The sequence below is a fragment of the Rhineura floridana genome, chromosome 1, assembly GCF_030035675.1.
Source record: "Rhineura floridana isolate rRhiFlo1 chromosome 1, rRhiFlo1.hap2, whole genome shotgun sequence".
Classification (NCBI taxonomy): domain Eukaryota; kingdom Metazoa; phylum Chordata; class Lepidosauria; order Squamata; family Rhineuridae; genus Rhineura; species Rhineura floridana.
This window is the reverse complement of record NC_084480.1, coordinates 300,128,213-300,181,009: the sequence shown is the minus strand read 5'-3', so window position 1 is coordinate 300,181,009 and position 52,797 is coordinate 300,128,213. Positions and strand designations below refer to the sequence as shown.

The following is a 52,797-nucleotide window of genomic DNA, read 5'->3' as shown; positions in this document are numbered from 1 at the left end:
AGCCTCCAGTGACAGGGATGGTTCTAAAAGAACTCCCAGACTACGAACCTGCTCCTTAAGGGGGAGTGCAACCCCATCCAGAACAGGTTGAACATCCACCATCCGGTCAGGGGATACCTCTGTACACTCACACATACTCATCCAGGCTCTGTTGATGAACCTGGATGCATCTTTTCACACAGATGTAGGTGTGCATCTCTACCCATGGCCACCAGTTGTTGCATGCAACTCATTAGGCCTTTGCATACAAGCACGAATAGGGAATCTGTGGTACTCCAGATGTTGCATCCTTGACCATTGGCCAGGGCACTGTTCTTCAACCTTGGGTCCCCAGATGATGTCGGATTACAACTCCCATCAACCCCAGCCATCCTAGCCAATGGCCAAGAGTGATGGGAGTTATAGTCCAATAACATCTGGAGACCCAAGGCTGAACAACAGTGAGCCAGGGAATCCATTGGAGTCCCAACAAATTCAGGAGAGCCACGTTTCCCACCTCTGCATTTGAATTTTTAAAATTTCTATAATCTTAAAATGCAGCATTGTTTTGTCTGTATTGTTTTCATTATTGTTTGTAACAAAAATCTTTTTTCTTTCTGCCACTTACCCTGTGTCCTCTCCTCCTCCAAAGGAAGTGGAATGGTCATCACCTACACCCTATTGCTCTGCAAATGCAATACTACCCAATTGCTTTGTGCACAAATGATTTTAAACGGCTTTGAGCAAAGTGGAAAAGCATTATAATATTTTAAATTATATTTAATATTTAGCTTCAGCTATGGGGCGGTATACAAATGCAATAAATAAATAATATTTATCGCTGTTTTAATATTGTGAGATTTAATGGCTGGACAGAAAGGGATAATGAAGCTGGAGACTGCTTTAATAGTCCTAGCACAGTTGCCAAATATCTTTGTTCTGTTAGGGAGATCAGTTGATGGTTTTCAATGGCTAGGAAATACCTGAAACCTGGGTACCTCTCTGCCTCTTCCCCCATCCTTTGCTACAGATGATGTGATCTAGGGGCACTTCCAGACTGTTGCTATTTTGGGATGGGATTCAATCACATACCAGCAAATTCAGGTTGTGCAATTATAGTTGATTGGGAGGTCCTGAGCAACAAATCTGCTTCTTCCAAAGACTGGACTAGTTGCAACAAGGAAAGCTACATGAAAATGCACTGGAAAGTGTGGGATAACACTTACTTTGACATACCTGTCATCTAATCTCCCCGCAAACAAATCAGAATGAATGCTTATTCAGTAGCCAATGTCATCTAATCTTCCTGCAAACAAATCAGAATGAATGCTCAATAAACAGATCAGCCTGTGAAGAGAGATTGCAATTTGAGAGAGGATGAGAGAGGCACAGAGAACTGAGTTTGAGCTCTGCGGGCATCTTACAGTGCTGATTGTATTCCTGGAGATCTGATGTGGGAGCAGCGAACTTTGGAGAGTTTAAGCTGTGCATCCACCTATGCTCAACCTGTATATTTGTAAATAAAAACACCAATACGCTCCCAGTGACTTCCTTCCAAAGGAAATCACACCTTGGTAAGCACTGTGACCCTGGAACTTCTCGATGCTCAGAGAACTGGAATGTGCTAATATAAATATTATATGTATCTTTTGCTGAATTAATAAATTCATTCTGTCTAGCCACATTCAACAAAATAAAGGGAAGGGAGACTCATTTGAAAATCTTGGGCTATTTTTCTTTTTCAATGGAATGAAATGCATTACTGACAAATCACATGCCTGTTCTCCAATCCTGTTTGGAGCAATCTCCTAGGTTTCAGGGACCTCCCACAGGATTTCTAATTTTTGTACTCAGCACACATACACCCTAGTAGGTGTGGCTATAATAAGCGTCTGTGACTGTGTCTCAGGTTTCAAGATCCTTTACAAAAAAATAAAATTATTCATTGTACTCGTGTCATGCCAAACCACCTCAGTACATTCTGGTTGGACTGCATAGCTGCGAGTATCTGTAGAGTAATGTAAGCAAGTCTAATGTTGCAATATTCAAGGACGACAGAAGTGCTTGATAATAATGTGAATGATACAGCATCGCTCTGATCCTGAACTGGGATGGGAATTTCGCTGAAATGGAATTTCTGGTTTCTAGTGTAGGGCGGAGGCTTGAGCTATTAGCAATGAAATAATGTCAACATTTGAAAAAAAATTGTTTTAAAGAGCTTGCTCTGGAACTGAGGCCATTTGAGGAAATAGTATCTTGAGCTATATGGGACTTTGGTCTGATCCAGTTAGGCTCTTCTTAAGTTTTTAAGCAGAGGCGCTGAAAGACACTTCTGCGTAGTAGCCCTAGGAAGCACATTTGGAGCATCATTAAAGGCAGTAGAATAGGATGGGGCATGCTCCGTTGGGATGTTCTCCCACAGAAGCCACACTGAAACAGCCACTGTAGTGTTCACCATCCATTTCTCTGTGTTGGTTCCATCAATCAGTCCCAGTTTACTGAAAATAACAACAGCAAAAAAGGTTTCACCCAATGGAGTTGAAATTCATCTTTGCGCTCTATCAGCAATAAGACTTACTGGATCAGGTCCAAAGCCTTCCAAGAAGAAAGGCAAGCGGGGAATGTCATTCGACAGGTTTCCCTTGTAGGTGGCAGCTGTTCTGGGTTATTCTGGTAGCACTCAGCAGCCGTAAATCTGTTTTAACTGGGCACTTAATCCAGGAACACACCTGCTGTGGGCATTAAAACCGTAGTCCATTGCAGGTGGTATGTTGCGGAGAATCCGGCTCTCAGTGCTTATGTGTTTGATTCACAGATGCTTAATTTCAGTTTTATGCACCTGAAATTCAGCTGAGTTAGGGCTTTGTAATAGTGAAGTAGCACAGGCATAAATATATTCTTGGCAGCTTTTTTTTGTTTTGGTCAGAGGCATCCATCGCATTAAACACCAGCATTTAATGGTAATCCAATGCCACTGCTGATATTGCATGCACCTAAAATGAATAATATTCACTGTGATTGTACCTTCTTCTCCTTATGCAATGAAGGATATTGTATCATTTAGCCCAGGGGTTCCCAAACTGTTGTCCATGTACCACCAGTGGGTTGTGAGCTTCATTCAAGTGGTCTGCAGCATGTCTGTGGATTTGTGACTGAAGACCAGAGAAGGCACATCCATCACATTAAATATTCACATTGATTTTAATTGTATTTTAATTGCTTTTATTTCTTATATACTGAATGTTATTGTATTACAGTTTGAATTCTATGTCCTGAAGACACTCAAGAAGCTGTGTCTAAACTCATTTCTAATAATCTTGGACTATGAGCACACTAGCTGCCTACAGCAAAGTGTTTCCATTGGCCACACCTGGAGGGGCAATGGGTTGATCTGCCAATCAGCTGCAAAATCTGTCTGAAGCAAATTTAAAAAACCCACTCAAACTAATCCCACCAGGTTTTACAGTAAAAAGGGGTGGGGTTTTAGCATTAGTGTCCTCATTTTCAGAAAGAGAGATGGAAACGCACTAGAACCGGCAGAACTGTGAGTGTATCTCTACTCTTGAATGGTGTTCCCATGTAGAATACATCAGGATCTGGTAATTTTTATAAAAATTAAGGCTGCAGTATTTAATCAATAGGTTAGCTTAATTTATTGAAAACATTCTGATATATTTAAAAGGTCATCACTTAATTGGGTATCAGGTTATCTACAAAATAACATTCTTAATACATAGTAGGTGCCATCTGATAAGAGGCCTTTACCTTTTCCTCCTCTTCTAGATGAGAGGGAATGTCTCTTCTAACATAATTTCTGCTGTGACAATTATGTGTATCATCTAAAAAAAGTCTGCTTTTTTCTTCAGAATTATTATGATTGTTATTTTATGGAATTTATATAAGCTGCTCAATGTGGCCTACAAGTTTATAGGCAAAGAGGTCTTTGTGTGTGTGTGTGCTGGTCACTGTTAACATTTTATTTTGTTAAAAAGAAACATCTATAAGCTGGACCCTGTATTTTATCATTCTGATCTTATATTTTATTGGAAATTACAATGTCGTGGTTTGATTAGCAGTTCTGTATTATTAGTTTTTATTGTGTGTTTTGTTTTATGTGCCACACATATATGCGGATTGGAAATTCTTTTAAAATAAATATCAAACCTTTTTCTGTTTTGGGGTAGAGCTGGATGAGATTTGCAGGTAAGATTGACCCTTTTGTAGACATGAAGCCAGGCAAGTTTCAGAAGGATAACTGCAATGGTATTCTTGCAAGGGTAGCTTTTTCAATTTTACGATGTTTAAAAAAGAATCTCTTAATCTTCCCTAGTGTATTGTGAGCAATTGGTCTGAAAATTGCAGACACAAGAGAGGTTCCCCTGGGTAATAAACCTGCCAAATTGCAGGCAAATAGGTTCAGGGGCTTTTGAGCTAGGCACATTTAATGTTGATTTAAATGCCCAATTGCCAAGAGACAAAGTTCTAGGCTTAATAGACAAAATAAAAACTGACAAATCTCCAGGTCTGGATGGCATCCACCTGAGAGTTCTCAAAGAACTCAAATGTGAAACTGCTGTTCTTCTAAAATATACAGAATACAATAAAAAAAATAACATACATTCAGACAGCTAGCTGGATGTAAGCTGCTTGTTTCTTCCATTTAGGAAAAATAAATACTGCCAAAATATTCTCAAATCACAATATGCACATAGGTTTGTATACATGTGGGTGCATCTATATCTATGTATGGTTTAGATATTTACAGAATAAATCCTATGCATGTTTCCTGAGAAGTAAGTCCCAGCATGTGCAATGGGCATAGGCCCTAGTTAAGCTTGCAGTCTGTAAAACAACCTAAAGACTGTTTATAAAATTGTTTCTGTGCCAGATCCACACAGTGAGCTTCTCCAATAATGTTATAGGAAAAATAGGCCCAACCCTAGCAGGCTTATGTAATATGTGATCTCGCTAGGACTGGTAAGCCAAAGCATTTGATCAGTGATACTTTAATTTGAAAGGGAGCAAACAGGTTTGATTTTTGTTGATTCTTTGGCAAGAGGCAAGCCAGTTTATCTGCATTCTTTTTGTTTGCTTCTCTGTTCTTCCAAGGAATAAAAGCTATGCATTACATGCAACGAACTGTAAGTTACAAAGTTATAATAAATGCCATCTTTTTTCTAAAAAAGTTGAGAGCCAAATAAATACACAGAAGCTTGTTGTGATTCTGGATCAATAATTTAGTGCAAAAGTTGGGAAGCATCCCCTGGGAACAGAAAATGTTGTATGCTTGCCACTGAATTCTGTTAATACTAGTGGAATTTTGTTCCAAATAGTGGTTCCATCAAGTTAGAACACTGTTCTGAAAATGCAGGACATCTTGCTGAAATCATCAAATCCACTGTACGTTCCTCAAAGAAATGTGCATTTTATCATCATAGTGATTAACATTTTCTTTTCTTTTTTGGAAGAAAAGCAAAAAACAAAGGCGTTCTTAATATTTTTGTTGTCATTGGGTTGTATCCAATGCTACTCCTATTCAGAGTAGACCCATTGAAATGAATGAACATAACTAACAGGCTCATTTACTTCAGTGGATCTACTCTGAGTAAAACTTAGGTGGAAACAGTAAGACGATATTCTCAAAAAAACAAGGAAGTATATCCTTAGCTCGTAGTAACAATTGATTTAAAATTTATCTCCACTGAATAAAATTGATCACTCATATATAATCAAATAAAGCTTGAGCTGATTAATCTACTAATTAAAGTATGTGCCCCTCATAGTTATGCATTTTGCATATTGTATCTGCCAGTGGTCATTGGTGGACACACGATGCTGGGATGCTAATTTGCCCAGGATGTTTTCTTCTTGTGTAGTTGAGAAATATATGCAACTACAATGCTTTCAGCATACATATAACTCAGTCCTTGAGCATATAATTTCTGGGTCTTAGAATGTTTTCACATATGAGACTTAGAGTGGCTCTTGCTTCTATTACTTTATAAAGTGAATGCAAATCCTACATTGACTGGAATGCTTAGGTGCATTACAAATGCATTTCCTATGCTTTCTGGTCCACATGATTGATGATCCGATCCGTATGTAAGTAGAGTGAGGTTCAAAGCCTATTTAAGCTTTTTGTGTGACAAGGCCATTAGATGCTTCCAAACGCATTGCTTGGAAGAGCAGTTTTCGGGGCAGCATGGATCTGCACTGGTTAGCTGGCTTCCCAGTGGTGGGTTTACTGTCAGGTACTGAGAGGAAGAAGGGCAAGGCAGCAGAGCAGTTGCCGTGGTGTGGGTGCAGCATTGAGAGTGTCAGTGGCTTCATCTCTGTGCCTGCAACCAGTAGTGTAGTGGCAAATTCAGAAGTGCAATGTCCCTTCATGACAGTCGCAGCCACACCCCCTCTCTCCCTTTATTGCTGCTGGGTTGAGGATGAGGTCCTTGTTAATGCCTTCTCCCACAACCACTGAAGTACCCACGAGCCAATCAGTATGAAAGATGAGAGTATTAGCTACTGAAAAGAGTCTTCTCACTGGCTGACTCACCTCCTTTCACTCCGATTGGCTCCAATCAGCAGAAAAGGACAAGGAAGCATGTTAGAAGACTCTTCTCAGTGTCTAAGACATCTTGCATGCTGATTGGTTCATAGGATGCTGGAGACATAGGGACCCTGATGGGACCCTGTTCCCAAAAAACTAAGGGGTCTAAGACATCTCCCCAAGACCCCAGACAACTACATCCCTGTCTGCACCTCACCAACCTCCTGGCTGCCTTGCCTCCCCCTCTGGTGGTAACTGGTGGCGACCCTAGCACTGGAAACCCGGGTAAACAGAGCAGACCTGCCCTGCTGACCACTAATGACTTGGAAACATGCAGCAGTGCAGAATCACATGGCAGAATTGGTTGCACCACTTTTGACTGCAGGTGATGGAGTAACCCTTCGGATTCTTTCCCAATATAAAACGCTCACTGCAAGTAGAAAACTAACCAAACGGGGTGGGGTGGGCCTGAACATGCTTTCTCCCTGAATGTTTTTTTTTTTTTTTAAACACTCATGGGACATATACTGTATATATGTTTTGCCCCATGGACCACTTGAAAATTTCTGAGGGTCTTGGCGGACAACTTAATCATTTTTCTGACCTGTTGTAGCAATTATAATGCACAATGCAAAATGCCCTATGGTTTTTCATTGTAGCTTTATTGCTTATTGTATTTCTTAGACTATATTACAGTAGGAATTCCATAGAATATGATAGAATTGATCAAAATACAATTAGAGATCACCATGAATATTTAATACAGGTGCACCACGGATGCTGAATGAAGCTCACAGACCACTGATGTCCAGAGACCAGTTTGGGAACCCCTGATATAGAGGAACATTAAAAAATGGTACTCCCAACCTGCAATCTGAAGTGGTATGGTGTTTGCTACCACCCCAAGACTCTACTACCTCATTCTGTTGTATATGTAGGCCAGCCCTGCGTCATATTAACTTTAGCTGGAATGACTTCTACATAATGGATATGATCCACCTAAATTAAGAACTTTAAAAAGTTATATTGATTCCAATTGGAAGAGTTTAAATTCTGCCTGAGTTTAACTTTCCCATCAAAATCATTGGGGCCGTACAAAACTGGTTTGGCTCAATGTGTTTAGCCCTGGGATACACACTTAACATTAAGTACTGGCTTAAGTGCTGAATCACAGCTTAAGAATGGACATGCTTTTGTACAGACTTTCCCACCTTCCATTTATAATATTTGTTGAGCTTTTTTCTGTAATTCACTTTAATATTCCTTCCTGGTGTATTATTCTCTGCAAAACAAGATTGTACAAGTTATAGTGAACTCCACCCTTTTAATGAACATTCGAGAGTAAAGCATTGGTTCTGGAATTGCATAATGTAACATCAACATGGGGAAATATTTGGGGGATGGCAAAGGGTGGGGCAGGAAGAGCAGAGAACCAGAGAGGCAGCATGCAACAAAGACTTGTAAAAAAAAACCAACCCTTTGCTCTACCCTGGAGTTTTTACATGCTACACTAATCTCATATCAATACAGATCAAGATCATCCTTCCTATATTAAAAGTCTTCTTGACTATATTTAATACCAAGGAATGAGCCCAAAGAATATTGTACACATATTGCAGAGGTAATCACTGTGGTGCTGCTGGGGCTGCCCTCTAGTTGTTTTGGACTACAGCTCTCATCAGCCTCAGCCAACATGGTTAATGGTGAGGGATGATAGTTGTGGTCCACAACATCTGGAGGGCATCATGTTGGCTACCCCAGTGTATTGAATATACTACCCAGATTGATTCCCTTTTAGATCTGGGGTATTGTGGAGGATGCTATTTCACTGCTACTTGCAGTAGCAGCCCCCTGCCCCCCAAAATCTTGGAAAAACAAAGAAACTGTGACTTCCATTGCTAATAGTGATGTTACTCCTGAAAAACCGTTAAAGAATTTCTCTGTTCTCTGGAAAAATCTGGTGAAACGGTATCTCCAATTTGTCTGCCCACAAACAGGATAGGGAATTTTGAGAGCTGGTTTGGTCATGGATCAGTTGTATCTACAGTTTGTGAACCACTTCATGTCATCACTATGGTCGCAGAAACAAGACGTGTGATTTCCTGGAACCAAAAGATCTGTGCAAAACTGAAGAGACTTCACTCTTGTTACTCTGTTACAAACCTTTACTCTGTTACAAAACTGACTTCTGACAATGGAAGGAAGCTCAAACATTTTAAGAACAAGACACACAGCCAGCTCTGAAGCCATTCATTTTGGTGAACACTTCTGAAAGAGCTGCAAGTCCACATGTGGATAATAAAGGGCACAGCTGTATATTAGGTTCGCTCCATGGTCTTCCACGGACATACCTTTGGCTTAACTAGTGTTGGTTATATGGCCTGTGAAAGTAGCCTAAGGTTGAAATCGTATGTACAATTTGCCGAAGTGATCCCTATAGAACTCAGACTTACTGCTGAGTAAACATGCATTAGATCCAGTTGAAAGTGACATGGATATCTAATCCAGTATCCAACATAAGATACCTTCATTTCCCTCTCTTTTGTCTTTTCTTGGTGTGCCATAGCAGAGTCCTTCTGACAAAAGGACAACTAGACTTGGACAATACTTAGTCCGTATGTTATTGTTGGTGACAATTGCTGCAAACCAAGGGGCCACTCCTATCCTCTCTTTCAACATCACTACCAGTGGTGCTAATTTGGCAGAATGATGCCAGGTACTGAACACCCATCCCACAAAGCTTGTGACTCAAGTGGTGTCTCCCAAACTAACCTGTGATTCAAGTTCCTCCACTCATGTGATGAATTAAATAACTCTTTGGGGAAAGTCCCTCAGAAGAAGAACATGAAAATAATAACCCATACCCCCTTCCAAGATTGGAACTAAGGATGGGCAAATCTGTCAATTTTGGTTCCTTGTTTTTCCAATCTTAAATTTAGTTCTCCGCATTTCCACATCATTTTGTGCCTTTTTTTTAAAGTCCTCATGAAAATTCATCAGGATTTTAATGCAAACTTCTCCTAATATGCACATTTTTGTAGGAAAGTTTGCCTAATAAGCACATTTTTTGCAAAGTAATTTCCCCTAATAGAATGCATTTTGTATGTTATTTTTAGTAATATATGCATTTATATGCATACTTACCCTAGTATATGCATTTTTGTATACATTACTTGGCTGGAGAACTGCATTGTAAAATTCGGAAAAGTGTGAATTTTGAAGGATGGTTACGTTTCAGTTAGCCTATCGATAGCCTATAATTAGTTACGTTTGCCTTTCAATGTGAACTGAATTTAATTTCTCCCTTATTCCAGACTGGAACCGGGAGAGGAGTGGAATCTGGATTCCTGCGTTTAGCTTGTTGTTTTTGTTTAAAGACCCAAGGCTACCGAATAGAATTACTACAGATTATTACTTACAATGCAACACTTCATACTGCAGCATGCTATAGTCTTTATTGGGTTTTACTCTTGCAACAATTCGGTGATGCAGTACATGGTGTGAGAGTTGAAGTCCTAGGAATGATCTCACTGACATCCCACTGAAGTATATCAGAAGCAGCAAGCTTCTGCTTCAGAGTAAGAGCACAGCCCTAAACATAATTATCAGAAAGTAAGACTGGGTGAAATATGCAGGGGAATGAGATCAGGATGAGGTGGTAGAACGGGCTGTGCCACTTCAGCCTGCCAGTGAAGAATACCAATTTTGATTGTTCTCCATTAAAAAAAAAATCATTTAAAAGTGTAGAAAGCGCGGCCAGATTTTTGCTTGTTATACTGGCTTTCTATTCGCTGATGGGATTTATTTAAAAAATTCAGATGAGGGAGCATATGTTGGTGAGTGAGTCGGAGTTCTGAGGCAATTAATGAGAAGTAAAGTACATGTCAGAACATATATGAAACCATAAGCTTGTCAACAAAGTAATTAAGTAATCTTGTTATTTCTAATTCTTAATAAATATTTCTTGGTTAAATAAAAGCCTGATTCCTTCAGCTGGGATACACATACCAGGGGGAATAGCAAAGTAACCAAGGCTGAACAGTTTGTATCGAATGGTGGCAGCGGCGGATCGGAGGAAAGTGTATCCAGTCCCACAGAGAAACCCAGGGCTGTATGCTTCAGAGTCAAGGGGCTGCAGGGAGGTTTACAAATTACCTATACCCATTGACACAAGGTATCGGAATAGCCAGGCAAAGACTAGGCACAGTCTATTGGCTAAAAGGGTTACAGAGTGTCGGGTGGTGCTGCCTAGCAGTGGGATCTTTTGAGATCGGTGCTAGTGCTGTAAAGGGTAAGAATAAACCTGACAATCCTGTCTGCTGGTAGCCACAAGTGAGAGCGTCACAGGTGGTGCCAGGGAAGGACGTCACCTGTCCTGTGAAGTAATACAGTCTGTTCTACCACCTCATTCTTCTGCATGTGTAGACCTAGCCTAAGCCCCACTGAACTTAGTGGGACATTGACATACCTCCAAGTAAAGCTGCTTAGGAGTGGACCATTCAGTATTCTGAGGATGGTTGCCAAATATTGCATGCCCACATTGAAGGGGCCCGTTCGTCATTCTAGTATGACTTTGGCTCTCATTACATTTGCCAGTGGTTATCTGTAAATCAGGCCTGTGTGTACTCTAGATTTTATTTATTTAATTATTATTTGATGTATATCCTGCCTTCCCTCCCAGCAGGAGCCCAGGGCGGCAAACATGTGCAGAGTGTAGGAAGCAAGAGGTGTAAGGAGAGAGGACGAGAGATAACTTCTAGGATGCCATGCTTGAAGATAACGCACGCCTGATACAGAGATCTAGGAGAAGGCACGGATCTCAGACACCGCTACTAAAGTATTTATTCAGAGGTAAACTTATGGTGGTAATATCAAATTATGGTGTTATAGTGATGCCTGTGTATTGCAGGGATGAGGAACCTGTGGCCCTCCAGAGTTGGTTGGACTCGCAGCGGCCATGGCCAGTGGTCAAGGATGATGGGAGCTGTAGTCTGGTATTGTTTGAAGAGCCACAGATTCCACACACCTGGTGCACTGAAGCCAGCTTCTTCTCCTAGATTGCTAACACAATAGATAGCCAGCATAGAGTGATCCGCACAGTGTACCCCAGATGCCCTCTGACGCCTACTTTCTCTGCTTTGGGAATTCGCAGACAAAGTACATAGTGAGGTGGCACTCAGTATCATTCCACTGCCCGGAGCTGAGCATTTCCACACAGTCTTCCTGCCCAGAGGTGTCCTGAGGCTCTCCTTCCTTCCAGTTGCTGTAGTTCTGCAGTGGGGTACGGTCAGCAAACATGAACTGCCCTTCCTTCTCCGTGTCGCTCAACCCAATAAAGACTCGGAAGAGGCCGCTCTTGGAGACATAGTCAGAGATGACTGCGTTGGCAGCCTCGTCCTTCGGCATTGCAAGGATCCCGTCTCGAATCCTGCAGTGAGCGAGTGCTTCCTTATAGCTCTTTTCTTCCTGCACAATGTAATAGTATTTCTCCTCGGTTTCCCTGATTCCTGCTAACACTTGGGAAAGAGAAACAAAAGCCTGTTTTTAAAAAATAGCCTTTTGGGGATATCCATGATGCTCTCCTTAAATGCCCTAAATGGTTTAGGAGCTGGTTACCTGAAGGATTGCCTCCTCCTACATGTACCTACCTGGATCCTGAGATCATCCTCAGGGGCCCTTTTCTAGGTGTCCCTGCCAAGGTCTGGCAGATGGCCACTGTGGACAGGGCCTCTTCAGTGATGGCTCCTCGAAGGTGGAACATTCTCCTGAGAGACGCTTGCCTGGGGCCTGCTATGAGGTTGTTTTGGCACTCAGGCCTTTTTTAAACTCTTAATTTTGAAATCTAAAATCTGCTTGATTTTGGGGGGAGTGGGAATGTTGCAAAGAGTATTTGTTGCACTGATTTTATTTTCTGCTTTATACTTGGTTGTTCATACTTGTCTTTTAGTGTTTTACTGTTATTGTAAGCCACTCGGACAACTTTGATATCGGGGTGGCATATAAATATAGTTAATAAAGCAAATAATAATTATTTCAAGAAATCAGCTTGTGATGAACATGCAATATAATTGGAGATCAGAATGCCTTTTAAGCTGGTGATCTTGATTCCTGAATTCTGCCACGCTGTGTCTAGAATCCCCCACCAAACTCACAGCTAAAGGTATTTTTTCCTATTTACTCCAAAGGAGAATATATTTCAACCTCCCAAGCGTTTTTTCCACACTGAAGAACTGCTCTTACAGGTTTTCCTGGAGGTCAATCCACATTGGCTTTCTGTAGGCAAGCTTACACCCAACCTTCCTAAGAGTTTGGCAGTTATCATCCCTCTTCTTTCTGCCATCCTTTTGTAGCCAAGTCTGTTTTTGCATTTTGCAAACATTAGATTACAAAACGAATGCATTGTATCCATTGTGAACCATGCACGTGTGTATCTAAATCTCCATTTTCTCCTTTAAAATGCACAAGGTCAGCAAAGAAAAGAAGGCTGGGGGCCTATTCACATGTGCTTTGTACCCATGTATCTGCGCGCAACATCAGTGTGCAACATGCATTGGAAGTTGCCCTCGGATATTTTCAACACTGATAGGATATATTTGGTTTACAACTCCCATCAGCCGAATTGTACACTTAAAAAATACTGGAGGGCACCAGGTTGAGGAAGGCAGGATATCAGTTCTCTGTTAATTTCCTTCTCTCTTACCTAACTATATTTTATTTATTTATTAGATTTCCATTCCGCTCTTCTTCCCAGTAGGAGCCCAGGGCGGCAACTATATCCATCTCCTTGAGCTCTTCCTTGTACAGTTACTTTTCCCATTCCTTAGCTCATAGTTGTCTTAGGAGTATTTTCCCCCAACTGGTCAGCATACTTTTTCACACTATGGCATGTTTGAAAACTGTACTCCAGATGAGATCCTACCAATGCCCTGAGAGGACCATTACTTCCCAGATTTCAGGAATAATATATGATGTTATTATATTAATCATATTATATATCATATCAGGAAAGAAGTCAAAGCATGCTAAACCAGTCATTCCCAATCTTCCCCCCCCTCCCATGGAACACTTTAAAATTGTTCAAGGTCTTGGTGGACCACTTAATGATTTTTCTGCCTGGTGTAGCAATTGTAACATATTGTGCAAGGTGCTGTATGGTTTCTATTGAATCAAGGTTAATTCTAGCCTCCCATTATAACTTTGCTGCTAATCCCCTCCGCTCTTTTCAAGTGCCTCCTTCCCCCATCACTTCTGCTCTGTCTTGCTCACTTTCTGGGTGGACTGCCAAGTTTTAAAAACAGTGGAGCAGCTACTGTGCCCACTGCTCTTCCCAGCCCTGCTGCACACCACCTCAATGAAGCTCGTGGATCACTGGTGGTCCACCAGCCACAGGTTGGGAACCACTGGGCTAGAAGAAACAAATGGCAATTTTAGAACATAGGATATGAAACATACCGTTTTTTACAAATTTAATGGAGCTCTTGAGTCGAGCAACATTGATATCCAGTTGTCCAACGACTTTGCGATATTTTCCACAATCACAGACAGCACCTGATACAGGTATATAATCACATAGGCTAACAAAGCATCAAGGTGGATAAGCATGACATATCTATTTAAAGTAAATTCATATACTGTAAAGTCAAGAAAGACCCATATGTAGTCAGATGCCAAACATAGCTCATGGGATAATTGATAGCTTTTGCAGCACACAAAGCTTGGAAACCAGTTTGTCAAATTAACGAGTGTTAAAAGGGACCAAACTGACTCAGTGGCCTAGTTTGTATGTCACGCCAAACCGTGGCTTAGCATGTATGTCCAAGCGTGCTGGCTCTGGGAGAGGAAATTGCACCCACTTCACTCCTCCTCAGTCATTTTGCTACTGTGCCATACTGAATTAAGCCATAGTTTGTTGTAGTGTGTCATCCAAACCAAAGCTTGTAGTTTAGCTCTTGTGGCCAAAGCATGAGCTCCAAACCATAGGACAAATGTTGGGTACAGCTCTTGAACATGCTTAGAAGATATTTAGAAGCAGCCTTGACACTTGGAACCCTTGTAACAAAAGGTTCCCAACTGCAGAACCGCCTCTTTCCCTACAGATTGTCTTCTGTGTTAAGACAGGCAGAGGGGGCCTTAAGAACACAAGAACATAAGAAGAGCCTGCTGGATCAGGTCAGTGGCCCATCTAGTCCAGCATCCTGTTCTCACAGTGGCCAACCAGGTGCCTGGGGGAAGCCCGCAAGCAGGACCCGAGTGCAAGAACACTCTCCCCTCCTGAGGCTTCCGGCAACTGGTTTTCAGAAGCATGCTGCCTCTGACTAGGGTGGCACAGCACAGCCATCATGGCTAGTAGCCATCGATAGCCCTGTCCTCCATGAATTTGTCTAATCTTCTTTTAAAGCCATCCAAGCTGGTGGCCATTACTGCATCTTATGGGAGCAAATTCCATAGTTTAACTATGCGCTGAGTAAAGAAGTACTTCCTTTTGTCTGTCCTGAATCTTCCAACATTCAGCTTCTTTGAATGTCCACGAGTTCTAGTATTATGAGAGAGGGAGAAGAACTTTTCTCTATCCACTTTCTCAATGCCATGCATAATTTTATACACTTCTATCATGTCTCCTCTGACCCGCCTTTTCTCTAAACTAAAAAGCCCCAAATGCTGCAACCTTTCCTCGTAAGGGAGTCGCTCCATCCCCTTGATCATTCTGGTTGCCCTCTTCTGAACCTTTTCCAACTCTAGAATATCCTTTTTGAGATGAGGCGACCAGAACTGTACACAGTATTCCAAATGCGGCCGCACCATAGATTTATACAACGGCATTATGATATCGGCTGTTTTATTTTCAATACCTTTCCTAATTATCGCTAGCATGGAATTTGCCTTTTTCACAGCTGCCGCACACTGGGTCGACATTTTCATCGTGCTGTCCACTACAACCCCGAGGTCTCTCTCCTGGTCGGTCACCGCCAGTTCAGACCCCATGAGCGTATATGTGAAATTCAGATTTTTTGCTCCAATATGCATAATTTTACACTTCTTTATATTGAATTGCATTTGCCATTTTTCCGCCCATTCACTCAGTTTGGAGAGGTCTTTTTGGAGCTCTTCGCAATCCCTTTTTGTTTTAACAACCCTGAACAATTTAGTGTCGTCAGCAAACTTGGCCACTTCACTGCTCACTCCTAATTCTAGGTCATTAATGAACAAGTTGAAAAGTACAGGTCCCAATACCGATCCTTGAGGGACTCCACTTTCTACAGCCCTCCATTGGGAGAACTGTCCGTTTATTCCTACTCTCTGCTTTCTGCTTCTTAACCAATTCCTTATCCACAAGAGGACCTCTCCTCTTATTCCATGACTGCTAAGCTTCCTCAGAAGCCTTTGGTGAGGTACCTTGTCAAACGCTTTTTGAAAGTCTAAGTACACTATGTCCACTGGATCACCTCTATCTATATGCTTGTTGACACTCTCAAAGAATTCTAATAGGTTACTGAGACAGGACTTTCCCTTGCAGAAGCCATGCTGGCTCTGCTTCAGCAAGGCTTGTTCTTCTATGTGCTTAGTTAATCTAGCTTTAATAATACTTTCTACCAGTTTTCCAGGGACAGAAGTTAAGCTAACTGGCCTGCAATTTCCGGGATCCCCTCTGGATCCCTTTTTGAAGATTGGCGTTACATTTGCCACTTTCCAGTCCTCAGGCACGGAGGAGGACCCGAGGGACAAGTTACATATTTTAGTTAGCAGATCAGCAATTTCACCTTTGAGTTCTTTGAGAACTCTCGGGTGGATGCCATCTGGGCCCGGTGATTTGTCAGTTTTTATATTGTCCATTAAGCTTAGAACTTCCTCTCTCGGTACCACTATTTGTCTTAGTTCCTCAGAATCCCTTCCTGCAAATGTTAGTTCAGGTTCAGGGATCTGCCCTATATCTTCCACTGTGAAGACAGATGCAAAGAATTTATTTAGCTTCTCTGCAATCTCCTTATCGTTCTTTAGTACACCTTTGACTCCCTTATCATCCAAGGGTCCAATTGTCTCCCTAGATGGTCTCCTGCTTTGAATGTATTTATAGAATTTTTTGTTGTTGGTTTTTATGTTCTTAGCAATGTGTTCCTCAAATTCTTTTTTAGCATCCCTTATTGTCTTCTTGCATTTCTTTTGCCAGAGTTTGTGTTCTTTTTTATTTTCTTCATTCGGACAAGACTTCCATTTTCTGAAGGAAGACTTTTTGCCTCTAAGAGCTTCCTTGACTTTGCTTGTTAACCATGCTGGCATCTTCTTGGCCCTGGCGGTACCTTTTCTGATCTGCGGTATGCACTCCAGTTGAGCTTCTAATACAGTGTTTTTAAACAACTTCCAAGCATTTTCGAGTGATGTGACCCTCTGGACTTTGTTTTTCAGCTTTCTTTTTACCAATCCCCTCATTTTTGTGAAGTTTCCTCTTTTGAAGTCAAATGTGACCGTGTTGGATTTTCTTGGCAATTGGCCATTTACATGTATGTTTAATTTAATAGCACTGTGGTCACTGCTCCCAATCGGTTCAACAACACTTACATCTCGCACCAGGTCCCGGTCCCCACTGAGGATTAAGTCCAGGGTTGCCGTCCCTCTGGTCGGTTCCATGACCAACTGATCTAGGGAATAGTCATTTAGAATATCTAGAAACTTTGCTTCTTTGTCATGACTGGAACACATATGCAGCCAGTCTATGTCCGGGTAGTTGAAGTCACCCATTACTACCACATTTCCTAGTTTGGATGCTTCCTCAATTTCATATCTCATCTCAAGGTCTCCCTGAGCATTTTGATCAGGGGGACGATAGATCGTTCCCAGTATTAAGTCCCTCCTGGGGCACGGTATCACCACCCACAACGATTCTGTGGAGGAGTCTGCCTCTTTTGGGGTTTCGAGCTTCCTGGATTCAATGCCTTCTTTCACGTATAGAGCGACTCCGCCACCAATACGTCCTTCCCTGTCCTTCCGATATAGTTTATATCCAGGGATAACCGTATCCCACTGGTTTTCTCCATTCCACCAGGTCTCGGTTATGCTCACTATATCAATGCTCTTCTCTAAGACCAAGCACTCCAGTTCTCCCATCTTGGTTCGGAGGCTCCTAGCATTAGCGTACAGGCACTTGTAAGCAGTGTCTCTCTTCAAGTGTCTTTGGCACTTGTGGTTAGGCCTGTGGTAATTTTGCTCTTCTGAATTTATATCCTGTGCCCCTGCTCTCACAATGCCTACTTCTAGGCCTACCCCTTTTAAAATTTCATCATTTCTTTGGTCTTTATTCCAAGGGGGAGGTTTATTCCGAACCGGACCTTTCTCAGCTCCTGTCGGGTTTCCCCCCTCAGTCAGTTTAAAAGCTGCTCTGCTACCTTTTTAATTTTAAGTGCCAGCTGTCTGGTTCCATTCTGGTTCAAGTGGAGCCCGTCCCTTTTGTACAGGCCCGGCTTGTCCCAGAATGTTCCCCAGTGCCTAACAAATCCGAACCCTTCCACCTGACACCATCGTCTCATCCACGCATTGAGACTGCGAAGCTGGGCCTGTCTGGCTGGTCCTGCACATGGAACTGGTAGCATTTCAGAGAAAGCCACCTTGGAGGTCCTGGCTTTCAGCATCCTACCTAGCAACCTAAATTTTGCTTCCAGGACCTCACGGCTGCATTTCCCCATGTCGTTGGTGCCAACGTGCACCACGACCACTGACTCCTTCCCAGCACTGTCTACCAAACTATCTAAACGACGGGCGATATCCGCAACCTTCGCACCAGGCAGGCAAAACACCTTGCGGTCTACACGCCCATCACACACCCCACTGTCTATGTTCCTAATGATCGAATCACCCACTACAAGGATCCCTCCACCCCCTGGAGATATATCCTCGGCACGAGAGGATAGCTGCTCATCCCCCAAGGAATGGGTCCCTTCTAAGGGATCGTTTCCCTCTTCCTCAGCTGGATGTTCTACTTCCCCGAGACCATCGTTCTCCATGATAGCAGGAGAGCTATCATTGTTGGAGTGGGACACAGCTATAACGTCCCTGAAGGTCTCCTCCACACACATCTCTGCCTCTCTCAGCTTTTCCAGGTCCGCCACCTTGGCCTCAAGGAAATGAAGTCGTTCCCGGAGAGCCAGGAGCTCATTGCACCGAGAGCACACCCACGACTTCTGTCCAACAGGCAGATAGTCGTACATGCTGCAGGCGGTGCAAAACACTGGAAAGCCTTCTTGGTCGTTCCACTGCCCTCAGAAGACTGCAGGTGGCAGCTCAAGAGAGGGCAGCTCCTAGGTTGTAGAATTTCCTTCCACAGAGGTGCATCTGGCACTTTCATTGTGAAATGCATCTGATTTTTTCATTTCAACATGGGTCTGACTCTCCACAGTGGCCCAGCTGTGTTCATCAGTGTTTTGGCAAAAACATGTTTATGGCTGCTATATGACCGCTCATTGTATGCTGTGTTTTTATAGGTTTTAACATGATTATTTTACAGTAATGTTCTTCATGCAAGCTGTCTCAAGCTCTTGTGGGAGTAGGTAGGATAAAAATAATTTTTTTGTGGGCTGGGAGAATAGGCAAGCTGTTTTGGAGGAAAATGCAGAAAGCTTCTTGGCTTATTCACCACCTCCAATTGCATCCTGCTTGCTTACACTGCCTTGCCTGCTGGGGTGAGAGGAGACAAAAGGAGAGCAAGTAATTTGGGGGGGGCATTTGTCCACTGTTACTGTTAGGGTTGGGGAAGAAATTTGATTCAGTTCGCATTTAAAGCTGAATAGTCACACTTTCCGGAACAATGTGACCACTGAAACACAGGGCCCATCCATACCTAACTGCAAAATCTGCATTTTCCATATTCGGTTGGTGGCCTCGAGATCCATACATGTCCTGTTTGTGGTCAGATTTTTGGCTAAATTGCTTTAGAAGTGGCCCCGCCCTTAAGTCCACCCCTTTCAGTGACTGATCCATTAATGGTCATTAGTTTTTCATGTGCTTTTTCGGAAGAGTGCAGAATTTTTTTTAATTCCCCCGCATGCGCTGGTTTGTGGATATGCAAAAGGGCAACGTTAATGCCCCCCCAAGTGCAAGCAAAATAAATGTCTGGGTTGTTACATATAACATAGTGCATACTAAGGATGGGAGCAGCTGGTTACTCCCAATTCCACTGAATTTGTCGAACTCAGAGGCAAATCCCTTTCCATGTTCAATTGTTTCCCACTGTCTCCTGCTGTTACCATTTTGAAAGGGTTACCTTCTGCCCAGTGCACCCACCAAATCTCCTCTTCATGCCTCCCCTCCCCAAATTGTATTAGATCCTCTGCCACCCACCATGGGAGAAAGCAAGAGATCCTCTCTCATTCAGTTTCAAGTTAGCAAAGGGAGGACCCAGATTAGTCAGTTTCAGGCTTGGAGGAAAAGAAAGCAACTTACAGTTTATGCACTCATGGAGAGAGGGAGAGAGAGAGAGAGATCTGGCTGCCTGGAGGGAGAGAAGCTCTCGTCCTCGACTGTTGGTTCTTTGGTATATTAGGCTCCCCCTCCCATCCCCATTATCTGCTGGGCAGGAAAAGAGAGGCTTTGCCTGCTGCTACATCGGTTGCAAGATCAATGCCACATTGAAGTACCAGGGCTTGCTCCTCTCCTCTCCCCCTAAAGCTCAGTTAAAAACCTCCTTTAAATTCAGTGTTTTCAATCAATTGTTTGTGTAACATCGCAAAATAGCTTTTAAGTGGAAATATTATTAATTAGATTTTGTTTGATAGCAAAAATAGTAGATTTTTTTTAAAAAAAAACCCAATATGATACAGTTACAGAAGCCAGAAGGAGGCAGTACTGCAGTTCACTACCAGAAGCAGGAATGAAGTGCAAGAAAGGAGGAGACATGGACAGAGGGTGGGGGAAGGAGAAGGGGCTTGGCGTACGACAGAGGAACGCCTATTGAGGGAAAGTCCATGGCATTGCGGCTGAGCCCACAGACATTAATGTGATTGATTATTGGTTTAGGAAAGCTTATTGGTTTTTCGGGGTTATTTCTAATGGCGATTTGTTAACACAAAAATCCATACTAGCTTGTAGCATCATATGGATGGCAATGAATTAATGAGGACACAAATCAATTACATTGCAGATTATACATTCATATGGACGGGCCCACAGTCATCTTTTAAAATTCACACTTAGCTGAATTTTGCTTTGCACTTCTCAGGCCAAACAGTGCTTACAAAAATGCATATATTAAAGGAAAGTGTAAATCAAAATGAATAAATTAGTGAAACTAACATACAACAATGCATTGTATTAGGAGAAATTGTCTGCAAAAATGGTACGTTAGTCAAAAATGCCTACAAAATGTGCTTATTAGGAGAAACTCGCACTAAAATGCTGAACAATTTTTATGAGGATTTTTTTTAAAAAATTGCAAATTCGTGCAGAAATGTGGAGAACTGAATTTAAGATTGGAAAAATGAGTAACTGAGAGAACTGAAATTGACAGATATTTCCCTCCCTACTGTCTGTGGCATATGCCCCAGAACAAGTGTGAGGAACTGTTGGCCTTCCAGATGTTGCTGAGCTACAACTCCTATCAGCCCCAGAGAGCATGGACAATGGCCAGGGATGATGGGAGTTGTAGCTCAGCAACATCTGAAGGGTTCCCTACCCCGTTCTAAAGTTTCAGGTACTGAAGGAAGTTTGGTAACAATACTCCGTTGCAACTTGTTTTGTCTACCGAACCTCTGTTGTGTTGCAGTTTGGGCTTGTTAGTATATTGCAATCACAAATACACACAACTTATAATGGTCACGCATTGGGAATCTACGTTTGTTGTAAAATGCTGAGGACTGTTTTGGTGGACCACTTTAGTGTGGGCATACTTGAAGCGGGCTGTCAAGAAGAGGTCAATATATGCAACCTTGTGAACTGGCCCTGAGTGCTGTTTGGGTCTGTTTGGCTAAGAAAAGCAAAAGCAAAACACTTCAGCCTATATTCCTGAACACTTTCTGGTTTCCCTGTTGAAAGGAGAGGACTTAGAGTTAATGTTATGCAAGATCCTTTCTTTGTTTGCATAGTGCTCACTCCATTGCTGCAAGAATTTCAATATGTATTTAAATACTAATAATTCAGCACCCTTAAGTAAGCACTGGATTTAAAACAGAAAAGTACTTGTGTGGCAAAAAGAAAGGCAAGCAAGAGAGCATGTCTTTTTTAAAAAAATATTCAGTGTGTTAAGATAAAGCAGAACTGAACGTATGCCAGGTTTTTAATGTTGAATCATTTACTTGAGGTTTTGTACATCATTTTTTTCCTTTTATTTTTTCTTTTCCATTCCTCCTTACTTCAATAATGGAAGTCAAGGTCCTGGAATGTTGGTGGCGCTGCTGCTGGGTGCTGCCCAGTTGGTGCTGACCCATGACAAGGACTTCTTGGTAGTGGTTCCCCATGTGTGGAATGTCCTACCTGGTGAGGTGTGTTCATTATTAACATTCAGGAAGAATTTAAATACATTCCTGCTCACTCTGGCTTTTGATAGCTGAAAGATAACGTTACTGGCCACCTTGAAATTATTAGCTGTGAGGATATGTGACTGTTCTTAATGCTTTTAGATGTTTTTTGATGTTCATAATGTTTTCTAAATATGTTTTATTTTAATTGCATCATTTTACTGCTACTATGGTGTTTGCCACCCTGGAAACCTTTGGGAGGAAGGACAGGATAGAAATATAATAAATAATAATGCTTTGGATTTCCAGGTGGTCTTCCATTCAGACACTGATCAGACCTAGACTGCCTCTTCACAAATTCTCCATACCTACTATGTACGTGTAAGGAATGTGCAGAGTGGGACCATGCTGCTGGCTCCACCTCCAATGTTACCCACCCCTTGGACCTAACTCCTGACCTAGAATAGTAGAGTTGGAAGGGGCCAATAAGGCCACTGAGTCCAACCCCCTGCTCAATGCAGGAATCCAAATAAAAGCATCCCCGACAGGTGGCTGTCCAGCTACCTCTTGAATGCCTCCAGTGCTGGAGAGCCCACCACCTCTCTAGGTAATTCGTTCCACTGTCGTACCGCTCTAACAGTTAGGAAGTTTTTCCTGATGTTCAGTTGAAATCTGGCTTCCCACAACTTGAGCCCATTATTCTGTGTCCTCCATTCTGGGACGATTGAGAAGAGATCCTGGTCCTCCTATGTGCGGCAACCTTTGAAGTGCTATCCTATCTCCCCCCAGTCTTCTCTTTTCAAGGCTAAACAAGCCCAGTTCTTTCAGTCTCTCCTCACAGGGCTTTTACAACCCAAAGGTCTGCAAAAGGATACCTAAACCTACATAAGTACATAGCTGCCCCTTTGGAGACCATCTCTTTGTATGAAGGTCAGGGAACAGGGCCAGTGAGGTGTGGCTAACAGGATGATCCTAATGTATCTTCTTCACAGATACATTGCATATTTGGAGAATGAGTGAAGATGTCTAAGGCTGCTGCCCCAAATGCTCTCAGGTAGTGCCCTGAACCATTAAGACTAGAGATGGATGAATCTGTCCATTTCAGTTTCTCACAGTTCCTCATTTTCCCAATCTTAAATTCAGTTCTCCCATAATTCCACTTCAGTTTGCATTGGGGGGGAAAAGTCCTCATGAAAATTCACCAGCATTTTAGTGCAACTTTATCCTAATATACACCTCTTTGTATACACTTTTCCCTAATATACACATTTTTGCAAAGCAATTTCCCCTGAAATAATGCATTTTAGTATGTTCTTTTCAGTATATATGCACTTACTGTATATGCCCACTTTATGCTAGCATATGCATCTTTGTACACATTGCTCAGCTGGCAAACTGAAATTCAAAATTTGGAGAACTGTGAATGTCAAAGGATGACTACTTTCTGGTTTGTGAATTGTTTCGGGACGTTCAAATTAGGTAAAGTCACCTTTAAATGTGAACTGAATTGCATTTCTCCCTCAGCCCTACATAGGACAAATTATATGTTTAGACAAATTGATGGAGGATAAGGCTACTAGCCATGATGACTGTACTACCTCCAGTATCAGAGGTGGTATGCATCTTAGGATCACAAGTGGGGAAGTACTGTTGGGCTCGTGTGCTGCTTGCAGGCATCCCATAGGCATCTGGCTGGCGGCTGTGAGAACAGGATGCTGGGTAGGCCTTCGGTCTGATCCAGCAGGGCTCTTTTAACATCCTACAGAGCTTGGAAAAGTTACTTTTTTGAACTACAACTCCCATCAACCCCAGCCAGCGCATGCTGGCTGGGGCTGATGGAAGTTGTAGTTCAAAAAAGTAACTTTTCCAAGCTCTGCCTTTATATCACTATGTATGCAACACTACATTTCAGTGCATGATGTAGCAGAGTAGCTAAGCGACAGAGCAAGAGATCAGAAAGCCTATTTTCAAATCTTGCCTTTTCCATAATTTTCGTTTGCATCCATCCACCCACTACCATAAATGAAAATAGAGAGAGCATAATACTGATCTTTGATCTCCCTTGCAGGATTGTTAAAGGATGACTAGAAAATTACGCGAAGTGGTCTGAACATTTGAAGGCACCATGTAATTGATAAATATTTTAACGCACTCAGCCAGTGGGAAGCCCTTGCAGCCACATGCTGCCGATGTTGCAATGGAAGCCTGAGCAATTGTGAAGGGCGGGGGGAGGGTGGTCAGTGTGAATAACAGAGCTGATTCAAAATACAGACATTGGGGAAGTGCCACAACTCAGTGGTAGAACATCTGCTTTGCATGCAAAAGATCCCTGGTTCCATCCCAGGCATCTCCAGGGAGGCCTGGGGAAAAGTTCCTGTCTGAAAACCCTGGAGGGCTGCTGTCAGTCAGAGGAGACAATACTGAGCTAGATGGACCAAAGGTCTGACTTGGTATCAGGCAGCTTCCTGTTTCCTTCAACAGGGATGGTGAACCTGTTGCTCTCTAGGGCCACATTCACACCGTACATTTCACTATTATTCCACTTTAAACAGTCATAGCTTCCCCCAAAGAATCCTGGGAAGTGTAGTATGTGAAGGGAGCTGAGAGATATTAGGAGGCCCCGATTCCTATCACAGAGCTACAATTTCTAGAGTTCTCTGGAAAGAGGAACTGACTGTTAAACCACTCTGGGAACTGTAGCTCTGTAAGAGGAATAGGAGTCTCCTCTCAGCACCCTTCACAAACTGCACTTCCCAGGATTCTTTGGGGGAAGCCATGACTATTTAGAGTGGAATAATAATGGAATAAATCTACAGGGTCAATGTGGCCTAGATGTTGTTTGACCACAATTCCCATCATCCCTGACCATTGGTCATGCTAGATGGGGTGATTGGAGCTGGAGTCCAGCAACATCTGGAAGGCCACAGGGTCCCTATCTCTGTCCTACACATACACACATGAAGTGGAGGCTGGTGACTCCAATGTCAGTAGCACAAAAAATCTGCTCCAGGTTTTAGTCCAGACTTTCAAGGAGCTGTCCAAGGTGCCGACACGCCTTGAAAGTGTGGACTAAAACCTGGAGTGGATTCACTGACATAGGAGTCACTAGCCTCCACTGCACACATGGAATCACTGCCTGCTGACAGCGCTGCTTAGGACATCAACAACAAAATGAACAGTTTACCTGCTTTGCCCTTTCCTCCTGACACACCAGATAACCCCTTCAGTCCTTTGTCACCTGGGTAAAGGAAGACAATACATTTCCCCACATCAGAAGGTACACAAAAAGAAACAGATTTGTCAAGTGGGTTTGGAGAGATGGACAGGGCTACGCCAGCAGATGTGCCAAATCAAACACTTCAGCTTCAGCCCTACGAGCCCACTGAACACAGTGCGACTTTTTTTCTGAGTAAACGCATGCAGAACTGCACTCTCAAGCTTTTGTTTGGGTGGACAAAGCTGCAAGCTTTTAATAGCTGACCCATTAAAAGTTCAGAGGCTCTGTGGCTGGATGGTGCCTGGTACTCCCTTCCTGCACTGATGAACAGCAAACACTGGAGACAGATACTATATTAGTTTCTGGGAGAGTTAATGGTGGTATTTATGAGAGAATCATGATTGCTGGTGGTGTACACATCCATTTCTTGGGATCTTGCTATCGTTTCTGACCAAAGGGTTTCTGCAGGTTTTTATAAACATTTAAGAGCCAAAGTTGATGTGATGCTAAATGTGTCATTACAAACCACATCCATGTTCCTTAAATTTCATGTGTGGGATTTGGAGAGTTATTCGTTTTCTCCATTGTTGCAGTCCCTAAGAAAAAACACTCCCCCCCAACCTGTTTTTACCCCAGGGTAGAAAAGCTCCCATTCACCCAATGGGAGTATGTGGCTGCATACACATTTAAAGCACACGGTTGCTCCAAAGAAATCCTGGGAATTGTAGTTTAACCCTCACACAGCTGCAATTCTCAGCACACTTAAATGACAGCTCCCAGGATTCTTTGGGGGAAGTCATGTGCTTTAAATGTATTTATTCGCTAGACATTTATTGAAAAGATTTTATAACCTGCCTGTCATCAGAACGGATCTCAGAGCAGGGTACAGTGCTATTATGACTCTTAAAAAATGGATTGATCCCATTTGAATGGTTACCATACCCAAACTCTATTCACCGTAAAAACAACTGTAACTAAAGCTGCAAGCTCTCAAAAAAGAACTACAAATCCTTACAAACTACAAAGCGAGCTTCCAACTTTCAGCAAAGAAATGGCCACCCTAGGAATGTGGGGCAAATAAATAGGTTTTTTGCTTGGTGCTGACATGAAAGAAGAGTTAAATGTGTCAAGTATGCCTCTAAATGGGAGGGCATTCCACAAGAAAGGTAGCACCACAGACTCACTGTGGTTCTGTAGAAAATCGCCCCTCGATGCATGCTATTAAATTTTTTTTTAAAAGAAGATGTGATTTCTTATACCGATTTAGTGCATTGCCTAGTTTGGCTGTAACACGGGGGTTGCCAATGCGGTGCCTGCAGGCGCCACTGTACCCACCAATACCCCTTACGGTGCCTGTGAAAGCTTTCAGTAAATATCCCTGCAAAATTTCACATTCACTCAATGCAAGTGTGTGGCTGTTTCCTCTTCCTGCTCGGTCCCTGTTTGTACCATCTCCACCTTTCCTACATTAAACACAACCCCTTAAACATGCGTACATTTCACTGGATGCCAGGATCGGGACGCACCCACTTGCACGGAAAAAGGTGCAAATGGGTTCTTTCTCTGGCACAGTATGGCGGTAGCTGATGTAGGTGATGTCTTTTTCCCTGTTAGTGGGGTGGTTGATGGTGGGAGAACGCCATTTTGTAATGCTATCTTCTTTTTCTGTAACGCTAGATGTGGCAGTCATTATGCCATGCCCCCACAACAGCCATGTTGTGTTTGCCACATTCCCCATAGCAGTCATTTTAAATTATGCCACCCCACCCCCCCAAGACTGCCATTTTGGGTCATGCTGTGCCCTCATAGCAGCCATTTTGTGACTGGTGCCTATAGCTCTTTCTCAAAATTCCCGAAAGGTGGTCAGCTCCTGCTCTAACATGATGGGGACAATGGGGCAAAGGGTGTGGTGAAAGTGTCTATACACCAAAAGCCAGGATGACTCTGTCATACCACTTTCTACTCTCCAAAACAAAGGAAAACAGAACTGTTTCCAGTCTCCATCCATAAAGGCTTTTATTTAGGTAGAACAACACCTCGCTCTACCTAACTGAGATCAGTAACAGAAGGGGGCATTGCTCTTTAAAGAACCATTGACACAGTAGGTTCTTTTAAAAATAACCGGATGGGATCTAGCTTAACCTGCTCACCCTCCATCACTTACCATCAGTGCCCTTCTATGTATGCTGTCTACAAAGAACAATCAGGGAGGGACACAAATCTGACATGAACAATTCCAATATTCAGAAATCAGTGGGAGAACATTTCACTCTCCCAGGACCCTCGATGGGTGACCTGAAAGTTATCACTCCCCAACGGAAGAACTTCAAAAGGGACTTCAGCATGAATGTGCTGACCTAGCATTGTCAGCAAGTTTGATTCTATTCATTTAAAAGTCAATCTAGATCAAGATTGTCTCCCACTACAGGTGTTACATTAGCACAGTAAAACTAGTAAGACTGTATTATTGTCAATTAACGCTGTTGTAAACGGTTACTGTACACTTGACTTTGGCATAGAAATGTCACATAAAAAAAAAATCAGTCCTGTTAAATAAGTTTTAAAAGTCCTATAGAAATTCTTTAATTTTTAAAGGAATGTTGCCCATTCTGTAGCTTTTGGATTTTCTTTTTTAAGACGTTTGTGCAAGTCCTAAATAATTAAACATTCAGTGGTTGGGACTCTTTACTATAAACATGGAACTTGGTACGTGGTACTTCTCAGCTTTTGTTAGTCCTTACAGTAGTGAACATATTTCTGAAACCTTTTAGCCAATGACTGGTAAATCTCAGGGCTTCTCCTCTGTTAGCCATGGGTAGGAGGCATAAGATCCAATGTAAATCACAGTAGTTTTTGCTTTGGAAATAAAAGCCATCTGGTTTATTTGGAAAGCGTAAATAGCAGATGTTTCACATTTTGTTCTGTGCCATTACAACATGTTCAAAAAGGACCAAAAACTTACCCTTTCTGCCAATCGGTCCAATTTTACCCATTATTCCTTGGTCACCAGTATCGCCAACTGCTCCTTTGTCTCCTGGAAAGGAAATACAGCATAAAGTGCCTGTTTCATTCATTCTGAGAACACCATTTTGATATAACCATACGCTATTTACACATTTTTCAACACATCTAATGCTTTTCTTTCTAAGCTCCGTCTGCACTATACATTTAAAGCAATATTATACCACTTTAAACAGACATGGCTTCCCCCAAATAATTCTGGGAACTGTAAAGGGTGCTGACAGTTGTGAGGAGATCCCTATTGCCCTCACAGAACTACAATTCCCAGAGTGGTTTAACCATAAATCCCTCTTCCCAGGGAACTGTGGGAACTGTAGTTCTGTGGGGGGGAATAGGAATCTCCCAACAGCTCTCAGTATCCTTAACAAACTACACTTCCCAGGATTCTTTGGGGGAAGCCATGGCTTTTTAAAGTGGTCTGATACTGCTTTAAATGTATAGTGCAGATGGGGCCCTGCTGATGGGCTTCCTATAAGCATCTGGATGGCCACTGTGATGACAGGATGCTGGTCTAGGGCATAGGTTTTTTTCTACCTGGTGGAAGGAATCGATAGCAAAAGCTTTTAATAGGGATGTTGGAGAATTCTGACAGAAATGGGAATGGAAATTGCCAACATTTGCTTATTAGTCCTATGTCCGGAACAGAAATCAATCCAGTGAATACAACTGGTATTCGCTGTTGTAGCTTTCGGTCTGCCAGTGATGTCATTGATAACCTTTTTTCTGCATTTGCACCGAGGTTCCTTTGCATTGAAATGAATGAAGTGGAATAACGTTATGACAACAAAATGATGTAAGCTATGTTCGTTTCTCCATAGTGGACAGTAAGATGAATAACATAGCTTTTGGCAGAAGACAAACTGCAGCGGAACAGAAACAGAACTGCATGTGACGAATACAGGACAGAATGGTGCCTTCTTACATCTGTAATTTCTAGCAAATTATAGGGAGCCTTAGGAAGCTGCTTCATGTTCGATTATTTGTCCACCTAGAGAGGTATTTCTATTCTGGCAGGCAGAGGTTTCTTCCAGCCCCTACCTTCTACCTGATCCTTTTTTTTAAACAGAAGATGCAAAGGGCTCTAGGCCACTGATGGAGCATCTGCTTTGCATGCAGAAGGTACCAGGTTCAATCCCCGGCATTTCTAGGTAAGGCTGGGAATGCTCCCTTTCTGAAACTCTGGAGTGCTGCTGCCAGTCTATGTAGACAATACTGAGCTAGATGGACCAACGGTCTGACTCAGTATATGGCAGCTTCTTGCATTCCTATTAAACCTCAGGTCTCCTGCAGGCGAAGGATGTGGTCTAGCCTTCAGTTCCGACCCCTCAACGTTGGATGGGGAGGGGAAACCCAGCATGTTTCGTTAAAAGGAAAGTACTGTACACATAATCAGGACAAATAGAGAGGTTACCTCTTCCTGTGTTTTAGATTTCCATCTGAAAGCCTAGATTTCTAATCTCACACTGGCTGCTTCCAGACTGTTGCTAGGAGGAGACAGTGTTCTTGCACTCAGGTCCTGCTTGCAGGCTTCCCACCGGCATCTAGTTGGCCACTGTGAGAATAGGATGCTGGACTAGATGGGCCACTGGCCTGATCCAGGACGTCACTTCTTATGTTCACATGCGTGGGATTCAGTCACATACTGGCAATACAGTCTGCACAGTTATAGCTGATTGGGAAGCCTTGCACAACAAACCTGCTTCCCCAAAAGATCAGGCTTTTTGCAGTAAGGAAAGTGACAGGAAAATGCACTGGAAAGTGAGATAACACTTGTTTTGCTGCACTGTCTAGCTCTCCTGCAAACAAATTAGGATGACTGCTCAAGAAACTGGTTATCTGGAAACCCTCACTGGTGAATAGCCTGTCTCATATATTTGAAGCACAGTCATAAGCAGGTTTATTGTTTACTCAGATTCTCAATACTCCACGATAAGTGTTTTAAGATTGCAGTTTGCACCTCCTCACCCCTCTACTTTTAAAGTGAGTATGTAAAGTAAACTGTATATGGATGGAACTATATAAATAATAATTATGAAGGCAATAATTACACCTATAATATGTTGTTGTGTTATTAAGAGAGTTGTGGATACAATAGCCATTATTATTATGTATATTATAGCTCCACCAATGTATATGGGTGCTACAGAGTGTTATGCTGCTGTGGGGGCTACTGTAATGAGGAACTGATTGTGGGCTGATCATGAATGTGCTATGGAACTTATAGGACCAATAGCCGGCTTGCCTTTTTCTTTGGAGAAGGCTGCTCTTCTTGTGTGACAGGCAGAAATTCAACAGGCCAAGTCTTTTCCCAATACAGTGATGGGAAAGGTTTCCCTTGTAACATTCCTGATTGTCATGCACAGTACAGAGGTCCGCTAAAGAATATCTGGCAACACTGTGTTAAAAAGTGGGGACATGTTTTTGCCAGAAACCCAATACTCCAGCCATGATGACATGGCTATCTGTATTATAACAATTAATTAACTGTATATCCTGCCCTTTCTCCAAAAGGAGCTCTGAGCAGCAAACACACACATTCTAAAACAATTAAACTATCTAGAAACAGTTTCAGTATAGCTGCAGACTGGGAAATATCGCTATTCAAATGGCTTGTTGAAAGGAAGGTCTTCAGTAGACAACAGAGATGGCACCTGTCTGATATGCAACGGGAGGGCATTCCACAGGGTAGGTGCCAGGATACTAAAGGCCCAATTCCTATATTTTGTGTAACGGACCTCCTGAGAAGATGGTATTTGTAGGAGGCCCTCTCCTGCAGAGCACAGTAATCAATTGGGTATTTAAGGGATGAGACAATCTTTTAGATATCCTTGTCCCAAGCTGTAAAGGGCTTTATGCATCAGAAGTAGCACCTTGAACTTAGCCCAGGACAAGTGCCTCGTATCTGTATAGCTGAAGCTGTAAAAGTTCATGCTTTTCCCCACTTTCCAGCCTAGCAGTAGGGCTCGCATATGCTTTAACAGCCCAATTCAAGAGAGTGATTGTCTTTGATTTGCTGCCACCAGAGGTACTGTGCAGACTGGTAGCAGATGGCTCCCTACCCCCATCCTCCGCACTGCTGCAGAAGAAACGGTGTGAAATTTCAAAGCTTATTTGCCTATCTAAAAGCTCCCAATTGAGGTGCCTGGAGGCATCATCTTTTTGTTTCAAAAAGCATGTTTTAAAGGGATGATTCAGAAATAAGAATCTAACAGAATTAATCCACAAGTCCCTTTATGCAGGGCAGGATTAAGCTGAGGAGGGATCGCAGGACAGGAGCTTCTGAGCCGCCCGCCCGCCGTCCCGTCCCATCCCCCCGCTTCACCTACCTTTCCGCTTTATTTGCAGCTGTGCCATCTTGGTTGATGCAATGCGCGTGTGTAGCATGCATGCGTGCCATCAACCAAGATGGCGGCAGAGGCTTCAGCCCCTTAGGGAAACCTCGGCCGCCATCTTGATTGATGGCAAACCGCAAAAAACAGCGGAGAAAAGGGTAAGTGAAGCGGGGGGATGGCAGGCGGTACTATAATTTTTTTTTAGCTTATGCACGGGCCCCCAGGCTTCAGCCTACTAAGCCTAATGGATAATCCGGCCCTGCCTTTATGAAGGTTAGCCTCAGTGCTTTCTGATTGCTAGCAACACCCTTGTCATGATGATGGTGTTCAGTATGTGCCTGTGAAAGGAGCACTTGTATATGCAAAGGTATATGGGTTGGGGGTGTAGTGCAGTTCTAGGTTCTCACACAGGGGCACATTGCACCTTCCTCTGGGATCCCTGCCTGTCAAAGCCAAGCCGTTCAGCCATAGGGGATGAAGAGCACATTTTGCCATGTATCTCCAAGAGCTTTTTGAAGCTGAATGTTGGAAGATTCAGGACAGACAAAAGAAAGTCCTTCTTCACACAGAGCACAGTGAAACTATGGAATTCACTCGCACAAGAGGCAGTGATGGCCACCAACTTGGATGGCTTTAAGTTCATGGGGGATAAGGCTATCAGTGGTTGCTAGCCATGATGGCTATGCTCTGCCACCATGGTCAGAGGCAGCATGCTTAGATCCGGCTTGCAGGTTTCTCATAGGCATCTGGTTGGCCACTATGAGAACAGGAAGTTGGACTAGGTGGGTCAATGACCACCTTATGTTTTGACTTTTCCCTGGTAGAGCCTGTTTTTTCCACTGACAGTGTGATGTTATGCATGCAGACTAAAGAAAGTAACAGCACAATCCTGTACATCAGCTTTCCCTCCAGATGTTGGATTTCAGCCAGCATAGCCAATCCTAACCCATATACCTGGGAGTAAGCCCCATTGAATTCTTACTTCTGAGTAGACATGGTTAGGGTTACTTTGTTAGTCTCACTGAGTTCAAGAGGGCTTACTCTCAGTGTCCCTACGAAGATTGCCCACGGCGGAATGGAGCCCTTGGGCCAAAAATGATTCCCCACGCCTACCTTATTCTGCACTTGGATTCATTGGAAACCTTTGAACAAATTAGGATGATGGATCACGATGATATTTTACATAAAACGTAATGCCAAAGGAAGCTTCAAAGCATTTTACAAAATAGGCTTCTAAGTGGCAGGTTACTTTGTACTGAGTTTTCTCTCTTCCTTCTGTAACGTGTAGCAAGATCCACTCTGTGTCCTGGTAAGTATGTCATCTTGTTGCATTCTTTCTATTATGATGTCATCATGCCACACATTTCCCCACCAGTGGCAGCCCCAGCACATGTCATCAGTGTTATTGCATATCAGCCTTCCCTGACCTGGTGCTGCCCAGTTGTTGGACTCCCATTAGCCCCAGCTAGTATGGCCAGTGGTTGGCGATGATGGGAGGTATGGCCAAAAACGTAGGGAAGACTGCAATGCATTTTGGAGGAGAAAGGGGGAAATTCAGTACAGGGACTTGCTTTCCCTCTATGTCTTTCTTCCATATCATTTAATTTGGCCCACCCCCAAGTAATTTCACAACGCATGGGAAGAAAGTCCCAACCAGTGGCGGCTCGTGTCTCTGTGTCAGTGGGGCAGTGGAATCCACTCTGGGTTTTAATCGAAATGTTCAAGTTCGGACTAAAAACCAGAACAGATTCTACTGCCCCACCAACATGGAGATACCAGCTGCCACTGGTCCCGACATCTCCCACTGGCATTACCTAAAGCACTGTTCTTCAACCGTGGGTCCTCAGATATTGTTGGACTACAACTCGCATAAACCCCAGCCAGCTTAGCCAATGACCAAGGATGATGGCAATTGTAGTCCAACAACATCTGGGGATCCAAGGTTGAAAAACAGTGACCTAAAGCTACAAACAAGCTGGCTAAACTGAGCAGCCATCCTAATTTTGTGTTGGTGTCCATTTGGGTCCTTTGCAGGGCTCATAAATGTACGTGGCAGACAAAACATCTCTTGGTTTCCCCTCTTTTGTGTCAAACCCCATTTTTTTTTGGAATATGAAGCAACATCGCATCAGAGAATCTTTTATTATTGCTGCATATTTCAGTCGTAAAATCTTATTGATCAAAAGCTTCAAGCGTTTAGGCCATTATCAATGTGTGCACAGAATTTATACAGCCATTATTTGTGCCCAACAAGCTGTCTAAAGTATGAAGCATTCTGCTGTGAAAGTTTGCTCTGAAATTCATAGCCAGCCTGCACAGCTGATGTTGGGGTCATTGGAAAAATACACCATACATTTAAAGGCCTTTCAAACACATCATCCCTTCTGTCACCCTTTGCCCTCTTTTATCCATTGTTAAGCTTCTTAACTGTTACAACTCCAGTGCCTGTTCCTCACCCCTTGATGCTCTCTTTCTGCATTCACCAAGGGGTATCTGAGCACATGATCAGCTCTTTTCTCTAAACTATGGGTGGGGACCCCATCAGCCTGCAAGGCTAATTTGGCCTGTAAGGCTGTTTTCCCCAAGGCTTATATACCTGCCCTATACCTACTTGCATCGGGCTACAAAGGAACAACAGGGAGCTTTAAAAGGTGCTCCTGATTGTGTCTTGGTAAGCGTTCGGCACTGACGTTAAATTCAGCGCTGAATAAGAACATAAGAAGATCCTGTTGGATCAGGCCAGTGGCCCACCTAGTCCAGCATCCTGTTCTCACAGTGCCCTTCCAGATGCCCATGGAAAGCCCTCAAGTAGGACCTGGCTGCAAGAGCACTCTCTCCTCCTGTGACTTCCGGCAATTGGTATTCAGAAGCATACTGCATCTGACTATGGTGACATCATGGCTAGTAGCCTTTTCCATTGATAGCCTTATCCTCCATGAATTTGTCTAATCCTCTTTTGAAGCCATCCAAGTTGGTGGCCATCACTGCCTTTGGTGGGAGAGAATTCCATAGTTTAACTATGAAAGCCCCACTGGAATTGGCTACACTTGGAAGCTCCCAACTGGAGTTCCGAAGTGCAGCCAATCCTTGCTGCAGGTGGGGCTTGCTTTTGGCACTGAAAGCAGTGCAAGATTTCCTCCCCCCCCCCTTTTTTTTTGTAGCCACAGTTTAAACCAAACCTGGGGTTGGAAGGGAAATAATCTTTGAGTGTATTATCAATTCTTCCTTAGAAGTGTGATCACCTGACATCATCAGGTGACTGACGTGTGGGTCCACCTTATGATGGACTACCCACCTGTCAAAAATGGTCCATGGCGGGTGGGCCAGTTCCCTGCTCTACACTCTGGATGCATGCATACAGGGAGCTAAGCATACACCCTCTATTGTCACCTGCTAATGTCTGTTCATTGAACTGTTTTTCAAAGTCATAGCCACAGTGCCTGGTTGGAAAACTGGCAACCCTACTTTGGTGATTGTTTGTGTGCCATGCCATATGAATGTACAAAGCCGCTTTTCCGAATCAGAGCAAGTACATGCTGGCCCACTCCAGGAATGGCTTTCTATGAGTGCAGACAAAAACATTAGCCTAGTCCTACTACCTGTGATCCTTTTTTAAATTTTTATTTATTTATTTATTTATTTTATTTATATACCGCCCTAAGCCCGAAGGCTCTCTGGGCGGTGTACAAAAAGATAAAAAACAAGCAATGTATAAATACAATAAATACAATAAATCAAGAAAACAAAACAAACAAACAATAAAAGAACCAAACAACATCCAAAATACAAATAATGATGAAAATGCTATTAAAACACACTTTAAAATGCCTGGGAGTATAAAAAGGTTTTCACCTGGCGCCGAAAAGATAGTAGCGTCGGCGCCAGGCTGGGATTGAAATGGCTGGGATTGAATCTGGAACTTTATGCGTGCGTGCTGCTGACACTAAGCTGCAGACCCTAAACTAAGCTAAGTTTCCCCCGATAAATGGTTGCCCATTTTCACCCCAGAGGAAGATGTTGCTTCTCCAGTGTTACTTCTTTATAAATCCAGAGGCACCACCAAGTACTTGTGGGAGCATAACACAGGCCGGCTGGCTATGGGACGCTGGAAGAGCAAAACATTTGCAGAGCTCAAGAAATAACCATGCACACTTTTACCTTTGGATCCTGTGGGGCCCACTTTCCCGTGCTTGCCCATTTGTCCTTGGTCTCCCTTTTTGCCTTCATCTCCTTCAAAAACAAACACATAGCAGGAGAAAAACATACACACCATGTTACAGATTGCAATGCAGGTTAGGAAAGAGTGTCTGGCCTACATTTTTCAAAGCAGAAGCTATAGATCAGGCATTAGGGTTGCCAGGTCCAGGGCCTGAGATTGATCCTGTAACTTTAGGAGAAGAGAAAGTCAGCCAAGTGCAGGTGTTCTTGCAACCCTGTAGTGGGAAAAACCACAAGGTGGAATTCTCCCTTCCCCCTGCCCAACTTTCAAAGATACAGAAGACCTCTTGGTTGCCAGGCCCAGCCTCCAAGAGGTCTTCTGTAACTTTAAAAGTTGTGCAGGGGGAAGGGAGAATTCCACCTTGTGGTTTTTCCCACTACAGGGTTGCAAGAACACCTGCACTTGGCTGACTTTCTCTTCTCCTAAAGATACAGGATCACTCTCAGACCCTGAACCTGGCAACCCTATCAGGCATGGAGAACCTTCAGCCCATGGGCCAAATGAGGCCTGCCAGGACTCTTGATTTGTTCCACAAGGCTTCCCCCTCCATGTTCAGATGTCTCTCACCTGATGCTAATTTAGGTCCAGGGAGCCTGAGCCCTTATATTCCAGCTCCATCCCTGAGATCATCTGTAGGAGTGCCAACGGTTGTCCCTCGAGTCGGTGAGACTCATCTGACATCAACACAGAACAGAACCACATGGAAAAATTCAGTGGGATTCCTCCCCCCCCCCCGGTCATCTCTGTCATCATCACCTGATGCTAATTTAGGTCCAGGGAGCCTGAGCCCTTATATTCCAGCTCCATCCCTGAGATCATCTGTAGGAGTGCCAACGGTTGTCCCTCGAGTCGGTGAGACTCATCTGACATCAACACAGAACAGAACCGCTGTTATTGGCCCAACAGAATGTTCTTCCAATAGCGATTCAGCAGGCACCTAACTTTCAAGCACTTGCTGAACACTTTGCTTTGCCACCAGGCTCACGCAATTAAGAAAAACATTTTCCGTAATAGTCAGTCAGTGATCTCTTTTCATTTTTGTGTGATTTTCATCGTGTTATAACTGTTATAGGTTTTGTGCTTTTTAAACTGTAATTGTTGTAAACCACTTTGCTGCTTGTGATAAGACTGCAGCATACAAATATTTTAAATAAATAAATCAATAACGCCACGGATGCAAAGGAACAATCAGGAGTCTTAGCAGTCTAATTCCTGCAAACCACGATGCTATTTAAGATAGAGGAGCAGGCAAATAAAGGAGGTGGCAACCCTACTTGTTATGTGTTAGCCATGTAGTTACTGTCAGAAGAAAAACCCAACCCTGACTAAATCATGGCCATGTTCAATTGATTTTTGTCCATGGAAAAAATCCTCTCAGACGGACTTCATCCTAACACTTCATTTTGAAGATGTATCAAGATTTGAGTCTTGCTGCCCTCTTGTGGTGTCTTTTGTTGCAACAGATTAAAAACTCTAGAACTGCATGTAATTGAAATCCTCCACCGTATATGATGACAGAGATGAGCGGGGGGGTGGGGGAGGAATCCCACTGAATTTTTCCATGTGGAATATAACAATATTTTTATATTTTGCATCTGCAGGTGTTGTTATTTTGGATTCATATAATTGTGCATATGCTTGTCAAATTGTATTCGTGTTCAAGCCAAACTGATAGACCACTGAAGAAGCCATCTCGTCGAAATGTGTTTGGGTTTGGTTACATTCTTTGAATCACAGTTGTTTTCACTGTTGGGGTTTTGACAGTGCATAGAGTTTAGTTTTTACTATTTTGTTAACATGCACCTGTTTCTGTTCAGTTTTCTGTGTGTGATTCTGTAACAACATTGTCGTTATTTAAGGCAGTTAGTAAGGATTTCTTTGGCTCCCAATTCTTTTTACCAACCTTTTGGTTTGTTGGGACCTAATTCCTATTTTGTTCATCTGGAGAAGAAATTCTCCAATAGTTTCCAATGGTAGCCAACTCAAGGCACAGGAACTAGGTCAGTCCCCATCACCCAAAGCAATTTTTTCTGGCCCCAAGCACACACGCACACACTGTCTCTTTCTCTCTCTGGCGGCAGCAGCAGAAAGGGGGGAAATAAGTAGAAATAACACTGAGATGAGTAGGTAGTGAAGTCTAAATGTCCCTGCTGAGACCAGCACTCTGATGGCGATGCAAATTGTCTCCTCCCCAGTCATCAGATTGATTATTTGATGAGCATGGAGGGGGTAATAAATCCCCTCCTCAACTGATCTGCATGGATCAGCTGCAGAGGGAGTGGTGTGTGCGTGACAGAGAACTCCTGTTAATGTAGGGTGGCCACACCCACTTTTAGCCCCACCCACCCCTGAAGGGTTGAGCAAGGGTGAATTTGGGCCTCAGGCCAGAAAATTTATTCAGCCCTGCTTTATTACCTGCTTTTAGAATTATCTAGTGGCTAGAGTGTCACACAAGAACTGTGGAGATCCCTACTGAGCCATGAAGGTGACTTTGAACCAGTCAGTCTTTCGCTCTCAGCCTAACCTACCTCACAGGATTGTTGTGAAGATAAAATGCAAGGAAAGAACTTTGCCACCTTGCACTCCTTGGAGGATATAAATATAATGCAATAATGCATATAACGCAATAAACCAAAGGTTCTTAAACTATGGTCTGTAGAACATAGGTGGCCTGTGAATTCCATTCAGGTGGGCCATGGAAGGGATGCCAAACACTTGTTAATATCTGTTCATGGCCCTGCACTTGATTTGCTTTTTCTCACTGTGAAAATTGACTTCACTGGCTCAGCCACTGTATTAGAAAGGCATGACTACTGTTATTAAAATAACAGTTACCATAGATAGAAAGCTGCCTTGTATTGAATCAAAGCCTTGGCCCATCTAGCCCAGTATTGTCTACACTGACTGGCAGTGGCAGGATTTCAGGTAGGGGTCTTTCCCAGCCCTACCTAGAGATGCCTGGGATTGAACTTGGGACCTTCTCCATGGAAGGAGATGCTCTGCCACTGCAGGTTACAGAATGTTGCTTTTCTCATTGAAGAATTGGGGTTACCTTAAGCACAGTGTTCTGATTTTGTATTTTTTTAGCATGGAGAACACATAAGCCTGAAGAAAAGGAAGTGATTATGAAGACAGCAGAAAGACGGTTCAGTCAGCCTTGAGAATGTGGTGTGATGTCCATCTATATTTCCAGCAGGAAACTCAGAATGTGGCATACTCTGTTTCTGAATGAAACCTATTTTCCAGAAAGAGAGCCGTGCAAGTAAAATTATTAGGTCTGGAAGATGGACAGCAGCAGCAGTGGTGACCACAAGAAAGAGGGCTTGGAGGCAATGACTGATGTCAAGGAGTTTATAATTGACATTTGCCAAAATAATGAAAGGGGAACTTTCTAAAGACACCACATTGCTACAGGGTAAACTCCCGTTATTTTTCTTCAAATTGCCTTCTATTCTAGTTACTCAACACATTGGGCCCAATTCAGATTCCTTTGATGTTCTCAGCAACAATCCTGTCAACTTTTGGTGAGGTCATCTATTTTTTTCTTCTGACGTGGTGACCCAATAGTTCAGTTACTTCAGTATATCTTCAGAGTTGCACCTCCCTGTATCCTCAGGAAGGTTTCAACAAGGACACAGCAAGTCGCAATGCGGATATGGCTTGAAACAATAACACGCATCCTTCTTCAACATGTTCTAAAGGGATAGTGGTGCTGGTCTGTTGCAGACAAAACAGGAAGGAGTCTTGGGGAATTGTAAACATAGAAAAATATATTGTGGCACATGCTTTGAGGGGATTTCTTGCATCCAAACTAAGGATGGGGTCCGTTGGCCAGTGCCAGTTTGAAAACATTCCGTTGACCTAACGGGCTGGCATCGATTCAAGTTTGTTCTTTATCCACTAGCTGCTGCTTTTACCAATCTGTGTGGGGGGGGGTTGCTTGGAAAAAATATTGATATTAATATTGATATTTGAAAGGCCATATGATGTTTTGAAGAAAATATCAACATTTCCTTTAAAAATATCTATATTCTGAAGCAAATATTGGTTTTTTAAAGGAAATGTTGATAAATTATCATTCTTACCACTTGATGTTTTAGAGGCGGATTTTTTTTTTTTTTACAATAATTTTTATTCAAATTTTCATAAAACAAACAAAACAAAATCATAAAACATTCAAAGACAAAAAACAAAACAAAACAAAAATGATTAAACAAAAAAATAAAAAGTTGACTTCCCATTTGTCGCAGATCAGTTATAGGTCTACAATATATAACAATCCTGTCTCTTAAATTATATTATAAAATCACTTTCCTCCAGTAGTTATCTTAATTAATCATCAAATCTCATAAACATTACTTTATTCTTTCCACAAAAAGTCAAAGAGAGGTTTCAATTCTTTAAGAAATATATCTATCAATTTTTCTCCAAATAAACATGTCGATTAATCCATCTCGTTAATAATAATAATAATCTTATTGTCATAACCATAGTCCAAATAAACATATCGATTAATCCATCTCATCAAAATCTGTTAGGTCCAATAATTTCAATAGCCATTATTCCATTATCCATATTAATTCCATCTTCCATCTTCAATAGTCCTGTTAAGTCCAGTAATTTCAGTGTCCAATCTTCCATTATCAGTATTCCATAATAATCTTGCTGTCATAGCCATAGTCATATAATAAGAGTCTGATGGGAATTTCCTCTATCCCAAATATTTTCTTGCCATCGATTCTGAATAAGTTGCTGAAATATTGTTGTAAAGTCATATCTCTGTTCTTCTTTTTTACAAAATGCACTGGCTCATCTCTTGAGAGTTTTTCCATTGTCACATGGCTGCAGTTAATTCCATAGATTTTCTCTATATCAAGCTCCATCACGTCATTCCAGTCCAGAAAATTATCCAAGCCATTGATAACTTTATCTCTAATATCTTCATTAATTTCTTCAGAGATAACGTTAAATTCCAAACAGTAGATTTTATTTCTAATATCCATAAACTCCAGATTTTTTTCCAATTCCACATTTGTTCCAATCTCCAGGGCTTGTATCTTCCCTTTATTTTTTCTTTTCTCATCTCTGATCTCATTCTCCTCTCTCACAGGATCCCCTATTTCTTTAAGCTCCTGCGTCATTTTGCTCAGTTCAATTTTCAGCTCCTTACTGCCCTGTCGCAGGGTTTGTTTCGTTATCTCAATCTCATCCATTATTTTCTGAAACATAATTACTTCCAGATTCTCAGCCACTTTCTTGATTGCCATTTTTAAAACCACGAAAACAAAACAAAACAAAAATAAAGAAGAACCACTTCTTATTTCAGCAACAATTGGGTTATTCCAGGCTTGATGACATCACAGTATAAACAGAGCAGCCTGCCTTATCTCTCTATGTTCAAGAATACAAAACAAATTTAGTTCCCAGCATCAAAACAGTTAGTGGCGTCGTGAAGAAGCAGATTCGTCAAAATAAAATAGACCAAAAAGAGAATAGTCCCAGACAATATAATGTTCCTAGGTTCATATTTTTTATTTTTTTCTCCTCGGAATAGAAATCCCTCTTCTGTTTATATCTTTAGAATGCACTTCCAGGACAGCTTTTTGCAATAGAAGCAGAGATAAGCTGTTAATTTCGTGAATAACAGAGAAGAGTTATAGCTCACCCAGAAGTTCTTTAAAGCTGATTCATTTGACAAATCTCTTTTTGCTGCAACAATTTAAACCAAGTAAAAAAAAAAGATAGAAAGAAGGGTGCTTGCCTGTTAGTCCGTTTTCTCTTTGAAGAAAAGATAAACGTGTCGCATTAATCAGATAGAGCTTGTTCGGAAGTCCGTCCGGCATTGCTGGCTGGACCTTTTCTCATAAATTAATGAAATCCAGTCCTCCCAACAAAAACAGGCTTTTGAGGTTGATCTCTACGTTTCACCCTGCCCGGGAGAAATTTCATCAGTCAAAAAAAAAAATGTTCTGACTGATTTATATCTGAAAAAGCTTCTTCTGAGGCGGGAGCCCGTCTCAAAAGCAGGCACAGGCGAACTCACCCTTCCCGGAAGTGTAGAGGCGGATTTTTTTTTTAAAAAGTCCGTTTTCACAAATAGCTGTGGAAATTAACTACAGTAGGGCCCTGCTTTATGGCGCTTCGCTTTACGGCGCTTTGCTAATGCGGCAGTTTTGAATTGTGTCCCTGTCCCATATGTTCAGACAGGCAGGGGGAGAGCGAGCGGGCAAGGGGGGACGAGCCAGGGAGGTGGTGGAGATTGAGTGAGTGCGCAAACAGGCAGGGGGGAGGGCAAGCGAGGGAACGAACAGGTGGCAAACAGACAAGCGAGGGATGTGGCGGAGGGTAAGTGAGTGCTTAAGCGAACAGGTGGCGAACAGACAAGCGAGGGAGGCGGTGGAGAAAAGCAGAACATCGATCAGCTGTTGGGGGGACTGATCAATGTTCCGCTTTATGGCAATTTTTGCTTTACGGCGGGGGTCTGGACCCTCAACTATTGAGAATAGCAAATTAATGGAAAATCCAGTACCAAATCCGAACTGGGCAGAATTCTAGCACATCCCTAATCCAACCAGATTGATTTTGTTTTTTTAAGATGCCATATGAACATGAGTCAAGCCCAGGTTGGATCAGACCAAACACCCATCTTGTCTATCATCCTGTTTCACACAGTGGTTAATGATTTTAATTAATTAATCTATTTCATTAGATTTACATGTCACAGTTTCTCCCCGTCATGGAACCTAAGGTGGTGTACATGTCGTTCCCATACAGTATCCCATCCAAGCACTGATTAGACCTAAACCTGCTTAGCTACAGAAAGATGGTGGTCTCATGTGCCTTTAGGCCAAGGGGAGCCAACATGGTGCCCTTCAGATGTTGTTGGACTACAAGTCCCATCAGCCCCAGGCACCAAGACCAATGGTCAGGGATGATAGATGTAGTCCAAAACAACTGGGGGGCACCATGTTGGCTACTTCTGCTTCAGACCATACCCCTGGGTTCCTGAACCAGCATATGAAGGCAAAAGTCCTGTCCAGGTGTTGTTCCAAACAACTGATAATTCAGAGGCATACTGAATCTGAACCTGGCTGGAGGTTTCCATATAGCCAGCGTCATGCCTAGTAGCCACTGATAAGAGTTTTCCTCTGCGAATTTTAAACCAACTAAACTAATGGCCATCACTACATCTTGTGATTGAGAATTCTATGGTTTGGTTCAACTTGCTCTGACTTTAATACACAGCTAGGTAATTTTAAACCCTGGACTTAATGGACTCAAGCTGCTTGGCCACTCAAGCAGGTGACAACTATGTGTATTACCGCAGTTGAGAAGCAAATCATCAATGTTTGTCTTCTTCCCCACACAGCTGCCATTCTATGCTTTACAACTGCTTCTACATTCCTGATATGATACAGCAAAAAAAAAAAAAGCTTTTAGAAATTATTAGTGATGAATCTGTTAATCTCTGCAAAGATGGCTTGGGCTCATTTACTGGAAAAGAATGGACATTAAAATGCATGGAGCTAGCTAACATGGATAAATTGACTGACAGATGCTCTACATAGAAGGAATGGCTTTTCAACATTAATGATGGCTCTAGTGGGGAAATGTTCTGGGTTTATTGATAAATGGAATATGAACTGTCTTAACAAAGTTGGAGAGGAATTTATTTCTGTTACTTTATTCCCCCCCCCTTCTCTATGTTGTAATTTGAACAAAGTCCCTTTTGTAAGATTTTTTTTTGTTAACTAAAAAAGGGTTTAAAAAGTTTGCAACTTTGCATTTTAAGCCCACTTAAATCATAGGCCATTGTGACTACAAGAATAAAATAAATAAAATGGAGTTTGCTTCTGCTGCTCTGATGTTAAGCACATCTAATTGGGGAAAAGCATCATTTTGTTGTAGTGGGTGAGGTAGCAGGGATGAGGAAAACTGCTCACCTGAGGCTTTGGAGAATTGCTACCTTTCAGAGTAGGCAGCACTGAACTAGGTGGACCAATGACTCAGTGTAAGGCAGCTTGTTGTGTTCATGTGAAGGAAGCAGAAGCTTTCATGTTTTCCCTGGGGCGGGGGGCTAGTAGCAGCTTAGGGTAGGGGTGAATTAGATCAGGGAAACAACATGGAAAGAAAGGGTTAATGCTGCTTCTCCAATGAAATTTAGAGCCACCTAATGCTGCTTTTAAGTAAAAAAAAATGAGATCTGGCTCTGGATCTCTCCTGGCTTGGTCCCTAAAGTGTTAAAAATCTCCCAAGTATTTTTCAGAGGACAAGGTACTTCTATAAATGATCATCTATTTGTTGTTCCCATAGCATTCCTAAGCTTAGAGATGATAGGGAGTTCAGATGATCTGCTCCCGTACAGATGTTGACAGAATGTGTGAGGACGGTCACAGGGTCATGTCGGCACCTGCCAACTCTGCCGACACATGTAGTGGTGGCCAGCAATATAGCTTTGTTTATAAGCAAATTTATGTGCAAATTAAAATGCATACAATTCATTGACTAAGGCTGTAATCCTACACTGAGCAAGAGGATGGGCCTCCAAAGACATTTCCAATTCTATGATTCTGTGATTCACTCAGCTGGAATTGTCTCCCATTCAATGGGACTTACTTCTGAGTAGATATGCAGTAGGGCTGAAATCCTATGGATGGATCGTTGTTTTTTAAAGTAAATCATAAGAACATAAGAGCCTGCTGGATCAGGCAATGGCCTGATCCATTTCTCACAGTGGTCAACCAGATGCCTACGGGAAGCACACAAACAGGACTGAAGCACAAAAGCACTATCCCCTCCTGCAGTTCCCGGCAACTGGTATTCAGAAGCATATTGCTTCCAGCTGTGGAGGCAGAGCATACTCATCATTATTCAAATATATAAATAATTAAAAACAACTTCAATTATTACACTCCTAAAACATGCATTTTCACGTACATAGGACTAAGTCCCTTTGAACCCAGTGTTGCTTACTTCTGAGAAAACATGAAAGGGCTCGTGCAATCCTGTGCATGTTTATGTAGAAATAGGTCCTGCTGTGTTCAGTGGAGCTTACACCAAGACAAGCATGCATAGGATTGTAGCCTGTGAGAACAGGCAAGATGTTTGATCCCTCTTAGGATAAATTAGGAGCCTTATCTACATGCAAGCCTCATGTATCAACAAGCCCTACATATCCAGGGGGAAATCTCTAGCCCCCATTAATCACTCCAGGGAGCACCTTTATAGAAGAACTGAATCCTTTTCCCATATCAGGTGTGGGAAACCTGTGGGCCTCCCAGATGTTCAGGTTTAGAGGTAAGCAAAAAGGATGATGAGGGGACTGGAAGCAAAGCCCTATGAGGAGAGACTGAAAGACCTGGACATGTTTAGCCTTGAAAGGAGAAGACTGAGGGGAGATAGGATAGCATTGTTCGAGTACTTGAAAGGTTGTCACACAGAGGAGGTCCAGGTTCTCTTCTCGATCGTCCCAGAGTGCAGGACACAGAATAATGGGTTCAAGTTACAGGAAGCCAGATTTCAAGTGAACATCAGGAAAAACATCCTGTTACAGCAGTATGACAATAGAACCAATTACCTAGGGAAGTGATGGGCTCTCCAACACTGGAGACACTCAGGAAGCAGCCGGACCACCACCTGTTGGGTATGTTTTAACTTGGATTCCTGCACTGAGCAGGGGGTTGGACTTGATGGCCTTACAGCCCCCTCCAACTCTACTATTCTATGACTCTATGTTGTTTGACTCCAACAACCAGCATCCTTAACTACTGGCCATGCTGGTGAGGCTGATGAAAGTTGTAGCCCACCAGCATCTGGAGGTTTACATGTTCCCCACCCCAGCCCTACAGCATGTTCTGAAGGCACATGATGCAGCAACCTTGCTAAGCCAAACAAATCAAGATCTGGTCAGTGCCTAGGTGGGAATGTGCTTGGCAAGCCTGCCTATCTATCTATCTGTCTATCTATCTGTCTATCTATCTGTCTATCTATCTATCTGTCTATCTGTCTATCTATCTATCTATTTATAGACTGCTTACTATCTGAAAGATCTCAAAGCGGTTTACAATAGAATGCACAAGGTACAATAAAAAAAACAAATTAATTTACAAAGCAAAATACATGAACAATACCCATATACATAAACACAGTATAAAAGCCAGAGTAGGCCTCAAGGGACCCAAGTGCAAAACAGTCAAACACTGGAATTCCTTGCATGGGCCTCAGGAAGAATGTATCTGCAGCTGATACTCTGAGCTCTGATAAACCAGGCAGGTGATGGGGATTTAGCACCCATCGACAGTGCTGATGTGATCAGGGAAAACGGGGTCCAAAAACTGTCTGCTCCCTGGGCTTCCGTGGTGAGATGTCTTGGTTCTCTGTGTCTTTGTGAACCATTGGCTACAACAGCCAATGGAGAATTTAGATCATTTTGCTCCACCTCCTTCCAGCAAAGATCTCCGTCCAGTGGAGGCTGGTTCATTACGGCACTGCCTCACCAACTCTGCCCTCAGCCAGAGCCCCCAGCTGCCTCTGTTCTTACTGGCTTGTCAGTTTCCTCCTCCTTATATATGCCACCTTGAGTTCTATGGATGGATGGATGGATGGATAAATCTGAATTTCCCCTATGGCAGGAGTGGGGAACCTTTGGCCCTCCAAATGTTGCTGAAGGACAATTCCCATACTCACAAGCCATTGGCCATGCTTTCTAGGGCTGATGGGAATTGTAGTTCAGCATCACCTGGACAGTCAAAGAAACATCAAACCAGGGGAACTCACCATTTTAGAAAGGTTTTCATCCATTTCATTTCTTTGATAAGGAATTCATCAAATTTTTTATCTGAAGAAAGCTCAAGAATAAAAAGTAGGTCTTGCCTGTAAGAAGGGAGCATGACACATTTTATATCAGGTTATATTGTCTGTCTGTATTAAGTACAGGCATATCACTCATGGCCACTTGGGGGCAGCCTTGAATATCTATTAAGCAAGTGGTACTGTCAGTCCGTTTTATTAGGAACTAACCGTAGAATTCCAACGATGTCTGCTCAGGAGTAAGGTATATTCAGTGGGATTAGGATTGCAGCTTTATAATGCAATCCTAACCATGTCTATTCAGAAGTACATTTTATTTAATTCAGTGGGGCTTACTCCCAGGTAGGGATGGAGGAAAAAATCAATTCAGTTTGCATTTAAACCTGAATCTACCAAATTTGCACTCTGAAACAACATGAGAACTGACACACAGCCATCCTTTGAAATTTGCACTTATCCGAATTTTGCAATGTCCAACCAAAAGATATGTGCAAAAATGCATATTTTAGGGGAAAGTGTGCATAAACAATAATATATTACAAAATGCATTATGTTAGGGAAAACTGCTTGCAAAAAACTTTGTATATTAGTCAGAACTACATAAAAATGCATTTATTAGAAGAAATTTGCACTAAAATGCTGAAGAATGTTTTTTAAAAAATCACAAACTGATGCAGATTGACAGATCCTTCCTTCTCTACTCTCAAGTGAGTAGGGTTAGAACAGCAGTTAGCTATCTCCTCCTATCAAGAACTGACTTTTAAAGCCAACATGGGCTATTGAGCTAATCAGATATAAGCTGTGTAACTCTTGCGGCATATTTTTAGCCCACCGCTTCTTTATCACAATCATAACTTCTAGAAGAACACATGGAACTGAGGGCCAGTTTAGGCTAGAATTAATGAAGTGCATCTCCAGTGGATTGGTTTTGAATGTATTTGTTCAGCTTGCAGGGTGCTTTGCAAAACAACATAAGCAAAAGACAGGTCCATGCCCAAAGCAGCTTACAATCTAAAGCTGGTGGAGATGACATTATTCCACATCTGATATCTTTTGCTTCTATTAGGGGAAGCTAGGGAACTTACAAGAAGTGGGAAGGGAACCATGCACAGGAGAATTTGCATTTGCAAAGTTGGTGGCAGCTGGCAGACCCAACTGCCTCTGAAATCTCAGTAAAACCACTGCTTGGAACCACAGGGACAGACTTTAAAGTGCACTTTTCCCCTTTGCTCTTTAAAATCCAAGTAGTGGTATGTCTGAGAGATGTGGCTGTGGCTGTGGCAGGAGTCTGGATAGCCATCCTAAACTCAATCCAGGGCTGGGGGAGGGGGTGCAGAGTGTCAGGGTGCTTTGTTTGGGAGGGCCTGAGAGGGGGCACTGTGGAGGGCCCTGAAGTCTGTGCCTTGCGGTTCCTCTGGGAAAGCTGTTGCCAGTCAGAGTAAACAACACTGGACATCTGGCTTGATATAAGGCAATCTCGTATACATCTATTGCTTGTGAAATAAAAACACCATTAGAGCCATGCATGCAATCAGAGCGAAGACATGGTTGGCTGGGGCAGGAAGGAAAGGTATCTTGACACTGGCTACAAATGGGGTTCACAAAGTGCCATCTACAAGCACAACTCCACGGTTTGTATGACTGTTGTTATCTTCCCACCATATATACAGTACCTCCGCAGTCAGCGCAAATGTACATATGGAAAGGCAGTTTCTTTAATAGACTTTGACTATGTAAAAGAAAATTTAACCAGAGAATTGGTCAAATCAATAAATCAATCACTGATGGTGCAATTTGACAAGATGGTAGGAAATTTGTGATAAGATCTTTTAAAAAAAAACATGGAAAATGCAGCCATGGTGAGTGAGGCATTAAGGCTGCAATCCTATGCACACTTATCTGGGAGTAAGTCCAGCTGGACTCAGTAAGGCATATTTTGAGTGTTCATTTATTTATTTCACAAATTTATAAAAGTGCTCCACAGCCTGAAACCATCAAAGGAGTGTGCAACAGGTTAAAAAATAGATAAAATACCAAAAAATAAAGATTCTTTAAAAACAATTAAACCCATTTTTACAAATTCTACATATAATAAAAGCATTTCTGCAGATGTATAGTTAATGCTCCATAAATGACTGGGTCACATCTCAGGGAAAGCCTTCTTAAACAAAAACATCTTCAGTAGTGTTTCAGTACACATGCGTACGATTATGCTGTAAGACTGATGCCGCAATCATACATGTATGGCATTTTGTTGTCCCCACAGGGCAAATAGCAGCTCTAAATAAGGGGCTGTTCAGATCGAGAAAGTGGCATTGTGGCCCTAGCATGAATGCCCACCCAGGGCTTCGTTTACCCTCTTTTAAAAAAAGAAAAGTGGGTGACCTGATTATAGGATCTTCCACTGCCTTGCTTAGTGACACCTTTAGTAGGCACACAACACTTTTATTTATGCAATAGGTTTTCATGCCAACCCTCAGACAAAAGTTTAGGGGAAAGTTTCCTTTTTCTCAATAAAAGTACGTCACTGTCAGCAATTCTTATAACAGCCCTGTAAAGCAGACATGAGTTATTGTCCTCATGTTGCACAAGTGGTGGCGATCTGACTGAGGTTAATGGCTTGTCTAAAAGGTAGGGATGGGAGAGTAGTTCAATTCAGTTCACGTTTAAAACTGAATCTGTCAAATTTGCACTTTCTGAAATAGTACAACTGAAACACAGCCATTCTTTGAAATGTGCCCTTATCTGAATTTTGTGATGCAGTTCTCCAACAACGGTTACAAAAATGCATATATTAGGGCAAAGTGTGCACAAAATGCATATGTTATTGAAAATATAATTAAATATAATTATGAAAAGTGTTTATTAAGAGAAATTTGCATAAAATACTGAAGAGTTTTTGCAAGGATTTTTTTTAAAATTACAAACTTGCAGAAATGTGGAGACCTGAATTTAGAAGTGGAAAAATGAGGAACTGAAAAAACCAAAAGTGACAGATCCTTTCATCCCTACTAAAAGGTCATCCGGAGAAATCATGGATGGGCTGCGATTTGAACTGAGGTCTTCCAGTGCTTAGTTCATGCTCTCAGTAATGACACTATAGAGGCTTCTGCGCATAGGATTGTGCTGTTTATTTAAACAATTATAGTTTTTATGTTTTTATTACATTTTTGTTGTTATTTTTATGTTGTATTCCTGCATACTGCTTAGAGATTGAAAACGTTAAGTGGCTTAGACATGCTTTTAAATAAATAAAATAAATAAAAATTAAAAAGTATGAGAGTTGTTTGCAAGCCCCATGATGGACTAATGCAGGAATTGCCAACCTGGCAACTGTGAAGGCCTTCTTTGGTGCCTCCAGGATGAACTACAAATTCCCAGCTCTCAGTTGTTGTTTTTAAAAAAGTAAGTTTCTACCATTTTTAAAACCTGAGATACGAGGCAAAATGTACATACACCATTCTTCTTTGGTGAGAAATGCTCCACCCTGGAACGATCGCTATGGACATCCATGTGTGTGAAAGGGGGAGGGATGTTTGTGTGGCCTCTCCCTGTGTTTGTGCACGTGGGTGTGAGAGAGAGAAGAGACAGGGGAGTGTATGTATGTGCCTTCTTTGTGTATGTGGCTCTTGTGAGAAAGAGGGAGAGATGCACTTGGGCAGAGAGAGGGAAAGAAGTATATGTGATGGGTGTGTGTATGACTGAGTATGAGGGAGATGCATGTGCGGGGTCTGTTATGTGTGCATTGTGTGTGTACAAGAGTGAGTGTGGTGTAGCCACCTTTTATATTTGCTCTCTATTGTTATTAGACAGTAATGGCATCATTGTGTATGTGACAGAGAAATCAATACCATGTTATTTCCACCATCAGAACCAGGAGGACATAGTTGACATCTCATGGTAAGCCTGAGGTTGTCTGGGGCAAAGGTGGGGGAAAGTAGCAGTGACTGTACGCTCTCTAATTTTGTGTCATGCTACACCCCCGGGGTAGACATTTTGTGACTGGTGCCCACAGCACTTTCTTAAAATTCAAAATGAGCCCGCTGTTCTAAAAAAGGTTGGTGACTAATGCAAAAACATCCATATTTATTAGCATCCCGTCCATCTTTCAAAGAACATAGAACAATATTTTAGAATCATAGAATTGGAGGCGGCTTTGTAAGCTGTCTAGTACACCCCCACCTCACTTGATGCAGGAATCTGCAGCTATAGTATCCTCAATAGATGGCTGTCTGGTCTCTGGTTATAGAGCAAGGGAGAACTCACCATCCCTCTAGCTGATTGGTTCCATTGTTGAATTGCTTTTTCTATGAAGACATTTTTCCTAACGTTCAACTGAAATCTATCTTCCTGTAATTTAAGTCCTTTAGATTTAATCCTGCCCTCTGGAACAAGTCTTTGCTCCTCTTCTTTTTAGCTACACAATGGCCCTTTGAGGTATTTATTTATTAGATTTATATCCTGCCCTTTCTCCCAATAGGACCCCAGGGCCCAGGATAGGCCAAGTTGAGACACAAAGATCTACAGGGTTGCCCAATGAACTGCATAGCTGAGCAGGGATTTCAGCCTGGATGTCTCATGTTTACCACATACTCTAACCATTATGCCACACAAGCTTTTTATACTGTGAAAGTGAAATGATAATTATAAAACACTGATGGAACTAAGCCTGTGTGGAAAAGAGAGTAGTTGTCTCCTCCACTTCCCCACAGCCTCTCTGGTGCTACTCAGCTTGGCATTAATTCAAGTAAAAATATTTCCAACAGATTTGTATGTGATGTGTGTGCATGTACTTATGCTTCATAATCCAAACACTACAATCTTTTTCTGCCCCATTATCATTTCACTGGTCTTTTAAAAAAAATCTGTGATCACTGCATCCACATAGATCAAATGCTTTAACCAAGGATGGGTCCTCCAGATGTTGCTGTACTTCCATCAGTCCCCATCAGCATCAATGATGGGATTTGGAATCCAACAACATCTGGAGGGTCACAAGTTGCCCACCCCTGGCTTAGAGCATGACATGCATTAAAAGTAGTAATTTATGCAAACTGACATTTGAATTATTCATCAACATATGCCATGGTTTCTCAGAATAAAATGTAAACAATTTCTCCCACCCCCTCCCTTAAGGATTGCCAATTGACTGGCAACATGCCTGTACTTGTGCCCTCAGCAGCACCTTGATATGCCCCCCAAATAAAAATAAAAGCTCTCCCTATGATTAGCTGCTAAAGCCTAAACGATCTGCTGCTGTTAAAGGCACAGTTGCAAAACCAGCTGAAAGGCTGGCAATCTTACTTTCCCCCTCCTTTGGCACAAGATTTGTTGTTGGGGGGAATAATTAATTGTGTGTAGATTTCCTTTGAATCACATGAAATCTCTTTAGCATTTGCAAAGATGTTTACCACACAGAAGGCTCACCTTTTGGTCCAGGCAAAATTGTGTGTGTGGAGCAGACTTCTGTTGCAGCTCGGCTGTCGTCATCTAAACCAAAAGTCTGTACTAGGAGGAGGAGAAGAAAAAGTAATAGGAATGTTTCATGTTTCCAAAGTTGCTCCTTCATGCTGCTCGCTGTTCTGCTCCACAGGAAATGCCCTTCGTTGTTCCAGCCTTAATAATTGCTAAAATAAGATTTCCCATATAACTCTGGAAGGCAAAGTAAATTGAAGATCCCGCTTGATTAGAGCTAAATAAAGCCGAGCAATGAAGAGGCCCTATGGGTGGGTGTGTTTTAAAGTTAGCACAGATCATGCACTGTGCAGTGTATTTATATAGAAGTGACAGTTGTTTATTAAAGTTTATCTGTTGGCTGTGAAATAATTAAGTGCACTGGCCAGAGGAGATATCTTGAATGCATAAGCCTGCCTCTGTTTTGTGTCTGTCTGCTGGCATTGGGGGACCGTTTTCTTATATTCTTTGCAGTCATTGGGGAAATATAATTGAAAAGGCATTAAGACTGCAATGCAATACACACTTACCTGGGAGCAAGTCCCATTGAACTCAGTGGAGCTTCTGAGTAGACATGTATTGGATTGCAGCCTAAGGCAGCAATTCTAAACACACTTACTAGGGAGTAATCTGCAGCTGGAGACAATGGGACTTCCTTACAAATAAACACGCATAGGCTTGTAATATAAGGCTGCCAGGGCCAGTCCTAACATTAGGCAGAATGAGGTGGGCACCTTCAGGAAGCAGATAGTAAGGCGCAGGGATGGAAGGATCTGTCAATTTCA

The 52,797-nt window shown here is 42.4% G+C and overlaps 1 protein-coding gene across 2 annotated transcripts; it reads right to left on the bottom strand.

Moving 5' to 3' along the window:
• Positions 1 to 7,827: 7,827 nt before the first annotated feature.
• Positions 7,828 to 52,295, bottom strand: COLEC10 (collectin subfamily member 10). 2 transcript variants are annotated; one of them, XM_061605535.1, is made up of 7 exons: positions 51,986 to 52,295; positions 35,689 to 35,760; positions 28,140 to 28,211; positions 25,145 to 25,198; positions 17,078 to 17,152; positions 13,976 to 14,071; positions 7,828 to 12,039 (listed from the first exon to the last, which is right to left on the bottom strand). In XM_061605535.1, the coding sequence occupies exons 1-7, from the start codon at positions 52,125 to 52,127 to the stop codon at positions 11,648 to 11,650; spliced, it is 903 nt and encodes a 300-aa protein (XP_061461519.1). In that variant the 5' UTR covers positions 52,128 to 52,295; the 3' UTR covers positions 7,828 to 11,647. The 2 variants fall into 2 exon arrangements, with proteins under 2 accessions (XP_061461519.1, XP_061461520.1); XM_061605536.1 differs by lacking the exon at positions 17,078 to 17,152.
• Positions 52,296 to 52,797: the final 502 nt, after the last annotated feature.

Excerpts from the sequence above, each read along its gene's own strand:
- COLEC10 (XM_061605535.1), bottom strand. The coding sequence starts at position 52,127 with ATGAAGGAGCAACTTTGGAAACATGAAACATTCCTATTACTTTTTCTT. Across the intron at positions 35,761-51,985 it reads AATTTTGCCTGGACCAAAAG|GAGATGAAGGCAAAAAGGGA; the intron begins GTGAGCCTTCTG and ends TTGTTTTTGAAG. Across the intron at positions 17,153-25,144 it reads AGGAGGAAAGGGCAAAGCAG|TTGGTCATGGAACCGACCAG; the intron begins GTAAACTGTTCA and ends TCCCTAGATCAG.